The sequence below is a fragment of the Oryzias latipes genome, chromosome 9, assembly GCF_002234675.1.
Source record: "Oryzias latipes chromosome 9, ASM223467v1".
Taxonomy (NCBI): Eukaryota; Metazoa; Chordata; class Actinopteri; order Beloniformes; family Adrianichthyidae; genus Oryzias; species Oryzias latipes.
In genome coordinates, this window is record NC_019867.2 from 29,843,479 (window position 1) to 29,904,246 (window position 60,768).

The 60,768-nt window shown below is 44.6% G+C and overlaps 5 protein-coding genes across 12 annotated transcripts in view; 4 read left to right on the plus strand and 1 right to left on the minus strand.

Moving 5' to 3' along the window:
• Positions 1-6,841: 6,841 nt before the first annotated feature.
• Positions 6,842-14,559, plus strand: LOC110014464 (arachidonate 5-lipoxygenase-like). The gene is made up of 5 exons (XM_023958629.1): positions 6,842-7,074; positions 8,657-8,855; positions 8,945-9,026; positions 14,208-14,330; positions 14,412-14,559. Exons 1-5 carry the CDS (start codon positions 6,844-6,846, stop codon positions 14,557-14,559), a joined length of 783 nt encoding a protein of 260 aa, XP_023814397.1. The 5' UTR covers positions 6,842-6,843.
• An 11,172-nt stretch (positions 14,560-25,731) lies between these two features.
• Positions 25,732-28,636, plus strand: LOC101170897 (glutathione S-transferase theta-1). Its single transcript, XM_004085209.2, has 5 exons — positions 25,732-25,925; positions 27,202-27,289; positions 27,705-27,855; positions 27,928-28,104; positions 28,181-28,636. Exons 1-5 carry the CDS (start codon positions 25,805-25,807, stop codon positions 28,325-28,327), a joined length of 684 nt encoding a protein of 227 aa, XP_004085257.1. The 5' UTR covers positions 25,732-25,804; the 3' UTR covers positions 28,328-28,636.
• Positions 28,637-30,127: 1,491 nt separating this feature from the next.
• On the minus strand, positions 30,128-36,649 carry chek2 (checkpoint kinase 2). Of its 2 annotated transcripts, none has more exons than XM_004085208.4 (14): positions 36,544-36,649; positions 36,038-36,312; positions 35,820-35,944; positions 32,679-32,811; positions 32,509-32,599; positions 32,347-32,443; positions 32,188-32,241; positions 31,849-31,913; positions 31,668-31,767; positions 31,499-31,585; positions 31,091-31,254; positions 30,896-31,011; positions 30,460-30,545; positions 30,128-30,384 (listed from the first exon to the last, which is right to left on the minus strand). In XM_004085208.4, the coding sequence occupies exons 2-14, from the start codon at positions 36,303-36,305 to the stop codon at positions 30,190-30,192; spliced, it is 1,581 nt and encodes a 526-aa protein (XP_004085256.1). In that variant the 5' UTR covers positions 36,306-36,312; positions 36,544-36,649; the 3' UTR covers positions 30,128-30,189. The 2 variants fall into 2 exon arrangements, with proteins under 2 accessions (XP_004085256.1, XP_011491917.1); XM_011493615.3 differs by lacking the exon at positions 36,544-36,649 and adding an exon at positions 36,393-36,526.
• A 32-nt stretch (positions 36,650-36,681) lies between these two features.
• LOC101171133 (serologically defined colon cancer antigen 3 homolog) lies at positions 36,682-44,196 on the plus strand. Of its 3 annotated transcripts, none has more exons than XM_011493613.3 (10): positions 36,682-36,841; positions 38,852-38,964; positions 39,042-39,110; positions 39,175-39,272; positions 39,356-39,464; positions 39,530-39,603; positions 39,683-39,794; positions 42,399-42,461; positions 42,897-43,036; positions 43,167-44,196. In XM_011493613.3, the coding sequence occupies exons 1-10, from the start codon at positions 36,799-36,801 to the stop codon at positions 43,255-43,257; spliced, it is 912 nt and encodes a 303-aa protein (XP_011491915.1). In that variant the 5' UTR covers positions 36,682-36,798; the 3' UTR covers positions 43,258-44,196. The 3 variants fall into 3 exon arrangements, with proteins under 3 accessions (XP_011491915.1, XP_023814590.1, XP_020556263.1); XM_020700604.1 differs by lacking the exon at positions 36,682-36,841 and adding an exon at positions 37,419-37,484; XM_023958822.1 differs by lacking the exons at positions 42,399-42,461; positions 42,897-43,036; positions 43,167-44,196 and adding an exon at positions 39,922-40,669.
• A 6,554-nt stretch (positions 44,197-50,750) lies between these two features.
• LOC101165486 (discoidin domain-containing receptor 2) overlaps positions 50,751-60,768 on the plus strand; it is a 33,040-nt gene continuing 23,022 nt past the window's right edge. For 2 of the 5 annotated variants that reach the window (XM_023958819.1, XM_023958820.1), the window contains exon 1: positions 50,751-51,321. The gene's annotated coding sequence lies outside the window, so the exon portion shown is untranslated. Of the gene's footprint in view, positions 51,322-54,282; positions 54,454-57,130; positions 57,153-60,768 lie in introns of those variants that run through there. The other 3 variants (XM_023958821.1, XM_011479702.3, XM_020706298.2) reach the window with 3 other exon arrangements.

A 60,768-nucleotide genomic window follows, 5' to 3' on the forward strand; every position in this document is an offset into this window, starting at 1 on the left:
GGACATCACTTCCCTTCCACTGACGGGTCTCTGCAGCATCGTCCGCCGTGGTTGCTGTTTACGTTCTCGTTCCCGCCTATTTCAACGCAGAATGATGACGTTTGTTGCGTATCGATGACGTACGATTCGGATTTAGGTGGCCTGGCCGGTTAGACGGCGGTCGCAATTGAAAAGATCGGATACGTTTCGGATTCAGGATGGCAAACCCAAGTGGCCTGGGTCGCATTTGTAAAGATCGGATCTGTGTCATTCAGACTGTCATGAAAAGATCGGAATTGGGTCGCATAGGGGCAAAAAAATCGGAATTGGGTCGTTTCAGCCTGCAGTGTGAACGTAGCCAATGACTCTAAGGCATCATCAAGGCCCTTTGATGATCCCTTAGTGTCATGTTGCTAGGCAACATGACATACAGCCTGTCACCAACTGCTATATGACATCATGATGACTATACCAACCGAATGCTCTTATATAGGTGCTAACCCAAGTCAGGTTGACTCCCCTGAGCCTTCACTGAGAGAGGAAGACCTTCGTAGTCTTTTTAAAGACTGAAATTCTTCTCTTCTCAGTGTTAAAGCTTTTTGAAAACCATGTTTCAAAATCAGGGCAGTTTTCTTAGGAAAGTCGCTTTCCTTGGAAGCAAACATCAAAATCCTCCATTTCACAGTGACCCACTAAAAGTCATTGTTCAATTTCATGATGATGCTAAAGTCAAGCAAAGATGCGCCAAAAGGAAAATCTTTGAGGATGACAAGGAATCTGTAACACCGACAAAGAAAAGAAGGGACCTTGAGTTTCCTTCCCTAAAGGATGAATCTGCATTCTATATTCCTGACCATAACAGAAAGAGAAAAGCAAGCTATCTGGAACAACCGCTGGACAAAAGATTCAGAGGAAACCCAGCTGAAGAAGACAACCCAAAGCTTAGATTTGAGGCTAAATATGTAGAACTGCATCCACTCGGTGAAGGAGGTTGTGGATCTGTGTTTGCTGGCTATCGCAGATCAGATCATTTGGACGTTGCCATCAAACACGTCCCCAATAAATACCAGTACTGCAAACACGTGGATGAAGAGGGAAGAGAGTTATCTGGCTGTGATGCTGAAACTCAGGAGTGGAACATCACACTCCGCTGGCAGCAGAGCACCAATCGCCTTGCTAGACTGGTATGTGCTGCCACATGAGCTGATCCTGGTTTTGGAGAGACCAATGCCAGCCGTGGATCTTCAGACTTACGTTGAAGAGTGTAGAGATACATTTGGAGAAAAAGAAGCCAAGATGATCTTAAAACAACTAGTAAAAGCAGCCATTTCCCTTCAGGACAAAAAGATTTTCCACAGAGACATCAAAGTGGAAAACATCTTGATAGACATGAGTTCAGGCGCCCCACAAGTCCGTTTAATTGACTTTGGAGTCAGCTGCTTCACAGAGACACATTCAGAATACACCACCTTTTATGGCACAGAGATTCACGCCCCTCCAGAATGGTGGTATGAACACACGTACAGCGCTAGACCCACAACAGTGTGGCAGCTGGGAATTGTCCTGTTTGAATGCCTCCACAACAAAAACTTCAGTTCAACTAAACTCATGGAGAAAAAGCTCCAACTCAGGCAAAACCTTTCCAAAGACTGCAAAGACTTTATGAAGCAATGCTTCATCCAAAACCCAAGAAGGCGTCCCAGTCTGGAACAGATTCTGCTTCACCCTTGGCTCAAGTAAATTCTAGAATCAACTCCTCAGCCCAGAGCCACGTGTGTTCAAGTTACTGTAAAAACAGAAACCGTTAGAAAATAAATAGGACTTTGATCCCCAGAAGGAGTTGATGATGTTACAGCATCAGAATAAGATGCCAGACATAGTAGAATGTACTTAAGTATTAGTAATTAAAATGTTTAAAAGTACAATAGTATAGAAAATAGAAAAAAATACTGTAGTATATAAAGAATGGGAATAAAGTCACTGAGAGTACAATGTACTTTAATAGTTAATTATCTCTATATTTTTTTTTTTTTTTTTTTTTAACCTTGTCCTGTCCAACAGCTGGGCAAACAGATGAGAGCTGAGGGCCTCTTGTGTTGGACATATTTTACTTTAACAAGAGGGGTTATTAATCTTCAGACAAACCAAAGGTATGTCTGAATAAACCCCTTTTGTAATTGAGGCCAAACTTTATTCATTTCAAACATGTTTGAAGATCTTTGGTGTTGGACCGGACGGAAAAGGAAAGAGGGGAAGAAGAGAGAGGGACGTTAGAAAGAGGGGGGGAAGGAGGGTGATAGTAGGAGGGGAAGGGGGATAAGACAAGAGAGCAACAAGTTTACTGGTTGTTAATCACCATGGTAAGGCTCAAATGCAGTACAAAAAGGGCGGAGCCTGTCCACACACACACCCAAGTGTCAAACACACCTGCTAGTTGCAAAAATGTCCATCTGTCGACATGTACACAAAACAGATAGTGCTCACACGCATACTTATGCCTTAAAACCAACTAGTGTGAAACATTTCAGTCATTCAGTCACGCAAACCGCCAGTGCAAAGGTGAGCCAACACCCGTGCTCAGGTGAGTGCTCATGTTCTTCTAATATGGATGGTGGAATGTGTAAAGAAGGAAGGAGAGCGCCCAGCCATCCCCACCCCAAGACCCCCACCGCAGCAGCAGCGGCAGCCGGAATCCCCCCCACGCCACACGGAAACCGGCAGGGAACAACCGCCGCCCGGGCGACCAAGCCCGCCACCCAGGCCAGGGCCAGCAGGACCGCCGCAAGGCCCCCCAGAGCCAGAGAGCAGGGAGGCACAGAGGGAAAGAGAGCGCCGCCCCAGCCCAACCAGGAGAACAGCCCCCCCGCCGCGCCGGGAGAGCCCAACGCAGGGCCCCACCGGAGAGGGACGCCCACAGCCCCAGACGAGCACCCCACCACCACCCAGGAGTTCCGGGCATCCCCCCGCCCCAACCCCAGGTACGAGCCAGGACCCCCCAAGGGAGACCCGCCCCGCACTCCAGGCAGCCATCCGCCCGGCCCACGGTTGGTCCAGGGAGGAGCAAGGCAGGGGCCCGCCGCCCCCGCCCAGGAGGGGGGAACCCCGGGGAAAAAAGAGGGCCCACAAGGGGTGTTGTAAATATGGCCCGACCAGGCTCGGCCACAGTTGGAAGTTAGGCGGGGCCCAGCGCTCAGGAGCAAGGACCAGAACCCACCCCCCAGGGACACCAACACCCCCGGCTCAGATGTAATGTGAACCCCCCCACCGCGCGGAGAGAGCACCGCCGGGCCCAGGAAGCCGGCACCCCGGGGACACGGCCGCCGCTGCAAAGGGGCCCGTACCCCCCACCAGGGAAGAGGCAGGGGACAGATGGTCCTAGGTCCCACCTTCCTTGCAAAATGTGTGTGCGTATATGTGTGTTTAAGAGGGTGTGTGTGTGCATGTGTGTGTGTTTATGTTGGGATGTATATATTGAGGGGGGAGGGGTGTGTGTACTAAGGGGGGTGCAGTTAAAATTGGCGGGTAGGGCACTAAGGGGACATCTCCTGATTACTCACAGTGATGTCCCCTCACCCTCCCCACCAAGGGGCCCTAAATGTCTAAGGTGCGGTTAAAATTGGCGGGTAGGGTGCTAGGAGGACATCTGCTGCTTGCTGGCAGTGATGTCCAAGCACCCCCCCTACCAAGGGCCCTACATGTCTAAGGTGCAAATAAAACCGAAAGAGGGGGGGACCACTCCATACGGCAACCATAGGAGGGGGGGCCACTGCCTAGTAAACCCCCCCCCCCAAGGCTCATCGCAGGCTAATCCCCCCACCCCCTCACCCTATTATGAGGTTATATGAGGAAGGGGGTAAATTGGGGACAGCTGGTAGACTGTCCCCCGGTGGTCAAACAGCTGTCCCCCGCCCCCCCCCCCCCAGCAAGGGGGCCAGGCCCACCCAGCCCAGGGGCCCCACCCCCGGAGGCGCCGACACCCCAGGCCCAGCACCACCCACCCCACACAGAGGGAGAGGAGCCAGAAAGCGCCGGCCCCCCCCGGAGCAAGCCCAGGCCCCCACCCCCAAACGCCGGCCCTAGAAGAGCTCTGGTCAGGCCTCGACGGGACCGAGGCAGCCAACCGGCCGGGGAAACTGCCATATAGTCACCTTCTTAATCTTAGATGATTATAGATTATCTCTATATTTAATTAAGCAAATGTGATTTAAGTGACTTTTTTGTTTTGTTTCATTTTTGGTCTTTTTAAATGCATTTCAACATTTCTGTAATGAATTTGATAAATGTGTAATTTCTTTATTGCTTTGACTACAATGCTTGAAATAAATTAATACATCAAAATTAGTGACTGAAAAAAGTAATAACAACAGAAATTATAGACTATATTATAAACAGAATGGAAATGAGCTCGCCAACATAGTACATTGTACTTCTGCATTATAGTGACAGGTCAGCTAAAAATTAAACTAATCCAAACAAGACAAAAATTAAGACAATGATGTAAAAAAACTGCAAACACATCATAGTTTTAAATTAGCGAGCTCTTCCATTCATTAGTGGGTTTTTCTCCGGGTGCTCCGGCTTCCCACACAAAAAAAGTAACTCCGCCAGAGTGTCTTTCTACAAGCACTCTGCCGGTCCCAAACCCGGATAAAGGAGGAGGGTTGAATTAGTAACTGAAAGAAAACGTAAAAATAACATGAAAGCAATCATAAAATCAGATCTGATAGTTATCAGGTAAAACCTCATGGTCTCACTGCTTTCAACAATTACATGTTGGGCTTTTAAATCTGCCGCAAAACACTAATTACTGAAAATGTACTGAGTAAAAGGTTTATAAATTACTTGCAATACAGTAGATTTCACTGTGGTTACATTTGTGTCTGGATGAATGAAGACCAGGATGAGTAAGAGCTATGGACATTTCCTAGAAAAAAGAACTGGCAAAGTGGAACATCCACAAGTTTGACTGTCATGCACTGACCGGGCCATCCTATAGAGATTAGGAGAGAAGCTCGGTCACCTGGAGAGACCTCAGAGTAGAGACACTGGTCCTCCACGTTGTGAGGAGCCAGTTAAGGTGACTCAAGCATCTGGTCCGGACGCCCCTTGGACGTCTCGCTGGGGAGGTGTTCTGGGCATGTCCCACTGGGCAGAGGGCCCGGGAAAGACCCAGGACACGCTGAAGAGACTATGCCCCTCAGCTGACCTGAAGACACCTCAAGGTCCCCCAGAGGAGCTGGAGGAAGTGGCCGGGAGAAGGGAAGTCTGGGCTTCTTCGCTTAGACTGCTGCCCCCGTGTACAGAACCGTACAGTACAGAACCCGGTTCTGGATGAGCGGTAGAAGACATCTGGCTTTATAGTTGGAACAGAATATAACTAATGTGGTCTTTCAGGTCTAAAATTTATCAACCCTTTTGCTATCCTAGACCTGTTTTTAACCTTTTTTGAGCCACGGCACACTTTAACCTTGAAAAAAACCCGTGGCGCACCAGCATCCAAAAATTAAAAACAAAAAGGAGAAACTCACAGTCTGTATTGATCTACAGCCCCTCCACAATCTCACATGCATTTTTGTGAAAATTGTGGCAGAAGAAGCTGGAAGCTGCAGCTGTTTTTTTCTAAAAGATGTAATTAAATATTTAAAAACTGTTTGATGTGTGTTCGTTGTTGTTTCAAGGTGTTTAACAAGGAAGACTCATTGTGCGCTGTGAAGCTGTCACTTGCATCATGGGAGATGTAGTGCAAACAGCCGCCGAACGCCAGACATAAGAGCGTCTCAGAGCTTCATTGTTTTGTTCACTAGTGTGCCGTGGGAACACACTGGTTGAAAAACACTGCTGTAGACCCCACTAGACAGTGCTCTGAACCTTTTTTCTTCAATGATTTGTGATCTTCACTGGTCTCCATGGATTACATGAAACCCTCTCCATCTTTGTCCACCTTTGTCATGGAAGGGAGAACACGTCAATGTAAGGATCGGGTCATCTGGACCCCACAAGATAGCACAAGGGTTACATTGATACATATAAGTGTAATTATTTCACAGAGCAACTATTTGCGTCGTCAAACAGAAACATTTAACTTTTTCAAAGCTCAAAGGTATAAGCGGAAAAAAAGAAACAGTTTCTTCTTTCACCTACGTTTTGGTTTTGACTATATAGTGCAGCAACTATATACTTTTATAGTAGTTGTGGGGTTAGAGTAGGAATTTGGACACAACATAAATATAAATAAGAGCCTTTGCACTCGCCAAATGTAGTAACTGTTTGTAAACTCACAACTCATCCAAACACACAATACACAGCTATTGCACACACAGGTTATTTGTTCTTCGCATAACTTTGTGTTCTACCTTTTTCCCCAGGACAGGACGTTTAACCACAGCTCTATAAACCATAACATGATTCGTCTATTCTCTCTTCAAGGACTGTGAGATAAACTGTGGACTGTGCAGATATGAACCTGTTGTTTCTGCACAGCTCACCACTCTGACTTCTCATTTGGACTGATGAAAGTGTTTTTGTATCAGCCCCGTGCTGAGGATCACATGTGTGTGCTTTTACTTTTTAAATGATTGCTCAGAATTGTAATCTGACCATACAGCTGGTCTAACCACAGCCTGTGATTTATAGAGCCACCTGTGCTGGTATCAACCCCTACACCACATTTCTGACCACGAGGAGTTATCACAAGGCCTTGGTTATGATCATTTGTTTCATACATGACACTTTCGTAGTTCAACAACAGAGTAGCACACTACCAACAGACACAGCAGGGCGGGATTTCTACGCATCATGGGGTCCTTATAAACCACTCAAAGGATGGAGCAAAAAGCATCTCAGTTGCTGCCTGATCCAGCTACCATGAAGGGGGCTTTGTTGACCTGGTTTTGGTGTTTTCTTAATGGCTTTCTTTCAGTCAGGATTGCTGCGCTGAGGGGAAACATGAAGGCAGAGTATCAAGTGACTGTTTACACCCAGGACATGGCCTATGCTGGCACCAAGGATGATGTGTACATCACTCTGGTGGGTAAACGGGGGAGCAGCCAACATGGGAAGCTGGGAAGAAACAAGTTTTTCTTCCATAGAGGGGATGTAAGTATTGATCATATGAGCCACACCTGCTACTGCACTGCTGCAAATAACCAATAGTGTAAAGAATGAGGCTTCTGGAAGATCCAAATAGAGAAGACAGAGGCTTGTGGGTAATTATTGCTGAACAAGTAAAACAAGACAAAGCCGTGAAAAATATGAATTAAAATGATAAAAGAAGGGACGAGAAATCTGTTGTGATCTACTGTGCTGCCAGACTTCCAGCAGCTGTTTCAATCTGGTCTCTTCTTCTTCTGCTTCGTCCCTTCAATCCCAATGGCCTGACTCTTCACTGTGCAAACAGGAGGACCTTGTACAATAACTGTGTGAACCTTTTGACAGAACTAAGTTGCAGAACCAACTTCCCAGTGCATGGACTTAGAAACTGCTGAGGGGTGTGGGGGGTGGACTGCATTGGAGAGTTCATAACCACGCTCCTCTGAGGAAGAGAAATAGTGACCTCCAGTGGAAGATCTTACATCATTTTTTAACAATAATCTATTTTATCTCAGTTTTGAACCCCAGGGTTTCTGGCTCCTGCCCTTTTTGTGACCTTAGAGAGACAGTTTTTCATGTTTTGAGTGTGAGAGGCTTTCTGGCGTCTTTTTAATTGTGATTTTTATTTTTTACCATTCATTGTTTTATTTATGTGTCAGGGTAAAAGATGCTGGAGTTGTCTTTCTTTAAACTGTTGGGTCGTTTGTCCTGTTTTGAAAAATCGTGGGTGTTTAGGAATGTTCTTTGCTATGGTGTCTGATGGTGAATTGTGTTTGGCTACTATTTTGAGTAACGGATTATTGTTCTTGCTATTTGTATTTCCCAGTTATCAACGATGTTTTAAAAAAAATCAAAACTTTTGGTTCTATGGCGCTTGGCACACAACTTTTAGGTATATGCAGTGTGGATCAAGAGTTTTATTTATACCCATTTATTTTTATTGTCATTTCATCCTCTGTTATTTTAACATATTTTTTTCTCTTTTAATCTGATCTGTTGCCACACTCTGCTCCCTCTTCATCAGCTTCATTACCCTCTCTTGTTCTGAGCTGCACATTCTCATCTGATACTTTCTGATTCTCTGCTAGTTTGTTGTAGACCAGATTATGTCATGTTGTGTTACCTTTCTGTTCCTAAATCTATTTTTCTATTTTTGGACCTTGAGTTACCTGAAGATTTACTGACTGTTCTGACCTTCTCCATATAACTCTGTTTGGATGAACCCTTTGGACTGTTGGCTGGGTTTTTCTCTCAATGCACCCAGATCAACATACTGTAGCTCTTCATCCTTAGTTCTCTGAAATACAAACCTTCCTGAATGTCTACAAATTAACTGTGTATACCACTCCTGAGTTTCTGCCTTTCTTGGGTTGTTCATCTTCAGACATTAGTGACCTGTATGCACTTATAAAATAGGCTCTGTGAGAGCTAAACATACACACACACACAAGTACAGCATGGTGATCTGAAGCATGAGTGACAATAAAATAAAATAAAAAAAGAAGTGAATCCATTGGAGATGCAGCTTCATTCAGCTGACTTCAGTTACTTGGGATGATGTTCTGAAAGCGTTTTCTCCTAAATCCAGGCGTCCACCTTCACTGTGACCTGCTCTGCAGACCTCGGAGAGCTGCTGCTGATCCATCTTGAAAAACGTGGGCTTGTAATCAAAGACAGTTGGCTCCCTGCAAAAGTGGAGGTGAGGTCTTCTAATGGAAAGCTCTACGTGTTTCCCATCTACCATTGGTTAAAAGGAAACAAGAAGCACTTCTTCAGGGAGGGGGCAGGTCTGTTCCTCTCACATGTACTTTGCTGTCCACATGCTGTCCTCCAGAATGATCTGACCTGCTTCTGGGCTTTTCTTCTCTCCTCTCAGCTGTGCTGGACTTCCAGGAGACGAACCCTCAGGTGATCAAGACGCGGAGGAATGAGCTGAAGAATCAGAAGAATCTCTACAGGTCAGAGTTCAGATCTTAAAGATGTTCTTTATGGTGATGCTCCATCATGATCTTAACTCTGACTAGTTTTTAGTTAATTTATTCATGGTGTTCTAACTCATCCGTGCTTTGAGTTGTTTCAACCATTCTAGTATTGAAATGTTTTTGATACTTTATGATAATTTTATGCTCATCACAAAAATGAAGGTCTCATTGTGCCGGTCCCAAGTCTGGATAAATACAGAGGGTTGTTTTAGAAAAGGCATCCAACATGGAGTCTTTGTTTAGCTATAAAGGCAAATGAGACCAAACATATCCATACCGGACCAGTCGAGGCCTGGGTAAACAATGATCGCCATCAGTGCTGTTCACCGATAAGGTGCCGTTGGAAATTGGACTACAGTTGGTTGAAAAAAGAGAAGAGGAAGGTACATTCATAGGAAAAGACCAGGTAGAAATGTAGCAAAGCCAGAAGTTTATGAGCAGGGTTTAAATTGTTCTATCATGGTGGAGATGAGAAGAGAAATGGAATAGGAGTTATCTTAAAGGAGTTTGTTAGGAATATTGTGGAGGTAAAAAGAGAGTCAGATGGAGTGATGAGTCTGAAGATAGAAATCGAAGGTGTGATGTTTGTTGTTAGTGGGTATGCCTTACTGGTGAGATGTGACATGGAGGAGAAGGAAAAATTCTGGTTGGACTTTATTGATGATGAGCATCCCTAGAAGTGATTTTAATGGACCTGTTGGTGCAGGAAACAGAGGTGATGGGCAGGTTTTGTATCCAGGGAAGAAACATAGAAGATGGTGGTTGATTTGCAAAAAAATAGATATGACTGTAGTGAACACATTCTTTGAGAAGAGGCAGGAACATAGGGTGACCTATAAGAGTGGAGGTAGAAGCACACAGATAGATTACATCATGTGTAGAGGGTGTAATGTGAAGGAGATCAGTGACGGCAAAGTAGAGGAACATGAGAGTGTTTCCAGACAGTAGAGGATGGTGGTGTGTAGGAGGACTCTGGTAATGAAGAATATGGAGAAAGAAAAGTGAAAAGGAAGAGAAGAGGACAAACTGGTGGAAGCTGAAAAAGAAAGACAGTTGCATGACTTTTAAGAAGCAGTTGAAACAGGCTCTGGGTGGTCAGGAGATACTTCCAGATGACTGGATAACTGCAGCTAATTTGATCAGGGAGGCAAGTGGGAGTGTACTTGGTGTGTCATCAGGGAAGAAAGTTGATATGGAGACTTGAAGGTAGAATGAGGAGGTGCAGGAGCGTATACTAACTAAGAAAAAATGGGGCACTGAAAGGACTGAGGAGAGTAGACAGCAGCGTAAGGTGAAAGTGGAGGTATCAAAGGCTACACAAAGGGCTTATGATGACTTGTATGCTAGGTTGGGTAGTAAAGAGGCAGAGTGTGCCCGATACAGATTAGAGAGACCGACATGGGAAAGACATGAAGGAGGTTAGGGGGATTAAGGATAGGGATGATAATGTATTGACACATATTATTAGTGTAAAGATGGAAAGAATACTTTGAAGAGTTAAGGAATTAAGAAAATCAGAAAGAACAAAGAATAGAAGATGCAACTGTTGTGGAGCAGGAAGTAACAAAAATTATTAAGGATGGAGTGAGGGTTCATTGGAGAGGATGATGAGTGGAAAGACACTTGGTCCTGATGAGATACCTGTGGAAGGATGTAAGTGTCTAGGAGAGATGGCTGTGGAGTTTTTGACTGGGTTGTTCAACAGGATGTTAGGTGGTGAGAATATGCTTGAGGAATGGAAGAGAAACGTGATGGTGTCCATTTTTAAGAACATGGGAGAGTTGTGGAAACAACAGAGGGCTAAAGCTGATGACCCATCCAATGAAGTTATGGAAAGTTGAAGCTAGAATAAGAGCAGAAGTGAACATTTGTGAGCAGCAGTATGGTTTCATGCCAAGAAAGAGCACTATAGATGCAATATTTTTTTTAAGGATGTTGATAAAGAAGGTCAGAGAAAGCTGTACTGTGGTAATGTATGAAAAAGTCTGGAGTGACAGAAAAGTATGTTAGAGTAGTGCAGGATATTTACGAGGGCTACAGGACAGGGGTATGGAGTGCTGTAGGGGTGACAGAGGAGTTAAAGGTAGAGGTGGGATTACATCATGGATCATCTCTGAGCCCCTTCCTGTTTGCAATGGTGATAGACAGGCTGACAGAGGAGGTTAGACAGGAATCACTGTGATGTTTTGATGTTTACAGACGATGTTGTGATTTGCAACAAGAGCTGGAAACAGGTGGAGGAAAAGCTAGAGAAAGGAGAGGAATGAAGGATAGTTGCAGCAAGATGGGGTCCCATTATCTGTCACACACCTATGTGTGCGAAATTTGTTCTCCGCATTTCACCCATCTCCTGGCGGAGCAGTGAGCTGCAGACACAGCCGTGCTCGGGAACCATTTGGTGGCTTAACCACCCAATCCAACCCCTTAATACTGAGTGTCAAGCAGGGATGACTCTGTCTGGATTTGAACTCACGACCTTCCAGTCACAGGGCGGACACTCTTTCACAAGCCCACTGCGCTGGTTCAAGTATATGTGTGTGAATGAGAGGGACACAAGTGGAAAAGATAAAGAAGGTGGAGACTGTGAATGTGGGCAGGCATCCTCAACATTAGTCCTGGTAAAACACAGTCTCAGTCCTGTGATGAGATTGATGCCTAGCAAGGTGGTACCAGAGCCCACAGTGAAAAGTAACATCATAATCATGTGCCACTGTGACAGGAAGATATGCTAGAGTTATAGGAGAGCGAGAGTATGTAACATCTGGAGACTGCATAGCATCACTTAGAAAAATTTCTTTCATACCCAAATCTGGATATATAATAAAAATAGATAAACCAGAGTCCACAGTAAACTGGATGGGTGCTGAGATAGAAGCAGTTGTAATGGTAACTGTGAGATGTCTGTCAGATGAGTCAGAATTACTTTAAAACAGGATTTGGACCTTCACTATTTGCACAGCATTAACAGAGCGAGTCTGTGTTAAGCAGCATACACAGGCAACATAACCCGCCTTCTGACAGCTCTGTCTGACAGCTAGCCGCAGCACTCAGGCATTTCAGGCTGTTTGTAAGATGTTTATCATAAGTTGAAGCAGAAGTAGAATTGCAGACAGCAGGGGCAGGTGTTGTCTTTTGGGGTACCTTTTGAAACTGTCTCCAGTCAACTGTTGGTCTCTTCTGAACAGCCACAACAGGAACCATCAGGGTGAAAGTTGAAAATGACCTGGCTTGCTCCGTAGCTGCTTCTTCTTGAGTCGCCATAGTAACGGCTTTGTGCAGCGTCAGATACATGTTCAAGTAGTTGGTTCCCAATCATTTCATCCTGCTTATCATCAAAGCCACATGTTGCAGCTCAATCTCTTAAAGTGACTACATACTGCAAGTTGGATTCAGTCGGAGCTTGGGCACATTTTCTGAAAACGGTGCTCGGCAAAGTCATTCCGCCTACGTTTGAAGTGAGCTTTCAAAGCCTTCATGCCATCTTTCATAGTAGTACCTTGATCTGGAAGTGTGTAAAACAGCCACTGACCTTGTGTCTTTGGAAAATATAGAAGAAGAGTTTTTTTCCTCTCCTGCAGTCGTTTGTCAGCTGACTAAGTAAGTGATTTAGGAACATTCTCTTCCAAGTATCCAGCGGTATGCTTGGAGGTGTTAAGAATAAGACGGTGTATTTGATTTGATTTGATTTGAAATGGTTTATTTCAAGCAATTAAGTAGAAATAATACACAACGGCAATATAAACATCAGTTATACATTCAAACAGTAACTAATCAAACTTAGGATAATTAGACATATTAATAAATATTGCTTGAAAGGGAGTGGGAGGAAGCGAACTTATATAATCCCACCCCGATTATACTGTAACCATTTTATTACATGATTTATCAATATCCGGTTCCCAGTTTTTATCAGACAGAATTAAAAATCATAAGATATCGATAAAGCACATGACAAAGATGAATTACTTGTCTTCGTATTCCTGGGGTTTTTTCGGGGGCATGGTCAGCTCTCTTTTTTGAAAATCAACCTTTTAAGTAATTTGAAGATAGTTGTATTGAGAGGCACGCCACGCGTCCTGCCGTGTAACCCGGAACCGGATCGTATCTTTACACATAAAACTTAAGTCTTTACAAACACAGTCACATGTAGACAGGACAGGTGATACTTATTTTCCTCTTCTCTTGCACTCAGTCTTATCTGGACACCTTCTGGTTACATCAGAACACAACGGAATAATGTGGCCTGAAGCCGGGGCATAGAGACAACACTGATTTGATTGTTGCCATCTTCCAAATAAAAGCTTTTTCAACATGTACTACTGAGTGGTTGTTGGTGACCATCCTCCTTGTGTTTTTGTATGAGTTTGTGTGTGTATGTTGTGTAATGGAATTTAGTGTGCAGATACTGAAAAATACACTCAGAAGCAATTATAACTTGGTGAGCGGCAGTTTGGATGGACTACTATGTGTAGAAAGTGGTGTCGAGATGGAGTGTAGACATGTACCACAACCCTTGCAGTAGCTTCCATTGCCCAGTAGTCCAATTCCAAGGTGTCCCCTAGGCTGACTCTCTCCCAATACACCCTGAGGAAATGTCTTGCAGGAAAGTAGGGCAGTTTGGAACAAACTTCCAGACTTTTCCTAAAGCTTAAAGCACCAGGCTCCTCACCTAGGTGAATTTAGCAGAGGTGTTGCAGGGTACAGATCCCACAGGCCCAGTCACCCCACTATGTTAATATTATGTCCCAGAAACAGACCAGAGCCCCCTCCTCTAAGCCTCCAGTAAGAGATTGGGTGGCATTAACAAATCCGAAAGACCAGAGTTGTCTGTGTGGATCTTCTTGAGAGATCCAGTCAACTCCAGTCAGTCAAACACCTCAGATCTCCTTTACATCGCATCACCATACAACATCTAACCCAGGAATAAACCGGTGGCCCAAAACTGGCACAACAAAACTCCACAAGAACAACACGTGCATCCATAGCTCTCATGGGCACACAAAAGCCCAATATTGTCTATCAAAATTGCCGTCAAATGTAACCTTTAAAACTGAAGAGATCACACTGAAGCAGTCTGTTGGACGTGTCCAGGTCCCACTGGGATCAGAACTGCTCACAGTTGGCTCCCTCTGCTCTCTACTGTTCTGTTCTGCTCAGGTGGGCCGTTTACAAAGAGGGAACTCCCCTCTGCATGAAGGCAAATACCCTGATGTCTCTGCCCCTGGATGACCGCTACCCCTTCACAAGGGACCTGGAGTTCAGCTTCACAGCAGTGGCAGCGTAGGTGTCTGTTTCCTGATGGTTGGACATGTCAGAGTGACTTTGAGCTCAGGAAATGACTGTGCTGTTCTTGCTCTGCAGGCTGGCAAAGCTGGGTTTGAAGGCGTTGTCTCGTTGTATAGACAAGTGGAACAGCATGAGCGACATCGAAAAGCTGTACAAAAGTCACGTGACCTCTACATCTGGTACTGTCATTCATTCAAAAACAAAAGAAAAAAAGAAGAAATGAACGATCCATGTTTTCCAAAGGTTTCGTTGTGTGCACAATACCTTCCCTTCAGCATGTGGCAAGAACATCTTTGAATGTCCCAGTGTAAAATAAACCTTTTTTTACTCCAACAAAACAACATATTTATAGGAAAAAATGTTTAATTTTCCAGGAAACATATTTTATTCAAGAAAAAGTTACAGCAACAAAATAATCCCAGTTAAAGAAAATTTTACCAAGACTTGAACGAGATCATTTTTTCATCATTATTGCTATTTTGTTGTTATTACTACTGAGTAAAACACATATTGAAAGAGTGAAACACAACTGCAAACTTTTTTATCCAAAAGAATTTTCTTTGTTATACAAAGAAAGAGCTTTTCTGCTGAGACAGCTGTGTGAAACAGATTTGTTTTGTCAGATTACGTCATGAAGCACTGGAGGGAGGACGCCTTCTTTGGCTACCAGTTTCTAAATGGAGTGAACCCGATGATGATCCGACGCTGCAAAACTCTCCCATCAAAGTTTCCTGTCCCCTCGAACATGATCTTTGGCAAGTCTTGGCTTACTCTGAGGACTGAAATGAAGGTAACAAGCTCCTGACACGCAGCAGACAGATTCTTCTCTGGTTTCTACATGAACGTAGTGCTAAAATCAACCTCCTCTTCCCATTCACGACAGAAAGGAAACATCTATCTGTCCGACTACAACATTCTGGATGGGGTGGAAACAAACACCATAAATGGGAGGAAGCAGTTTCTAGCTGCTCCGTTGGTTTTGTTCCACAAGAACAAGTACAATGAGATGATGCCAATTGCCATTCAGGTGAGTAGAAGCTTCAGGAAGTATTTCCTCACAAAGAGTCAAGAACACACCAGCAGGCAAAGTTCTAGTCATCCTTATTACTGGTTCCTTATTTTAAGCCTAAAGCCTAAAAAACCTTGAGAAGTTTGTCAGAATCCAATTCACCTCGTTTCTATTCATTTGATTCAAATGTCACCAGTAAGTCTCAACGTACTACACAAAACTAAAGACATTTTTAAAATAAATAAGTTTCAAACATTTCACCTTACATCTATCTAATTTAGTCTAGATCATTCCAATTAGGCCATATTTTCAGAACTGTGTTAAAATAAGGGCCTGTAATAATGTCTAACAGAAAACACTGAGTTTGGGGTGCATTTTACACTCATAACACTGTTTAAAAGGACAGATAAAAACCTACAGAAGAACCAGATTCAGTAAGCTGACCTTCTAACCACCTGAGGTCAGACAGGACAAGGAATGCATAAAAGCATGGACATCTTCTGTGAGACAAACAAATAAGTTAGTAGCTACAGCACTAAGAGGACAAGAAAAAGAAAACACCCCATACAAAGGTAAAAATGACCAGTTTTTTCCAAAGACAACCCCTATCACTACAAGCATCATGAAGGAATGAATGACCACTCATGGAGAAAGAGAGTGATAACAAAAGAAAAAACAAGTCATTGGAAATAATACAATAGGATTTTCTGGATTCCTTTTTTTTACAGTCTGGCTCTTTCAATTTGTGGCGCTATCTGCAGCGGCCTTAGCATTTGCCTATATTGTGTAATAGTCCACTGAACACATTGGCTAAAGTCTCCTTTATTTCCTAAGTAGATTGATGTATTTTGGAGTACAGGATTTTGTACAAGGGTTATCCTGCTGAGCTTTACCTTTTCACTATGCTGTCATCTGTTGGGTCAAGGCAGCAAAAACCAGGACAGAAAAATACCAAACAAACTGGTCAAATGAGACAGGTCTGTCCTGTGTTTTTCATAGAGTCTGTGGACTCTGCGTTTAGTCAACAAAAAGTTCCAAAAATAAATGGATGAGAATGAAACCAGACTGATGTCCGACATCTTTGTTGTGAAGATAACCTGAGACTTCTCTGACAGGACCAGGAGTCAGATCCTCCATGGATTTAATCATCACATGACACTTGTTGATTTCTCTGCAGCTAAAACAGAAACCAGGAAAGGACAACCCCATCTTCTTCCCCACGGATTCAGAGTATGACTGGCTGTTGGCAAAGACGTATGTGAAGAGCGCAGACTTCAACCTGCATGAGCTCAACTTTCACCTGCTGCGCACTCACCTGCTGGCTGAGGTGTTTGCGGTTTCTCTGCAGCGCAACCTTCCCAGAGTTCACCCTGTCTTCAAGGTACCTGAAGCTGATCCGTCACAATGTTGATGTACTCTTTCTGGGTCTTCACCACTCTGTCTCCCTTTCAGCTCCTTATCCGTCACACACGCTACACCTTGCAGATCAATTTCTTGGCTCGAAACTTGCTCATCTCAAAGATTGGAACTGTTACCCTGGTGAGGGAACTTCAGAAGATTTCTTCAGTATTTGTGGATCATCTGAAGTCTCTAAATTTGCTTTAATTGCCTGTTTAGTACACAGCATCTGGTGGAAAAGGCATACTGACCCTCTTGGACAGGAGTGTCTCCTCCATGACCTACAGATCCCTCTGCATACCTGATGACATCGCTGATCGCGGCCTGGAAGATGTGCCCAACTTCTACTACAGGGACGATGGGCTGAAGCTGTGGAACATCATGCACAGGTTGGTAGTTTCTATGCTTTAATTTTTACTTTAGCTATAGTCATATGTACCACCACTGACCCGTACGTGTCTCCCGGGTTTTTGGGTTGTCCAGACCCAAAGAAGTTTGTAGCGAGGAATGGCAGCCTCTTAAAAGGAGCACAGATTCCCTTATACCCGTACGGGCATCTCAAGAGAAGTCATAAAAATGTAATGTACGATTGTCATGCGTCTGGTAAATGTATTTTGTATATTTGTGAGGCTTTTGGAAGATGGACACACTCATGTTGAATGAGTGATGCTACCATACAGTATTCCTACACCACACGCATCAGGCGGGTTCTTGAATGTTCACTCAAACTCCTTTCTGTCTCATTTCTATTTGTCTGGCTGGCTGCATGCAAGGAGCCTATAAGGATTATGCATTTGTCACGTAAACACAACTCATGAGATGGCTATTCATGTAGATGTGACTTCCCTTTAGTTTTACTCCATGCTTCAATAAAACTAGTTTGTGTTATTGTGTTGTGGATTTATTCCACTCCCTTCTTCTGGGAGAATCCTGAGAAATGCCTTTACGCTTGAGAAAAGCCTTCACCTACTGGTCAGCAGAGCTCCTCTCCTCTTCATCATTGTTGGCATTAGTTGCATGCACATTTGGTTACCAAGCAATTGATTTTGGAGTGTTGATCCAAGTTGTCCACTCATTCATTCATTCATTAATGCAGTCATTTCTCTTCTTCCGTTGTGACCATTTTGGAGTCATGGGGCTGCTGGAGCCTATCCTGGCCACTTGTAGGTGGAGACAGGGGACATCCTGGACAGGTCGCCAGCCTGTCGAAGTTGTCCACTAATTTCTCAAGTATATCAATCTTGTGTCTACTTGATCATTCAGGACTCAAAGTTTCTTTATTTCTTCCCTCCATCAGTTGTTTCTGTTGGATCTTAATGACTGTCCTCAGCCAAGAAATTGTGATTTTGTTCTGCCTTTGCATTCATTAATCACTTAGCTTTTCTTCTGGGCCTTGGTCAAATCGCTTTTTTCAATACATTTGCTATAAATTATGTTTTAAGACACTGCTAAGTCTTAAAGTCTCGCCACTGTTGCATTGACCTGACACTGGACATAACTGAAATACAACTTAAATAACTCAACACAAAATTTAAGTAAAGGTGTTTGGTTTGGTTTGTGTTCTTCTCCAAGGTTTGTTCACGACATCCTCAGCTTCTACTACAAGAACGATGGCATGGTCCAGAATGATGCTGAGCTGCAGAACTGGATTCAGGAGATCTTTGAAAATGGCTTTCTGAGACGCAGTGAGACCGGTGGGTGAATTTTATAAAGTTGGAGATAAATACATTCCAGGAACATCAGATAATGGTTGATCTCATCTTAACCGCTGTAAGTGAAAATGTTTCCCTCCTAATCCTCAGGAATCCCACAGAAGTTTACCACTGTGGCTGAGCTGGTCAAGTTTGTTACCATGGTGATGTTCACCTGCTCTGCACAGCATGCTGCTGTGAACACTGGACAGGTGAGTCTGTTTGTTTAACTTAAATATTTAATAGAATAATGGAGAAGTCTTTTCTTTACCCATTAAAATGTCCTATTTCTTGCAATAAATCATTGTCACTACTGATTCAAACATTTCTTCCCTGAAGTATGACCTTTATGGCTGGATGCCCAATGGCCCCTCCACCATGCAGGAACCCCCTCCAACCCAGAAGGGTAAAGCAGATGAAGCCAGCTTCCTGTCCACTCTACCGGATGTTCAGACTACAGTAAACATTATGGCTACCGTCTGGTTGCTCAGTATGGAGGCCTCTGACGCGGTAAGAGAACAGGGGTTTTGACAGCATCTTTATTCTCTGAACCCTGATGACTTCAATCATTGTTACCGTGGTGACACTCCTGTACCACCATGTTCTGCTGAAGAGACTTTGGGATTTAATTCCAACAATCTAACATGTGTTTATCTCTAAAACATTTGTGCAGATCTAGTTTTCTTAATGCTCCTGATAGAAATGTGTGACTGAAAATGTCTGTTTTCTCCACAGCAATACCTTCATGAGTTTGTAGAGGATCATTTCATTGAGGACTTTCCCAACCACAAGGTCACCGTGTTCCAGCGAGAACTCAAGAAACTAAGCAAAGAAATCCAGAAAAGAAACAGGGATCTGGAGCTGCCATACACCTATCTGGATCCGAAGCTGGTGGAGAACAGTGTAGCCATTTGAACCCTGCTGAGGGTCCACTTTCAGCAAAATCCTCCAACGTCAAACCCAGACTTATGCTATGTTATTTATTTTATTATATCAGTTTATTCTCTTCTTTTGGGGGAGCGGTGAGCTGCAGCCAAACTGCGCACGGAAGGCAGTAGAGTTAAGGGTCTTGCCTAAGGGCCCTCACTGGGGGATGTTAATTGCTCGCAATATGGTAATTGCCCCAGTATCATTGTTCATTCCCCTCCAGGGGGAGGGGACTCGAATCCAGATTTTCTGCGTGGTAGTCTGTCACCTTACCAACCAAACTACCCAGCCGCCATGCATCCATACTCGTTTTGATTCAAAGTCTAACTTTGAGACACTTTAATGATATGACATACAGTCATTCAAAGCAAAACATAAAATAACAAGAATACCTGTTGGACTTTATTAACATCCACCGTAGAACACGTACACCCTTTACATTGAGGCAGAACAACTGACTTCCTCACTTTGTGTCTTTTCAGTGCGGCTTTAAGTCAGTTCCAAGCACTAAATAAACAACAGACAAACGTGAAATGTTACATGGAAAGTGAGGACATGTAATTAAAATGTCTACAATGTATCGAAACATTTGAATAAAGCAATAAATATCTACACAATCATCCAGTTTGCAGAAGTTGAGCAATGTGTCGTGAGGCAGAGCTCAGTGCTGCCTCACCTTGCAGCCTATGCTGTTATTCTACAGGAAATATGCAAAATACAGACAAAAATAGTTCAAATGATTTAAATCGTACAAAAAACTTTATTTATGGAACAGATTAGTGGACGTCTTTTATGGTGGCGGGTGATGCTACCTTTCTTGACAGCACCTCCCTGGTTGACTCAACATTGAAACTAGACGTCGCTGTGTCATTCGGTGTGAATGCAGCTTTGGTCTGATCTCTTTCATTTATTGAGAAATCAGCAGGGAAGTGTCTTTTGCTTTATATTGCTTTTTTTATGTCACTTATTTATACTTTTGTTGTGACCTTATATCTGCTGTTTTGGTATTATTGCCTTATGAGCTTGTATTTGTTTGACTGAGGTCATTTCAATGCACCATTCAAATTAATAAAACCTAAATTTAACAACCATTAATGCTGTGACTTTCTTTCTTACACATATTGTCACATCTTTTATTGCTATAATAATTTTTCTCTGAATCTAATTAATACTGCTTTGGTTTTTATTCTTACTGATAAAAAAATAAAAGGTCCAGTGACGGAATCAACTAAGAAACTGTGCTGAAATCTTTCTTCTTGAACTGCACCCCCCACCCACAGGATCCTTCCAGCTTCCATTAATAAAGGATGTTATATTATGCTCATGGCCCGTGGATGAACAAGCATGAGCATGACTGCATCCGATTCTCATTAAACCTTTTAAGTACCATGTGCCTTCAGGACAAACTCTGACAGAAGCAGGAACGGCCTGCTCTTCATTCTTCTTGGGGTTGCCAAAAAGTTCAAAGTAAATTATTTGGGTTTTGTAGTGCAGTCATTCAAATTGACTCTAAACTTTTCTTGAATGGAAAGAAAAAAAACGTATCCCTCCACTGACGGTCGATTTAACTGTGTTTGCAAAGACAAGGAGAGTGACTTTTTTAAAATAAACTAACCAGAAAAGCTGCAATTAGTTCTGACCAACAATAGAACAGATTGTCTACTGCAGGGCTGGCCAAGCTGGTCCTTTTAGAACCTCAATCTAGCCTGGTTCCAGCTCTCCTGGAATGTTTGATGCAGACTACCCAAAACTGGTGTGTTCAGCCAATCAGGATGTGGAATCACTTGAGTCAGCCAATCAGATGGTCAATAAAAAGGCTGGGGGGGGTATTCGGTCATTCCCGGTCTGGCCGCTGGAACACTTCAGAAATAGACGAGGGACGGCCAAGATGACGTCTGCGTAGGTACGTACCTTCTGAGCTCCTGCAAAAGTTATCAGACATTTCATCCAAAAGACCAAGAAAACAGCTCAAAATTTTTCTGGAAGAGACCAACGGACATGGAAGCTTTTCCCTCCTCTTCTTCCTAAAACTCCAAGTAGGCCCCCAGCTGCAAAAAAAGCTTTGCTGGCAGCTGGACAAAGCTCTTCTGATTCAAATGAAGTCATTGCTGTTTTATCTGAGCTGATAAACAAGCGAGCCGACTCATTGGAAATGCGTGCAGATTCATTGGAAAGGCTAATAAATGACAACTCAAAGAAGATAGATGAAAACACGCTGAAGATTGAAGGCATAAGGAGAAGCTTAGAATTTGCATGCAACGAAATAAAAGACACGCAAAAGTCTTTGAAAGATGTTGACCAACGTTTGAAGAATGAAGAAAAAACCGTGGCAGCTCTTCAGGCCCAGGTTCTGGAACTGGAGTCATATTCAAGGAGGTGGAACTTGAAACTCTTTGGTGTCACTGAAAGCCCTGATGAAGATGTGAAAGCCAAGGTCACTGAGATATGTCAGAGCATCGTTGTAGAAGACTTGCAGCAGGTTTTTTCTGCCATTGATGTTACGCATCGCCTTGGGAAACCCAATCCAAGCAACACGAGGATCTTTCCACAGCTGTCAGAGAAGCCCGGCTGAAAGTGTGGCCCCTAATCCAAAAAGCCAGAGAGGAGGGAAAACGAGCTTACTTTGTGGGCAGCAGAGCCTTCATCAACGGTCAAGAAGTCAAGTGATCAGGTCACTGGTGGTTATGTCTCTGACATTGTTGCCAACTCACTAAAAACTGAAACAGGATGGATCTGACTGAACTTCTAACTTACCGAGGCCCACTTGGAAACACAAAACCTGAATATTCTGATGTGGGCTTAGTTCAGTTTTTCCTCTTTCGGGAATGTTTTGAATACCTTCAGTATTCACAAAATATTGTTGAGCTATTGTGTTTGACACATTTACTAATGTGCAGGTTAAGCTCAGAGAATACGTTTCTTTTCTTAGTGTTTGAGAGTACTTTTTCTTGTTCTAAATATTTCATTGTCTATGGTTTCCCTCAACGCCAGGGGGTTGAGAAGTAATATCAAACGAAAAGATATATTTTTATTTCTTAAGCAGCTGAATGCAGATCTTTTATTTTGTCAGGAATCTCATTCTGTTTGTTCTGATGTAAATTTCTGGAAAACACAGTGGGGGAATGATTCATGGTTTTCTCATCACTCTGAAAAATCAGCAGGAGTTTTAACCCTAAAACATAAATTTAACGGGAATGTTCTGCATACAGAATCTGATGCTAAAGGTCACTTTGTTGGGCAAGTTATTGATTACAATAATAATATCATAATTATTTTCAAAATATACGGCTACAACTCGAACACAGAAAATAAACAACTATTTCTTATAATTGAGAGTACATTGAAAAAATGGCTTCAGAAATTTCCAAACTCTGCAATTATTGTGGGGGGAGATTTTAATATGACTTCAAACCCTCAAATTGATCGGATGCCACCCTCGAATCATAATCGCAAAAATATATTTTTCGAATCTTTTATGGAACAGTTTAAACTGGTCGATATCTGGAGACTCAAACATCCTAATATACCATCTTTTACATGGAGTAATAAATCTAGAACAGCCCTCTCTCCATTAGACTTTTGGTTAATTTCTAGTGATTTACAAGATAAGGATATTTCAGTCAATGTCTTACCGTGTCCACTTAGTGACCATCAAGCTGTCCGTATAGATATTGTTATGTGTCCCTCACAAAATGTCAGTAAATCTCATTATTGGAAATTAAACAACTCGCTGCTCAAAATTACAGGAGTGCAAACAAAAATTAACGATCTTCTTTCAACATTTTTTAATAAAGCCAAATTGGAGAACTCTTTCTCAGTTAATTGGGAGTTGTTTAAATATGAATCAGCCAAGTTTTTAAGAACATTTGGTGGCAATTTAGCTAAACTAAGAAAGCAACAAGAGCATGACTTAATCACAGGCATCTCAGTACTATCACAAAAACCTCCAGACAGCTTGTCAGATGAGCAGAAACTACAAATGATCAAACTACAGGAAGACTTGGATCAAGTTTATAAAAGAAAAGCAGAAGGAGCCTTCATTAGATCCAGAAAACAATGGCTTAAGGAGAACAAAACTCCTCTTATTTTTTTTAAATGGAGAAGCATCAAAGACAAATAAACACTATTAACGAGTTAAAAATTAATGACATAAATTGTAGTGATGCTAAAATAATCTCCAACTATTGTTCATCATTTTATAAGAATCTGTATTCATCACAATATTCTGAAATAGAAGCTGAGATCTTTCTGAATTCTTTAAACAGTACCAGAACAATTAAAGACTCTGAGAAAGAACTTTGTGATGATCCAGTAAGTCTTTGAGAAGTCTGTGACTGCATCAAGATGTTAAAACCAAATAAATCTCCAGGAACTGATGGATTCACTTCTGAATTTTATACTTTATTCTACCAGCAGATGGCGCCCTTTTTACTGGAAGTTTACAACGAATGTATTTCTAATGACACCCTACCCTGGAGTATGACCCAAGGACTTATTACCCTTATCCCAAAACCTCACAAAGATTTACTCTATATTGATAATTGGAGACCCATCTGTCTTCTTAATAATGATTACAAAATTTTAGCTTTAGTTTTTGCTAAAATAATTGAATCTGTTCTTAACTCAGTAATAGATGAATCACAATCAGGTTTTTTACCCAACAGACAAATCACAAACAACATTCGTTTAGTTTTGGACATACTCGATTACTCTTATCTAAGTGCAGATGACAGAAGACATCAGTCACGTATCTTGGTATAATAATATCAAAAACTGAAAATGATAGAGGTAATACTAACTTTTTTCCAATTATTGATAAAATGAAAAAGAGGTTTAACCTCTGGCTCTTACGTGACCTTTCCATTAAAGGTGGAATTCTCCTCTCCAAGGCTGAAGGGCTCTCCAGAGTCATTTATGCCGCTCAGTCTCTTTATGTCAGTAACATCGTTAGCAAAACTGTTGATAAACTGCTATGCGACTTTGTCTGGACAAACCGAACTCATCATATAAGGAAATCTGTTCTAATGAATGATTACACTAGTGGGGGTCTGAACTTTCTGGATTTCAGTACCTTAAATATGACTTTTAAAATCAATTGGATTAGAAAGTTTTTGAAAAATCCGAACTCTCTGTGGAACTTCATTCCCAATTATATTTTCTCCCAGGTTGGTGGTCTCGACTTTTTACTGCTCTGCTCCTACAAGCCCGACAAAGTGCCCATCAAACTGTCTTCATTTCATAAACAGATGTTACTTGCTTGGTCCATGATTTATAAACATCATTTTTCTCCTCACAGGTTTTACATTTGGAACAATAGATATATTCTTTGTAAAAACAAAACTATCTTTATTCAACAGTGGTTTGATAATAATATCAGACTAGTTAGTCAATTATTCAATCAACAAAGTCAACTTTACACTTACATCGAATTTCTTCAGTTCTACCAGATCCCTGTTTCTGTGAAGGATTTTTCGGTTGTTTTTGATGCTGTTTCCCTCAACCTCACCTATCTTTATAAAGGATCTCCATCTGCTCCCCAACCACAGCTTCATGTGACGGACACTGCTGTCGGAAAACTCTGCTTCTCTGCTTTGAGAAATCAAAACAAAGCCATCCAAAGACTGTTTCAGCAGGAGCTAAAAACTGAATCCCCGGCCATAACTTTCTGGACTTCACATCACGGTCAAATGTGTTGGGAAAAGGTTTGGCTTCTGCCAAACAAATATCTTCTAAACAACAAAGTGAAAGAGGTTTCGTTCAAGATCATTCATAGGTTTTATCCAACAAATCAGTATATGCAAAGACTGAAAAGGGATATTGATAAAAACTGTTCTTTCTGTTCTCAGTCTGAGGAAAAGTTAGTGCATATTTTTACACAGTACACAGAAAAAATGTGGGACAAATTTGATAAAAACTCAAATTTATCCACATTTTAATTTAACCTGGAAAAACATCTTATTTGGTTACGTTAATTATGATAAGACATTTTTATCTCAATTTTATTTAATAAATCTACTGATTTTATTAACCAAGTATTATATTGACAAATCTAAATTCAGCAATAAAGCTCTTAATTTTCTTGGTTTACTAGCAAGTTAGATGTTACTTACATTCCATTTCCCCCAGTACAAACAAAAAAGCTATTAAAACGTATCACCTTGCTCAGCTGTATAATTTAATGTAAGTTTATTTTCTTGATTGTATATCCCCTGGCGTTTATTTTGAACATTTGATGTACAGTTTATTGTTTCTTGTTCTGCATCAATAAAAAAATAAATAAAAAAACAAACAAAAAAAAACAACTTCAGAAATAGACCGTTAAGTTTTACAGAGAGCGTCCAGCAGAGGGCGGTAGAGGCCGCTGCAGGCTGAGGCCCTGCAGCAGAAGAAGAGGCGGACTCCACCGCTGCTGTGGTTCGTCAGATCCGCATCGACCCGCTCCGATGGCGCCTGGCCGGCTGGAGGTGTACCTGGACCTGCTGTCGCAGCCCTGCCGGGCCGTGCAGATCCTGCTGACCCGCACCGGGATCCCGCATAAGGTCTGCGCCGTGGCGCTGCGCAAAGGTAACTTACTAACCTTCCCGCAGGGAGGGAGCTGAACGAGCCAGCTGAGCTGACGAGTCGGGATCACCTACTAGCGCTTAGTTCTGACCTCTGAGCCCGTGAACTTTAACCCACAACAGATTCAGATGAAGCGCGAGACCGCGACTGTAAAGAGAATGGAAGGAGAACATTTTTCTGCAGTGAACCTTAATGGATCATGATCTGCACCTCCTGTCTCACTCTCACTGCTACCAAAACGATCAAAAGAGTCGGGTCCACCTCACCTGCTGAACACACGTCTGTCTGACTTCTATATCTAATAGGCTGCAGTCTCTGCCAGAAAATCATTTTTCACGTCACAAGTTCAACTTGACTTAAGATGAGGTTACCTGAAACATTAAATTATTTAAAAAATTCCATTTAAAACCAATTGAATTAGGTTCCTTCCATTAGGCTCCTTTTTGACTTGACTTGTTTACATTTTGTTAAAAAAACTTTTTGAACTCCACATTTTAGACAGAACAGAGTGTGGAGATGAGGGGAGATGTTTTTATAAAGTTGACTTCATGCCGTAGACAGAATCCAATTTTCAAATCTGCTGTTGAGACTAAATTTCAGGGATTTGCTTTGACCTCTGTTTGAGTGAACTTCCTTAATGAGTCCATTTCTGCTGCTCGCTCGCTTGTATCTATTTATTTATTTAGTTAGTTAGTTTGTGTTCAGCTTTTTGACACCAAAACCCAAGTGGGATCTCTGTCTCCTGGTCCAGATGTCTGATCACACGTGTCCTCCAGCCTTCTTCCTCCTCCAATCACAGCTTAGGTCTTCCTCTGTCCCTGCAGGTCAACAGAAACAAAAAGCTTCTTTTCTGCACAAAGCATGAATGTGGTTTGAAGCCTGATGTGGATCAGCTTTGAGAGCTTTGAACGCAGTAAAGGTTGTAGGGAATAAGGTGAAAAATCCCTTTTATTAACTTACAATAGTCACGTAATCGTCTGTATACGTGCAGCCAGTGCTGATCTTCTGTGTTGGCTGCACAGACCAGAGGAAGGGTTAAGGTTAGGGTTACCTTTAGGTTTAGGTTAATACGTACGACCATTATCAACATTTAGCCTTGGACACACTTAAAATGCATGCAGTGCAGCCATACGCATCTTAAATTACCATGTTTTTGTGCTCAGTCGCATAAATAATATCAACCTTTATTTCAACATGGGCTCAACTTTATGAAAGTTAAGAGACGCTGGATGAAGGATATAGATGTAATTGTTTCTAACAGGTCGTTTGTGTTTTTCAGGAGAACACAGGACCCCAGAGTTCACCAAACTGAACCCCATGCAGAAGGTTCCCGTCATGGTGGACAACGGCTTTGTGCTCACAGAGAGGTGTGCATGTGCACACACACACACACACACACACACACAAACTCTAAAAAAGCTCAGACATTTGACTGACATCTGGCTTCTCAGGTGAACCTCGCTGTAGATTTTATGTCAGCTACATTTGGAATCCCTGGTAAATATGTCATTTAAAGTCCCATTCATGATTGACCTCCAACATTGACCTCATTCTATGCCCAGCTCCCTGCAGAGCAGTTTCAGTGTGAGGCCCCGCCCACATTAAGGAAAGGTTCCTTTAGTCTAGGTGACTTGACTTGTATCACTAAAGGTAAACTTCTGGCTTTACTGGTGTTTGGGGATGGGAGACCCCATCTGCTTCGTGCACAGAAACACAGACGGCGGTTGGGAATTCTTTGGTAGTTTATCATAAACCATAGCTGCTTCGGTTTGTGTGTCACAGTGACGCCATCCTGAAGTACCTGACCACAAAACCGGGCGTTCCTGAGCACTGGTATCCGCCTCAGCCGGACCGCAGAGCTCGCGTGGACGAGTACGCCGCGTGGCATCACACCAACACGCGCCCGCACGCTGCCAAAGTCTTCCTCCTGGAGGTGAGCCTGCGCCCACTGCCACCCGTGCCGCCGCCGCCGCCGAACAGGTGACCTTCAGGTGCGTCTCTGCAGGTGCTGTTCCCGATGCAGACCGGCTCTCCGGTGGACGAGGCGCGGCTGCAGCGCGCGCTCTCGGAGCTGGACGGCACCCTGGATAAGCTGGAGTCCATGTTTCTCCGCCGTCAGCCGTTCCTATGCGGCGATGACATCACCATTGCAGATCTGCTCGCAGTCTGCGAGATCATGCAGGTGGGACGTTAGTGCAGGCCGGGGGAGGGCCTCACTGAATGATTGGTCTGAGCGCGCTCATTGTGCTTCTCTGCAGCCTCTCGGGGGAGGGCGGGACATCCTTAAGGACCGCCCACTTCTGCAGCGCTGGAAGAGCCGCGTCCAGTCGGCTGTCGGCGAGGCTTTTGATGAGGCTCACTCAGTGCTGTATGCCCTCAGGGACCGCCGCAAAGCCAAGCTGTGATGTCATTAAGAGGCGGAGTCAGCAGAGGTTTCAAATCTTCGCTGCTGCACGAGGAAGAGGAGCTTAATTTGAGTGTTGTAATAAACTCTTAATCAATAATCTGAGGTCCAGAAAAAGCTTTAACCACCCTTAAAACACCTGTGGTGTGATGTCACTGAACACCTGCAGAGGCCTTTGTCGTCGCATCAGAACTGATCTGATTGGTTCGTTCTGGTGAGGGTTAGCATTTCAATCCCGATTCATTCAGACTTTGATGCACTTTAACGTTTTGTAATGAAAAAATAAATAAAACTAATGTTATTTTCTCAATTCCTGTCTCACTGTCATGAATGCAGCGCCTCCCACAGGATCACATTAGAACTGCACCCTGATACTGGAAATCCAACTATTGCCATTTAAGATTAAAATAAACTAAACAAAAAATTGCTGAAACTCTCCAACATGTTTCTGTTATAAAAGGAAAACCTGTACAATGTTTTCTGAAAGATCTGAAGTTTGACCCAAATCCTGTGTTTCTCACAAATACGTTTCAAGTCTAATAAAAATACAAGACAGTTTTTAGCTCCGTTTATCAATGGAGGAAAACATCCAAGCCTTAATTATTAATGAAAACTGCAGCACCTCTTCCCAGAAGGGAGATAGTCTCACAACTTGCAGAATACCATGAGACTTCTGCCTCACAGGGTTTACTTTCCCGAGAAAGTTTCTGCCTTCAGTTATTTCAGGAAAACAGGTGATCGGAAGCTTCATACATTTCCCTCTGATGGAGAAAAAAATCAAGATCCACCTGGATCTTGATTTCACATTCCATCATCCATTTTAGAAGAACATAAACACTCACTTGAGCACAGGTGTTAGCTCACCTTTGCACTAATAGTTTGCGTAATTGAATGAAATATTTCACACTAGTTGGTTTGAATGCATAAGTATGCATGTGGGAACAATATTTGTATTGTGTACATGTTGACATGTGGACATTTTTGTAGCCAACAGGTGTGTTTATAACATTTCTGTGTGTGTGTGGACAGGCCCCGCCCTTATAGACGTGTATTTCATCTGAACCTCACTGCAATGATTATAACATCCAGAAACTTGTTGCTTTGTGCTGCTTCATGGTTTTATCCCCCCCTTCTATAATCACCCTCCTACCCCCCCTCTCTCTTCTTCCCTTCTTTCCTTTTCCGTCCGGTCCAACACAGATTTTCAAATAGGATTAAAATGAATAAAGTTTGGCTTCAATTCCAAAAGGGGTTTATTCAATCATACCTCATGTTTGTCAGAAAATTCATAACCCCTGTTGTTAAAATAAAATATGTCCAACACAAAAGGCCTTCAGCTCTCATCTGTTTGCCCAGCTGTTGGACAGGACAAGTTAAAAAAAAAAAATCCACCTGGGAGCTCTTTACCAGTTTACCATGTGTAAAAATATGGCTGACATACCCTTTCAATCATTTTGCACCTAAAGAGGTGAAATGAAATAATGCCTGAATGTGGTGGAATGTCCATCCATCCTGTAAACCTGCCTGCATGTGTTTGGGGTTTGGGAGAGGCAAACATGTCATCAGTCCATCACAATGCTGAGACTTTCCTTTTGGGTGGTTGCCATGGCAGCTTGAGACTGTTATGGTGGTGACGTCCTGGTCTGCAGCCATTGTTCTTCATAAACCACAGCTCCTAGTTTCTTTCTCGCCTGACTGTAAACCCAGTTTGATCCCAGCTCTCATAGCCTCCAGAGCAACTACAGCAGAATGTCTCTGGGAACTTCTCAGCACCAGAACATCCAGGTCCAGACCAGATAAATAAAGTGAACGGGCTGAACTTTATTTTATAACTGAAACTGGGACAAAGAATATTTACAGCAGCTAATGGACAGTTTGGCTACGCTTAGCAGGATGCTCCTCGTCGTCTTCTTCCCGTTCTCGTTTTCTGTGGCTGGTGTCCCCTGATGCCGAAAGCGCCTCCTGCTGTGTCGGGGTTACCATGGCAACAGGTGCTGGATCGTGGGTAGCATCGTTTGGGTACATGAGCCTCTTAGCCGTCGCCAGCATTTCCTGATCCTGAAACCATCGGCTGGCGTGAGACGTGTGCTTCATGAACAATCCTATGGCATCTGGGTCAGCGGCTGGAGTCACCTGTAGCCAGGGGTGCTGCAGAGCTTCATCGATGCTCATCCTCTCTTTGGGGTCGACCACCAGCAGCTTCCTCACCATGTCCTTTGCTACACAGAGAACAGAGTCAGTCCTATCCGACTGGAGAGCTCAACAAACGATGCAAATGACGACAAATGGCGCCAACAATCTCCTGCGGCAACACCATCAACAGTTGAAAGTGCACAATGCTAAAGTTGGTTTGTGATTCACAGCTGGAAACTGTAAATCTGAAGCTAACTTCAGCGGTTCAGACTGTTTTCAGATTGAGGCAGCTGGGTTACAGTCAAACTGTTGCAGGTTTTGGTTTATTTCTTTCATGTCCTTTGCAGAACATATGCTGCCAACGCGCTGGAGCACTTGTTCCCACTCAGTATTTTTTACCCCTTCAGCAAACTGCCCCCACAGGTGTGGATCTCACCTTGGTTTGAAATGTGTTTCCACTTGTAGGGAACCATAGTGAACTCTCCTCGAATGATCTGCTCCGACACAGAATGGTTCCCAAATTTCTCGTGGAACGGGGCGTAGCCGCTCAGACTGGAGAGGACAGACAGACACACAGGTGGTGACAGAACGCCTGTCGAGTCAGCACAACAGGTGTAGGGGGAGGAGCTACCAGACAAAGAGCAGGACCCCGAGGCTCCAGGCGTCCACAGCCAGGCCATAGCCGGTGGTGTTGGCGTGGGTGAAGACCTCAGGAGCCAGGTAGGATGGAGTCCCACACAGAGTCCGCATCAGGGCAGCCTCTTCCAGGATCCTGGACTGGTTAAAGTCCGTCACCTGAAATACAGGTCAGGGTGAAGTTGAGGAGTCCACTTCATCTATAATCATTTAATTAATCATTGATCAAAGGAGGGGTGTTCAGGAAAAAAAAACAATTTATTGGAAATGTCCCTTTTTCCCCTTTAAATGTTTTACTTTTCTTCAGTTTAACATGAGTTAATGTATGTTGGAACAGAAGTTAACCAAACAAATGCTTCATTTCTTCTTGGAATCCATTCTTAGCAGTGAGATTCCCGGTCACCTTGATGAGGCATACGTCTTCGTTGGAGGACAGCAGGATGTTCTCCGGCTTCAGGTCTCTGTGGATGATCCCGTTACTGTGGAGGTACTGGGCACACACACACACACAGAGTTACCAGGGCTGCGTGTGTGCACGTGGCGTCACCGCGGCGACGGTAGCGGGCACTTACGTGGACGGCGCAGAGCATCTGGTAGAAGTAGAGTTTGGCCACAGATTCCTTGAGCTGCTGCTGAGACTTGACTTTATTGAAGAGCTCGCCCCCCTCCATCCTGACACACGGATAGCTGAGCTTAGTGTGCGCATGAAAGCACACACACACACACACACACAGTCGGTTCAGAGACACTCACATCTCGAGGACGATGAAGTAACTGTCCTCTGTCTGGTAGAAGTCCTCCGTCTTTATTAGACAAGGCTGCAGGACACAAGAGCGTAGACAAAAGAGGTAACAATAAAGAACAGGAGAATAGATGAGGAGGTGGGAAAGAGATGGAGAAAGGGGTGTAGGAGAAGAAAAAAGTAGACAAGAGGACTGGCAGATCAGGACAACAGGATGGAGGAAAGAGGAGGAAGTGATACCACAGGATGTGGCGGTAGGACAGGAAAGAAGTGCTATGGAGAGAAGAGGTTGAGGTCTGACGGAAAGGTGGAGGGTCTTCAGTCACTGAAGGAGTCTCTGTTTCACTCACGTGGTCGACCCTCTGCAGAATCTTGATTTCTGTCTCTGCGTTCCGTGTGGCAGTCTGTGATTGGACGATAAACCTAAAAGGTTACTGCTACTGTCACAGCAAACATTTAGGTCCCGTGTCCCTGAATGCAAAGGAGGGAAGGAAGGAAGGAAGACTCACCCCCTCTGACTGGAAGTTCTTCTTGTTGATGACCTTGACTGCGACCTTCCTGCAGGTAGATCGCTCGAAGGCCAGCCGCACCTCCCCACACACACCTCTGCAAGACACATTCCCCGTGAGGAGCAAAACAGGAAGTGACAACACAGACGTGAAGGGACTCACGCGCCAATTCGCCGAGTCAGCAGATACTTCTCCTGCAGGTCTTTGGGGAGACTGGACTGATCGTCTGACATGAGATCAATGAAAACAAACACTGCAGAGAGGCAGAACCGGGTCAGGATGGGCAGCACCACGGCAGGCGGCTGATGGTTCAGGTTGGACAGGTGTGTCACCTCTGTTTCGCTGTTCGGCCAGAGACAGGACGGCGTTGTTGACCAGAGGAAGTTTCTTATTTTTACCAACTAGAAGACCGTCCACAAAGGTACCGTTATTACTGAGATCTTCCACAAAGACCTGAGAGTCCTCCTGACATGAGAAGACAGAGAGACAGACAGATAAACAATGAAATGAACAATGAGACACACAGGTGTGCGGTCAGACAGAAACACACAGGTGTGTGGTAAGAAACAGAAACACAAAGGTGTGCGGTCAGACATAGAAACAGACAGTTGTGCGGTCCGACACAGAAACACACAGGTGTGTGGTCAGACACAGAACCGCACAGGTGTGTGGTCAGACACAGAAACACACAGGTGTGTGGTCAGACACAGAAACACACAGGTGTGTGGTCAGACACAGAAACACACAGGTGTGTGGTCAGACACAGAAACACACAGGTGTGTGGTCAGACACAGAAACACACAGGTGTGTGGTCTGACACAGAAACTCACAGGTGTGTGGTCAGAAACAGATACACACAGGGAGGCGTTCAGACAAAGAAACACACAGGTGTGCGTTCAGACACAGAAACACACAGGTGTGTGGTCAGACACAGAAACACACAGGTGTGTGGTCCGACACAGAAACACACAGGTGTGTGGTCCGACACAGAAACACACAGGTGTGTGGTCAGACAAAGAAACACACAGGTGTGCTGTCAGACACAGAAATACACAGGTGTGTGGTCAGACACAGAAACACACAGGTGTGTGGTCAGACACAGAAACACACAGGTGTGTGGTCAGACACAGAAACACACAGGTGTGTGGTCCGACACAGAAACACACAGGTGTGTGGTCCGACACAGAAACACACAGGTGTGCGGTCAGACACAGAAACACACAGGTGTGCGGTCAGACACAGAAACACACAGGTGTGTGGTCAGACACAGAAACACACAGGTGTGTGGTCAGACACAGAAACACACAGGTGTGTGGTCAGACACAGAAACACACAGGTGTGTGGTCAGACACAGAAACACACAGGTGTGTGGTCTGACACAGAAACTCACAGGTGTGTGGTCAGAAACAGATACACACAGGGAGGCGTTCAGACAAAGAAACACACAGGTGTGCGTTCAGACACAGAAACACACAGGTGTTTGGTCAGACACAGAAACACACAGGTGTGTGGTCCGACACAGAAACACACAGGTGTGTGGTCCGACACAGAAACAAACAGGTGTGTGGTCAGACACAGAACCGCACAGGTGTGCGTTCAGACAAAGAAACACACAGGTGTGCTGTCAGACACAGAAATACACAGGTGTGTGGTCAGACACAGAAACACACAGGTGTGCGGTCAGACACAGAAACACACAGGTGTGCGGTCAGACACAGAAACACACAGGTGTGTGGTCAGACACAGAAACCCACAGGTGTGTGGTCAGACACAGAAAAACAAAGCTTCGGTCAGACACAGAAACCCACAGGTGTGTGGTCAGACACAGAAAAACAAAGCTTCGGTCAGACACAGCAACACACAGGTGTGCGGTCAGACACAGAAACACACAGGTGTGCGGTCACACACAGAAACACACAGGTGTGTGGTCAGACACAGAAACAAACAGGTGTGCGGTCAAACACAGAAACACACAGGTGGGCGGTCAGACACAGAAACACACAGGTGGGCGGTCAGACACAGAAACACACAGGTGTGTGGTCAGACACAGAAACACACAGGTGTGTGGTCAGACACAGAAAAACAAAGATTCGGTCAGAAACACACAGGTGTATGGTCAGAAACAGAAACACACAGTTGTGTGTCAGACACAGAAACACACAGGTGTAGTCGGAGAGAGAAATACATGTGTTTGACCAGGAAGAGAAACACACAGGTGTGCAGCCAGACTAAGAAATGCACAGGTGTGCCATCAGACAGAGAAAGACACAAGCGTGCGGTCAGACAGAGATATAGACAGGAGTGTGATCAATCACACAAAAAAGTGGATACCATATAGAGCAGTGTTTCTCGACCAGTGTGCCGCAGCACACCAGTGTGCCGTGGGAGATGGTCAAGTGTGCCATGGGAAATTGCCCTCATTAACTGATCAAAAACATTTCCCATCTCCAGGATTTCAGCTCTGTGTTCAACCAAACAGGCCCTGATAAAACACTGAGGAGTTAGGAATATAAAAGATCGTAAAATACTTTTTCTTTGCGTTTATTTTATTTTATTAAAGACATTTTGATAAGAATGACGCAATTCAGCTGCACCTTCGGCTGTATTTTGGAAAAGTCCCGTCCCTTTACTGTATCCACCAATAATTCCTGGGGGCTTAATCACATGTCATCAGTCTGACCAATCAGAAGTGCTTAAAGTCTTCACTTCCTTGTCCCGATTAAGCTCATAAAGTCGCTCAGTTCTAACAAAAATACCAGCTAAAGCTCGTCTTTAGCGGTGTAGCTTTCCACAGAATCCGGTATCAGACCGTGGAACAAGTGAACAAAACAATGAAGCTCCGAAAAGCGATCTTCGGCCGTTTTATGCACTACATCTCCCATGATGCATCGGTTTGTGAGAGTGACAGCGCACAAGGAGATCTGTTGTTAAACGTCTTGAAACCAACGAACACACATCAAACTGTTTTTAAATCTTCTAACTTAACTTTTATTGCATCTTTAAGAAAAAACAGCTGCAGTTTCCAGCTTTTTCTGCCACAATTATCTCAAAAATGCATGTGAGATTGTGCAGGGGCTGTAGATCAATACAGACTACGAGTTTCTCCTTTTTTTTTTTTTTGGATGCTGGTGTGCCGCGGGATTTTTTTTAAGGTTAAAGTGTGCCGTGGCTCAGAAAAGGTTAAAAAACACTGATATAAAGAGACAGACAGGTGTTTGGTCAGACAGAGATCAGATAAGAAACAGACAGTGCAGTCAAACACGGAAATAGACAGGTGTGAGATAAAACAGAGACAGACTGCTGTGTGGTTAAATGGAGATAGACAGGTGTGCAGCTAACCAAAGAGACAGCCAGATGTTTGGTCAGAGAGAGAGAGAGACGGGTGTTTGGTCAGAGAGACAGACGGGTATCATTGAGAGACAACCTGTCTGTGGTAAGACAGACAGGTTGGTACGCAGCAGCTCGGCTCTCACTCTGAAGATCCTGAAGTGTTTCTTGCTGTAGATTCTGAACTTTCTGGAACCCCTCTCTTCCGGGTCATCCAGGACGTAGTTACATGTGGAATCCCGTCCAAACAGGTACTGGTCCGCAATGCAGTCTGGAACCCTCAAACACAGACCAGGTTCTCAGTTAGGTCTAGAATCAAAGACAGCATCTGAACCGTTCTGTGGGGTGACGGCTGGAGAATCACCGTGGCTCCTGAAGCCTTTGGCCATGGGCAGCAGGCGGCCCCAGGGTTGTGGTTCTGGTTCTTGCTCCTCCGGGACAGAAGCGAGTGTGACAGGAATGGTGTCCACGCTGCTCAGAGTCCCAGACCCGCTGGAAGACTGACTGCCTGAAGTGGGCCCGCTGGACGAACCGGACCCTGGCTGAGACTGGGACTGAGACCTCACCTGAGAGGGGGACATAGTGGACTGGGTCTGGGACGTGCCCTCCACCTCAGCCGTCTCCGCGGACATTGTGGACCTGCAGAACCAGATAAAGAACCTCTGAGTCTTCCCGTATCTTCTATCCTTTCACCAAGACAGAACCCACTTGAGCAGGACCTTTTGGACCAGATCTGCATGTGGAACTCTGCGCGGGAAGACCCATGCTTTCCAGGGAAAAAACAACCGGAACCGGAACCCAAGCAGTTCACAGCTGCAACCGCGTCCACACACGGAGCTGGTCGAGCACTCGGTACTGGGCCACACTCACCGCTGCTTCTTCCGGGTTTTAAAAGAACCGAACCTGTCCAAACACGACACGTGCGGTGCAGCTCCTCTGCAGGACTCTTCGAGCTGACGTCACGTGCCACCCGCAGCCAGTCAGGAGTCACAGATCAGTCACGTGACGGTGGAGTTGGAGGGGGGATTTCCGGGTCTGAACCGGACCAGCTTTTGCGACATGACAGTGTGGCTCTGCTAACCCGACCGAACCAAACCGAACCGAACCGAGCTGCCTGTGGCTGACATGTCCGGCCAGAGGCGCGGAAAGACCTTGATCATCACCGACGGTGAGAGCTTCGGTCCGGTTCTGATCTAAACTCGGATTCTGACGGTTTGGGTTCTCGTGAAACAGTGACGTCACTGATCTTCACGCAGAAGTTAGCTTCTGATGTAACTATGAAGGAGAAAGTTCAGGAACCGACAGTCGGTTATCTGCTGCCCAGAATCTGACACGTGACACACATGATCACATCTCCAGATCCAGTCTTCACCTCCAGAACCTTCTTAGAAGTCCTCCCCCAGGATCTGTCCTCCTTCCATCCCAACATGATGAAACAGCTTGAAGCTGCTTCCTCTCATCTGGTCTCCTGATCACATGCAGATCCACCTGCGTTTGTCCGGACTTGGGACAAGCACGTGAAAGCTCTGGACTGTGTTTCCTTGTAGTTAAATTATTTTTCCCACAGCGTACTTCTGTGATGTCTAATGTGTCTTGAATACCCAGTTTCCCCTTCTGCATTTTTGGTGTTCACCTTTCTGCACATCCCTTCAGGGGTCGCCACAGCGAATCAGCTTTCACTGATCCGCACAGGTGGAGACTTGGATAAGAGGCGAAACGTCTTCTAACTTTAAAAACCAAGTCCAGATGACATCCCCTAAACCTACTACAATGGAACCAACCTGGATGAATGAGAGTCTTCATAGACACAGGTGGAGATTGTTACACCGGATGGCCTTAAAGACACAACCTTGTATTTTACCCGGGCTGGGGACCGGCACAGGGAGACCCAGCCTTGGGCCCTGTCGTGTCTGCATACTTGGGCAGTAGCAGGAAAGGCCTTACCCAAGGACCCACTCTGGGAATCAAACCCTCGTTTTCCTTTAACACACTGAGCCATCCAGCCGCTCCAAAGTTGCCCGTTACCGTGAATAATGATGCATTAGCTTACAGTCATGTAACGTCTATTCAGCAGCCATATCTGCTAAGGCTTGTTGTATATTCCCACTTTTTTCTAATTTTCTGACATTTTTTGCTGACATGTTGGAAGTTTTCCTTGAGCTTTATGGACACACCCCTACATGTGTCATTATTATTATAAACCTGCTCCACCTCCTGTTTGTGACATCACTGCTGCAACATGAAGGTTGGTGAGGATTTGTCGGACTATTGTCTCTATGTGAGCGCTGGACTGGGTAACCCCTCCCACTTCCTGTTCCAAACAGGAACTACCTGCTGGTTCCAAGAAACCAAAATCGCACAGATTTCTATAGAGAAATAAACAGCTGTTATTCAGAAGAAACATTCCTGATCCGATACATTTTTTTAAAAGATGATCTTGACAATACTGATTTTTTTTCACGATATTTTATCCGAGATGCGATTTATTCAGATTATAAACGGACGAATCAGATGCCTCAGTGAAAACGTGGAACTTTCAAAACATTTGATTGACAGGTTTCGTCTAGCCCGCTTTTAGTGCAAGGGATGTGGACTTCCAACAAGCTCACTCCTGATTGGTGAGAGTTGTTGCCATAGAAACAGTAATTCAGGCCCGGACCAATCTGCTGACATCTGGTCGTAACACGGCGGCGTCCGTATTGTCAAAAAGTGGCGACTGAACTGACTTGATATGGTTGGAGCCGGCAGAAAAGCCTTTTCAACCGGTGACGTCATGCTCACTCAGTCCAGTTCTCTGATCCATTTAGGGGTTGTGACCAAACATGTAAATGAACAAATGCCAAAGCTGCGGTTAAAACATGTGAGCTGGTCTTCAGTAGAAGAAGACACAGCGTCTTCAACCTCTGACACATTCCTGTGGTCGAGCCCTAGATGCGTTCTTTGTTGAATCGACGTTTCATGACTTGATATACACGCCTGAGACCACGTGACCTGCATTTGGCGGTTATTAACCAGGTTATCCCAAAAAAAGAAAAGGCGTATTAACAACAGACACGTTTCATTTTGACCGTTATCTAACAGAGAACAATTTCAATGGGAAACACTGATTTCCCCTTAACTGTTTAATGGAAAGCTGTGATTCAGACCTGAAGGTCATCGCTGTCCTTCACACCTGCAGATGAGGAAGAGGAGGAGGGGCAGGCGGAGGACCTGAACCCGTTCTCCTTCAGGGAGTTCATGCGCTGGAAGACTCACGACGGAGACCCGGAGCAGGACCAGAACCAAGTGGAGGTAAGGAGACCGTGACCTACAGAGCCATGAATAGGAGGAGTGGAGGGAGGAGCCTGACGTGTTTGTGATTGGCTCAGAGGAACCTGCCTCACCTGGATGCGGACATCAGCAGCTGCTTCCTGTCTGAGACTCACCTGGCAACGCAGGTACGATGGCGTCACATTCGCTCCCATTTCCGTGTTCAGAAGATGTGATGAAAATGTCAATCAGGAGGAGGAGGAGTGGGGGCGGAGCTTCCAGTCAGGCGTGGAGAGCACCTCCTCCCTGTGCACTGAAGATGATGAAGAGGAGGAGGAAGAGGAGACGCGGTGAGTCATTACTGAGGTCCACTCTCCTAAATGAGGGGTGGGGATTATGATCTTCATCTTCGGACCTCCTCCTCTTCCTACAGGTTCTCCTCTAAGCCCGAAGGACACACAGAGAACTATGAGGGAGACGATGAAACCTCCCTGGCTGAGGCTGCCCCCACCTGCAGGAGGAGGACTGCTCAGATGCAGCAGGTAAGGCCCCCCGTTATCAGCACGGCCCCCCCTTCATGCAGCGTTAATAAAGCTGTTTGTCTCAGCTGAAGGAGGAGAACCAGTCTCTGAGGAGGACGCTCAGGGAGCTGCAGAGGAGAGCCGAGGATGACCAGCGCAGGTCAGGAGCAGCCAATCACAGCGCCTCACTGCCCGGCACCTGCCTACTTACCCAGCATGCCTCTGTGCTCCTCCTGCAGGGTGACACAGCTGACAGAAGAGCTGCTGCAGAGGAGGCGTCAGGAGGAGAAGGAGGCGCAGGATCTTGAGAACATGGTTCACTCCGTGGAGCAGAACCTGCAGCTGATGACGGTGAGACGACGGACAGTCCTGATGGTTGATCTGACAGAGAGAGACAGGTGTTTGGTTTGAGGCAGAGTGCTCCTGAAGGACGGCGTGCTCAAAGCCACGCCCCTTTGTTCGCATTGGCTGTCCTCAGAGCAGACGAGGGGGTTGGCTGTGGATGACGTCAGGCATGAAAGCTCACCTGAACGGCGGTGCCGACCAGAATAGAGAATCATTTCTGGAGTCAGAACGCAGACCGGCTCCAAAAGAACCAAAAGGCACACAAGCTGTGAACCATGTGGTGGTTTGATTCCTGTCTCGCTCGCCCAAGTGTCCATGGGCAAGAGAATGAACCCTCCTCCACTGCTGCTGCTGGATATGTGTTGGGAGCAGTACAGCGAAGAGAGCCATTGTCAGTGTGTGAATGTATGTGTCTGTGTGTGTGAGTGTATGTGTGTGAATGTGTGTGTGTGTGTGTGTGTGTGTGTGTGTGTGTGAATGTGTGTGTGCACGGGTGAACATTAATCAGTTTAAAAATGAACCCAAACAAATGATTTCACCCAGACTCAACAGATAATGTTTAAGTGTGGTTGTTGATGATTGCAATGGATGCTGGGTAATTCTAATGTTATTGCTGGCAATCGATTAATTCATTCCCGAGTCAAAGCTGAATGATTATTACAGCTACAATAACCTGCAGCTTCTGTTATTGTGCTTTAATTCTGTCAAATGGAGGCTTTTTTCCTGCTTCAACTAAAAGGACTGAATGGTTGATTATTATCACAGAGGGCATCGATTTATCGGTTGTTCTATTTATAACACAAATGAAATAAATAAACTAACCTGTAAGGCACTGCGGGTCTTAAAGACCCACGCCAGTGAAAATGGTGTTTTTAAAATGATTCTGGAGCATTTTTATGATGATGGAGGACATGGATAAAAGACGTTAAAGATCCTACTTTGGTCCCCCCCCCCCCACACTCTAACACCGTTCAGAGCAGAGCATGAAGACCCATGGTCGCCGCTTTCTGTTTTCATAATAAAACGCCTTATCTGTTCTACACAAAAATAATATTTATTCACACGCCAAAGATATCTCCTCACAAAGATTTCTGTACTCTTACTGAGTATTTTTTAGTTATTAGTACATAAACATTGTATTTGTGATTGAAGATATAAGGGAAGGAGAGGGCGAGAGGGGGGTGATGGTGGTGTGTGGGGGGGGGGGGGGGGGATCAGAATCAGCTTTATTGGCCAAGTACAGTGCATGTACCAGGAATGTGGCTTCAGTGTCTTGTGCTCTCCTGCAAACTAGAAAGAAATAAAAAAGTGTAATGGGGTAAATACAAAAAAAAGGATGAATAACAAACAAAAAAAGTAATAAAAGGTAGATATAGAAATGAATAAACATAACTAAATAAAAATGCAGTGGTAGTTCTGGTGTTTCTGTGGTTCTGTTCCGTGTTCTTGAGTGGTCTGGAGTCAGGAGTTCATTTGAGTGACAGCTCGGGGGAAGTAGCTGTCTTTGTGGCGAGTGGTTTTGGTTCGCATTGTCCTTAAGCGCCGCCCTGATGAGAGGAGGCTGAAGAGGCAGTGTCCGGGAGGAGAGGGGTCTTTTACGATTCTGCCAGCCCGCTTCCTGACTCTGGATCGGTACAGGTCCTGAATGGAGGGAAGGCTGGAAGGCTGGAACCAATAATCCTCTCAGCAGATCTGATAATTCTCTGCAGTCTGCTCCTGTAGTGTTTGGTTGCTGATCCAAACCAGACCGTGATGGATGCGGTCAGGACAGACTGGATGGTCAGCAGCTCCTGAGGCAGGTTGAACTTCTTGAGTTGTCACAGGAAGTAAAACCTCTGCTGAGCCTTTTTCCAGAGTGAGTCAATGTGAGAGGTCCACTTAAGGTCCTGTGGACCCCAGGAACCTGTGTGAGTCTGAAAGTTTATGTGTGGGGGGGTGTGGGGGGGTGGAGTATGTCCACTGTCATCTCCACCGTTTTAAGTGGGTTCAGCTCCAGGTGGTTCTGGCTGCACCAGAGAACGAGCCGCTCCACTTCTCCTCTGTATCATCACCGTCCGAGCTGGTCAGCATGGATGGATGGATAGATTCTGGAGGCAAGAGTTATATTACACTTCTAAAAACCCAGTTGAGAGAGAGAGAGAGAGAGAGAGAATCAAAACATGATTCTAGTGAGAATTTAAAGGATGATGGAAAACCACTAAATAAGTAGACGCCATTTAACATAAAGTCCAGAGTGAATCTAAGGAAGCACCATCATAGAAGTTTGTCTGGTGAGACGATATGTGCAGACGTGTGTGATGTTTGCTTGACACATGCAGGCAGTTAGCCCATTTAATTCTGCTATCTGGGTTAACAACAATCGGCATATAGATGCGCGTTTGTGCTTCCAACACCTCCCTTCACCCCTGCACACAGGTCTGCAGATGTGAGAACTGGACTGAGTGACCCCGCCCCCCCTGGCGTTCCAAACAGGAAGTACCCGCTGACTCCAAGAAGCTAAAATCTCATAGACTTCTACAGAGAAATAAACAGCTGTCGTTCTATTGGTCAGAACAACCATTCTGTGTGTAATTCTATTTTCTGCATGCGTGTTTGTCTCTTGTTTGACAGAAACGAGCCCTTAAGGCAGAAAACACAGTTTCCAGACTGAAGGCGGAGCTTCAGCAGCTGCAGGTGAGATCTATTAACCTCAGGTGTTCTTCTAACTGGGATCCATTCAGTTAAACTAGAATCTGCATTTAATTTATAATTACTTTGAATTTGAATCTGACGCCTTGTGATTTGGCTAAATGCTCGTTGTCCACAAGAAGGGAATTAGTAGCAGGAAATGTTTATTTTCTCCAATGAGAGAAGAATTCATGGCAGAATTTCCAGGATAAGTCTGTAAAGTATCAATAAAGGTTTTCATTGGAGGACAATCTTACCTTCAACAGACTTTCCATCAGACCTCCACTTTGTTTTTCTCATTTTCAGATGCATCACAGTCATGTTAGTGTTTTCTTGGGGGTCTGGTTTTTAACTTCTAAAACATCCTTAGAGATGAAACAGAACCTTTCCTGATCACAAACGCAGGTTTGGGTCAGAAGTTCTCGTTCTGTTGTGTTTCAGGGCGAGGTGCAGCGTCTGTCATCGGAGAACTGCAGCCTGAAAGCAGCAGAGTCTCAGGTCGTCATGACGATGAGGCAGAACGCCCAGGTGGCCTCCGAGTACTTGAACAAGACGACGAGCCGCGCCTACTCTTCCATCCGGTCAGTGTTTGCGTGTCCGGGTTTGGGACGGAACCAAACTCTCCCGTTTGACAGAGTTTGTTGATTCTATTGAGTTCTTCACCTTCACGCTTTAGCTCAAGGTGATGTAAGAACACATTTCTGTGTGCAGTCAGCTGATGGGGGAAGCGGAGACTCTCCGCTTGGTGTCTCAGCTGCTTCAGTCCATCGAGAAGATCTCCAGCGTGGATGCAGAGTCCTGAGCCGCTCCTCATCCTCACGCCGCCGCCCTCAGTCATGGAACCGATCCCAGGTCAGAGGGCGGGGCCATCAACCAGGGGACGCGGATGAAGCTTCACACTGAAGATCATCATCATCCTCTTCATGAACTTGAGCTAAAAATGGAGGTTTCTGCCTCTCCTGGTGAGAGGTGAAGCCGCCTTTCAGCAATAGATTTCAAATCGTCCGTATTTGCTGTAATCTGTCTGTTATTTGAACAGTTTTCTCAGATGTTTATCTCTCTGAGGTCATTTTGAAATGTCAGATGCGCCACTGAAAAGATGTTTTTTGAGATCACCTTCATCCCAAACTTCAGTGGAAACCTGAAGAAGTTCCAGCTTTGGGGAAATCTGGTCCAGAGTTCAGCTTGATGCGGTTTGTGGATGTTGGACTGCCATCTAGTGGTGTGGAGTGGACTGGTCTTCCAAACTGGACCAAGCGATGAACGTATGAAGGCCTTTGACCCCGAACTCTGACCTTCAGCAGATCCCCTCCGTGCTCAGCCCCCCCTGGCAGCTGTAGATGTAAACCCGCTCATCCTGCTCTCCAGGAAAACCATTTATTTACACATCATGTTTGAGGACCACTGATCTTTGAATTCAAAGAGAGTTTTGATCTTTGAACACGCCTCCACGCCGTGTTTGCTGCTCTGCATGTGCTGATAGTGAAAACCTCAGAAAGGCCAGGCGGAGGGGCGCGCACAGGCCGCGGCTATAAACGTTCTGACATCTGTGGTTGCTATGGTTACAGGGTGTGAAGTGCTGAGTTCATGAAAACCTTTTCGTCAGGTGTTACAGGGGGTGTGACCCCCCACTTGACTCTGAGGAATCGTGCCAAAATGCATCATTTCACCATGAAACATGCAAACAGACTGTGTCATTGCTTTATTTTTTAGAGGGAAATAAATGATGTTGAACTTTTAATGTTTTTATCAAACGTCTCACGATGCAGAATAAGAATCCTTCAGGTTTTTGGCTATAAAATGTTATGACCCTCCTTCAGAGGACTGAGCTTTGGTGGGGAGGCCTTTAGAGAGGTGGAGGGTGTTCGGGGGGGGGGGGTCATCACTCAGCCTCCACTCACAGCTGAACCGGGGAGCCGGCTCTCCTTCACCTCCCCCTAACAGAGATGGCTGAGCTTGGCCTCCATGGTTGGAGAGCAGCCGGCCATCAGAAGCTGCTGGCACCTTCCAGTGAGACAGGATTTCTGCTCTGAAGTTTGAGGCTCATTGTGAACCTCCTGTGTTCTGAGGAATGAATTTTTAACGGGTCCACATGTTCCAGCGAGTGTGGAACAACTCCAGACGACCATACTGGGCGTCTACAAAGCCGGCGTGCTCAGTACTCTCCCCTACGGCAGCGAGACGTGGAGCACCTAAGCGAGGCATGAGGAGAAGCTCAACAGCTTTCACATGAGGTGCTTGGGGCGTCTGCTGCAGATCAAGAGGCAGGACAAGGTCCCAAACAGCGAGGTGCCACAACGAGCCAACAGGAGCAGCAGGCATGCAGCACTCAGTGAGAGATGACTGAGGTGGCTGGGCCATCATGTCATGAGAATGGACGCAGGCCGCATTCCCAAAGACGACCAAGTCTGAGAGGCCGTCCAAAACGGCGCTTCAGAGACGTCTGCAAGAAGGACATGAGGCGGTGCTCTATCCACCCCAACTCATGGGAAAGTCAAGCAGACGATCGCCCCATCTGGAGACTCGCAGTCGGGCAGCGGCCGAGCAGAACGAGAATGCAGCCCAGAAAAGAACCGGGAGGAAGCAGCAGCAGCTGCAAGAACCATCACCCTTCACCTGCACCGAGTGTGGCAGGGACTGCCATTCCAGAAACGGACTGCACAGCCGTTCCCGGTGGTGCAGGTAGATCCCCAGGGGGCTACACCATCGTCTGCTGAGGCGAACAGCTGCCGACGACGACATGTTCTACAACAGGGGTACACAACCCTGGTCTGGGAGATCTACCGCCCTGTCTTGCTACGGCTTACCTGCATCAGGTGTGTTCGGTCAGTCAGGATGAAGATACACTTAACCCTTGTGCTGTCTTGTGGGGGTCCAGATGACCCCCCCCCCCCGGGGTCATCTGGACCCCCACAAGACAGCACAAGGGTTAATCTGCTAATCAGCAGAAAGCAGAGCACCGGAAAACTGGCAGGGTGGTGGGCGTGGAGGACCAAGCCAGGCGACTCTATAGGAACCTAATGGGACTTTTGGTTTCCTGATGTGCAAATGTATAACGTGCACAATGCAGCCACCATGTGTTTGACGTGCGTGTGAGTGATGTGTTAAGGTAAAGTCCCATTATCCGTCACACACCTAGCTTTGTGACATTTGATCTCCGCATTTGACCCCTCCCCCTAAGGGGGGCGGTGAGCTGCAGACACCATTTGGTGGTTTAACCCCCCAATCTAAAACCCTTTAATGCGGATTGTCAAGCAGGGAGGCATTGGGTCCCATTTTTAGAGTCTTTGACACGACTCGGCTTGGATTTGAACTCCCGGCCGTCCGGTCACATGACCACTGAGAAAGTGAATGGAAGGATGGATGGGTTCTGTTATTACCCATGAGCCTCCAGTCTGTAGTTTTAGTGACCACAACCAGGCTTTTCTCTCCTTCTGTGAGCGCCGATGCTGCAGAGACTCTTCTGTTTCCGTCCTCCTCAGAGGATCAGATGTCTGCAAATCTCTGGAGAAGAACTTTCACTGCACTTCCTCTTCTCTCTGCTCGTTTCTCATTGTCATAGTATTATTATGTTAAGAGTAAAAATGCAAGGAGACAACATAGATGTTGTTATTCAGAGCACTTTTGTTATATTCCACTAGATGGCAGTGTGAGAGACCAGATGCTTTATTTTACGCTCTGTATATTCTGTTCAGCACTCTCTTTGACTGTTCTGTATGCCAGTGTGCATCGATCGTTGGCTGAGGAAATTAAAATTACAAGTTGGCTGATATCAGGTATCCTCATTTCTTCCCACACCTCCGACATGGTGTCAGAAGTGGGATATTAATCTTCACAAGGACGTGCCTACTTAAACTGCCGCCTGAAACGTCTTTGAACCAGCGCAAGATACGACGCTAGCTAATTAGCATACCGGACAAGACTAATTCCTGGATGTATTACACCTTAACACAGTGAATGCATTTTTTCGGATTCTGAGATGGCTGAAAGATTCCAACCTCCATGTATGGACTGGACTAGTCCTGGTGACGTACACAAGAGATTCAAGCTCTTCAAACAAAAATGTGAACTCATTTTTGAGGGTCCACTTTCCGACACAGAAGAAGACAAGAAGGTGAGACTGCTTTTGTTATGGATTGGAGATAAAGGCTTGGAAATATACAACACAGCTATTTTTGCAAATGAGGATGACAAACTTAAACTGGACCCAGTGTTTGAGAAACTTGAAGGCTACAGCAGGCCACAGAGCAACTACATACTTGCTAGATTTCAACTGAGATGCTTGAAACAAGGAGAATTACCACTGGAAGAGTTTGTAACTAAAGCCAGACTATTGATTGATGAAGGAGGATACGCACAAGAAACAAAAGAGGAAACATTGAGAGACACACTCGTGTTTGGCCTCAAATCTGACCAAGTCAGAAGTGATGCAATCAAGCTTGGAAATGCTTTAACTTTTAAACAAGTGTATGACCTAGCCAAAGTGGAAGAGAGCACCAGAGCTCAGATGGACATCATAAGTAGAGGCAGCAGGCAACCAACAGATGTTCATGCAGTGAGAAGCAAGCAAAAGATGTTTGCAAGCCAACACAAGCAGCAGAAACCTCACATGAAGGAAAGTGACTTCAGAAAGGGTGAGAAACCTAACAGACAACTCAACACAAGAAAATTGCATTTTACACCAAATGGTTGCTACAGATGTGGAGGGAGTCATCAGAGGTCAGATCCATGCCCAGCAAAATCAGCACAATGCAGATACTGCGGAAAAACTGGACATTTTCTGAAAGTATGTATAAAAAGAAACAAACAGTTGCATGAAATAAACAGTCCAGATGATATACACCACTGTGACTATGACACAGACAACACACGATCTTCAGCTACAATCGGCTCTGTCACCTCAGTTTGTGCAGTTGACACTGCATGCAAGTTTCCAGATAAACTGTTCGTCAAAGTTAAGCTAAATGACAGCTACACCATGAACATGAAGATTGACACAGGAGCAGACACTTGTATTCTGACAACAGATGATCTGCAGACTCTACCATTTGAGCCACGCATTACATCAAGTGATACCATACTAAGTGGCTATGGTGGCAGCATAATCAAAAATGTTGGTGTTGCCGAGATCAAAGTGTCCTACAAGCAAAAGTCTATAGTGACAAAGTTCAACATTGTCAATGCCCCATCAGGGAGTCCATCAATGCTAGGATGCAGCCAAGCACAAGAACTTGGGCTGATAACAGTCAACATTGACCACTTGAAATCAATGTCAACTCTCACCAGAGAAAAAGTATTGCAAAAATATAAGGAATGTTTTGACAAGATAGGGAAGTTCCCAGGGGAAAAATACCACATTGAGCTTGTGGATGATCCTAAACCAGTCATTCACCCACCAAGAGCTGTGCCTGTACACATCATGCCATTGTACAAAGCTGAACTGGAGAAGATGAAGGCAGATGACATCATTACTGAAGTCACAGAACCTACGGAATGGGTCAACTCAATCACATGCAGAATTACCAAAGGGGAAAATGACCAGCAGAAAATCAGGCTGTGCCTCGATCCGAAGGACCTTAATAAAAACATTAAGAGAGCGCACTACCCTACACGGACAATCGATGAACTTCTACCACTCCAGCACGGGAAAAAATATTTCAGTGTCATAGACACCAAAAAAGGTTACTGGCATGAGGAGCTAGACTATGAGTCGAGCCTGTTGTGCACTTTCAACACGCCGTTTGGCAGATACAGATTCAAGCGCCTGCCCTTCGGATTGGTGGTTTCACAGGATATTTTTCAGAGGAAGCTTGACTCCATCTTCAACAACATTGCCAACGTATCAGGCATAGCAGATGACCTGATCATATCTGGAGCCACTGAAGAGGAGCACGACGAAGCTTTCATAAAAGTCATGGAGGCAGCAAAGAAGAACAATATTGGTTTTAACTCAGAGAAACTACAGTTTAAGCAGAACAAAGTCAGCTTCTATGGACATACACTCACTGAGGAAGGGCTGCTGCCCTCAGAAGACAAACTGCAGGCTATTAAGGACATTCAAGCTCCAACCAGCACTAAGGAACTCCAAACACTTCTGGGAATGGTGACGTACCTTAACAGATTCTCAACCAAACTGGCAGAGTTAGTTGCTCCACTAAGAGAACTCAATAAAAAAAATGTCCACTTCAGATGGGAACCCCATCATCAGCAAGCTCTGGACAACATAAAAAAAGAACTGTGCACAAAGCAACTGCTCAGCTATTATGACTCTGACCCTAATACCGTAACCATCCTGCAGTGTGATGCCAGCACCCTGGGTCTCGGAGCCTGGATCAGACAAATTGATCAGCATGGGCAAGAAAAAATTGTTGGTATGGCTTCCAGATGTTTGAGCCCCACAGAATCCAGATACTCCAACATCGAGAGGGAGTGCCTCGCAGTTATGTTTGGACTAGAAAAGTTTGAATACTACCTGCTTGGAAGACAAGTAATGGTGGAAACTGACCACTCACCCCTGGAGCAGATTTTCAAGAAAAACCTTGCAGAAACTCCCACAAGACTCCAGAGATTTATTCTCAGATGCCTTAAATTTGACATTGAGGTTAAATACAAACCAGGGCGTTCAATCCCGTTAGCAGATGCTTTGTCACGAATCTGCCAAAAGACGACAAAAGAAATAACTACAAGCAACCAGTCTGGTGTGCATTTCATATCTACTGCTACACGACTGGTGGATGATAAAGCTGTCAGAGAAGCAATGGCGGATGACCCAATAATGAACATGCTCAAAGCCACCATCTACAAAGGCTGGCCTCAATACAGGAAGCAGTGTCCACCCGAACTGTGGGAATATTGGACATTCAGATGTGATCTTGTTTTGGAAGATGGCCTCATCCTGAAAGGTGAGAGAATTGTCATTCCAAAAGCACTGAGAAACGACATTCTGGATATTCTTCACACTGGTCACCAAGGCGAGACTAAATGCATACTGCTTGCCAGAGAATCTGTGTTTTGGCCAGGTATTAGCAGCACCATTAGAGAAATGGTGAAAGGATGTCATGTGTGCAGCATGTTTCAGCCAGCACAGCAGAAACTACCCATAATGCAACCTGACCTTCCAACACGACCATGGGAAATACTTGGTTCTGACATATTCGAGTTCGACAGCCATAAATACTTGATCATTGTAGACTACTATTCTCGTTTTCCAGTCGTGAGACTACTACCTGATATATCTGCTAGGACAGTGTGCACATATTTCAAGAGTGTTCTGGGTGAGCATGGACTACCTTCAACAATAATTGCAGACTGTGGCACACAGTATGTAAGTGAAGAGTTCAAAAAGAGGTGTGAAGATTCAAACATCACCTTAAAGTTCAGCTCTCCCTATCACCATCAAGCTAACAGTGTAGCTGAAAGAGCTGTAGGGACTGTGAAAGCACTGTGGAAAAAAGCAAAGGAGGACAACACCTGCCCTTACACAGCACTGTGGATGTACAGAATAACACCACTGGATGACAACATGCCATCACCATATGAGCTGCTATATGGCAGAAAACCAAAATCCTTACTGCCAATCAGCAAAGGAGCTCTTCTGTCACACCATCCACATGCTGACGACCACCTGGAGATGAACAGGGCAAAGCAAGTGAAGCAGCAGGAGTTTTATGACATGCGTGCTGGGAAAGAGAGAAGTGACCTTCAGGACGAGGAGCAAGTGTATGTGAGGAACACACTAAAAAAGATATGGGAGCCAGGCACTATCTTGAACAGGCCTAATCCCATAAGAGAGCCCAGGACATACCTTGTTGACATCGAAGGAAAAACCTACCAGAGGACAAGGGAACATCTCAAACCCAGACAAACAGAGACACCCAGTGGAAATCGACAGTTAAGATCACCTCCAACAGATGAATCAATACCAGTTTCTCCACCATATCACTCACCAGAAGATACCACATCTACCATATCTGGCTCACTGGAGAAGACCACTCTTGGTTCCCCACAGAAGTCAGGAGATGTGGAAATCTCCGGAGAGAAACCCCCAGTGATGTACAACAACAGGGGAGGATATCAGATGAGAAGCCAGAGTACTAGATCTGGGAGGATTACACGCATACCACTTAAATTTAATGAGTAGAAAAACTTATACTGTTTTATAAAGTTAAACGAGTATGTTATTAAAAGAGGGGGATGTCATAGTATTATTATGTTAAGAGTAAAAATGCAAGGAGACAACATAGATGTTGTTATTCAGAGCACTTTTGTTATATTCCACTAGATGGCAGTGTGAGAGACCAGATGCTTTATTTTACGCTCTGTATATTCTGTTCAGCACTCTCTTTGACTGTTCTGTATGCCAGTGTGCATCGATCGTTGGCTGAGGAAATTAAAATTACAAGTTGGCTGATATCAGGTATCCTCATTTCTTCCCACACCTCCGACACTCATCTTTTCAGGATCTTGAAAAGCAAAAGTCAGAAACTAAGTTTGCAGGACAGCCCCCCCCCTCACTTCTGCTGAGATGATGCTTCTCAGATATCAGGGGCTCAAGTTGCCTCCTCCTCCTCTTCCTCCTCCTCCTCCGGGTCGGAAACGGGATGTGATGTAAAATCTCAGAAACTTTTTTTTTTTGTTCCTCGGTGAGCTGAACTTTCTCCGCCGACGCTTCGAACTTTTCCAGCCGCAGAAGACGCGCTGAGACCCGGGCCCGGAGCGCAACAGGAGCCGCTCTCCTCCGCCATGATCCTGTGAGCCGCTCCGCGCACGGACACGCACGCGCGGCCCGAACCGAAGCCGAGCGGAGCGGAGCGGGACAAACCGGGCCGAGGCTCGCTGCTGGATACGGAGGGGAAAGTGCGGCTCGGTGAGCAGTCCGAACCGAACCCGAAACGCAGAAGAACGAATCCGATGTGGAGTCACGATGACGTCAGAGACGCGTTAGACGAACAGAACCAGATTTAATCAAGTGAAGCTCTGCAGCGGTCTGGTTCTGGTCGGGGTTGCAGGTTCTGGAACTTTGTGCTGAATTGTTCCTCAGCAGAAACGCGAAGCAGAGTTTGACAGATTACAAGTCAGATAAATGCATCAAGAGATCTGAACTCCAGAATAAACGCAGATTGGAGTGGATTAAACAGATTAAATCGCACCAGTGTGAGAATAAACTCCAGATTTAGGATTTTAAAAGATGGACTCTAGAATGACATCTCTGGATTATAATCAAATTTAAAACGAATCATTATTAAAGCGGGTCAACAATGAAATGATTAACCATTTAAAGAACAAGCAGTGTTAGAGATAAAACCTCTAATTAAAGAGGATTCATATTAGATTAAGTCACAAGTGAGACAAGTCACGAAGTTTAACTCTAGATTAACATTCATCAATGAGAAACGATAGATTAAAGAGTATTAATGATATTTAACTCCAGTTTAAAGTTGTATTATGAGAATTTACATTTGAGATTAAAGTACAACAATAGGAAATCAAATCTCGGATTAAAGAACACCGATGAGAGGAAAAATAAAGAAAATAAGAAATAAACCTCCAGATTTAACCAAAATCAGGTGAATTGATGTGAGATTGAAAAAAAAAAACTAGGATATTTGACACCAGGTTACTATGAAATTAGATTTAACCCCAGATTAAAGTTAATTGATGAGATATCAAATCCAGATTAAAGATGTATGCATCCCTGTTTACGTGCATTACAGGGACGTAATCCGTCAGAAACAATTAAAACCCAGCATTAAAAGCAATTAATAGAAAGTGAAACAGATTGATGGTAAAATGATGAAAATCCGTGTTGGATGATGAGAAGTTTCTGCAGAAAGATGCATGAACGTCTCTGACGTGTTCGTGAAGGTGTGAGCCTGCAGAGCCAGTGTGTTCGCGTTTATGCCCACTTTTAAATGCAGAACTGTCTGCAGTGATGTGGTCTGAGGGGGCGGGGCTTCCTCTCGGGTCAAAGGTCAGATCAGACGTCCTAAACCTAAGGTTGCGTCTGAATTCCTTCACTACTCCCTACATAGTGCTCTATATAGTGTGTTCGCCATGTTGTAGTGCTGTCTGAATCTATAATTCCAAAATCCAGTGCGAAAATCAGTGTGCATCGACGCTCACTAGATTGGAAAATATAGACCACAATGCATTGCAGCGGAGCAATTTTTGCCAAAAGAATTTATATAAATGTATTTCTTATATATACCTGGCATGTTCTTATCTTCAGAACTCAGTGGAAGGATTCATAAATGATGGGTGCAAAACGATGATATCAATTAGATTTTAAACTTAGTGAAATTCAATGACGTCATAGTCGCTGTTTAAAACAAATAGTCGGATTTTCTTTTAAATTCCAGGGCTCTGCATAGTCCAGCACTAAATAGTTTTTTAGTAGTTAAGGATTAGGGTGTGTTTGGAGGTCAAATATGCTCCTCTTTCCTGACTCCGCTGTCGCCATGGCAACATTAAAACTTAGTTGAATTCAGTTTTATAAAGCTTCCAAAAAAAGGCTAAAGACATAAAGAAAATTCTGATTCACTGCAAAAAGTTTAACAATTGTTCAGCTTTAATTGGGTTCAGATTATGCAAATAAATCAATCAGCACTTTTCCTATGAAAGCTTAATTAAAGACAAATGATCCCAACTGTGTTTTAATGATTGGTTATATAGAAATGTCTTATAGACGTGGGTTTCAGTATCTCCACATCATTAGACCGGCAAGAGGGAGACTGTGGGAAAGAAAACATTATGAAACCCCCAGCAGAACCAGAACCAGAACCAGACCTATGGGTGTCGGGATGATCCTTTATTCTTCAATTTGTTTACTAGGGATGTCATTTTAGCAACTATTGAATATGATATTTGTGGCTTTTGCCAATCTGATTCACTTTTGATTTAGGTTCATTCTGAACGATCCGATTCTCTGACCCAAACTGGATCCAAATCATCTTTATCCCAAACTTCCAGCAGACAGAACTTCCTGCTACTGGACAGCGAAGTTTTCCAGATTCTTGGATTTCTTCCAGATCGTCAATCGCAAATGAAATATGTGTCCAAACAAACAAGTACACAAGTGCTGTCTGCTATGATGCACTTGGTTCTTTATATATTATAGTAAATAAAAACCTGCTTTCTCATGCAGGCATGGATTAAAAACAGCGGTTCTTCATGTCTTTTATGACCTTAAGCCCCCCCAGCAGCTGTTATTAAGCAGAGGATCCATCCAGAGTGACTTAAAGAGAACCCAACAGTGGCTTTAAAGTTGCCGATTAGCAGAAAAAAAGAACAAAACATTAAAAATGCTAAAACACAAAACATTCAGGAGACAAAATCCCAACGGTGAGGCAGCTGTGTCCGCACAGCTTTCAATGTTTCCTGTTTATCATTTTAAAAAAAATGTCAATAATTAACAAAATTGTAAAGTTTTTACAGAAAATATGTGCTCAAAGCTCAGGTTCAAACATAAAGAAGGCGTGTTGGCGCCATCTTGAATAGAGCAGTGACATCACGGCGTTCCATCAATGCCAACTAACTTGTTCCCCTCCTGCTGCGTCTGGATCTTCCCAGATTGTGGGTTGTTTGTTGCATCATCGATTGAAAGAACTGATCCGTCCTGCAGGCTGTGTCTGAAGAAGCTGGGGTCCTCCTGCAAACGTTTCAGGAGGACTCCATGCGTGAGCATGCGTGTGCACGTGCAGCACATCGTGTCAGGATCATGCTCAGGTTATTTTCAGACATGAAACATGAACTGCTGCTGCTGCTGTGGGCGAGGAGCTCCCGCCTAAAGGCAAAGAGAAACACCTGAGAGAGGTCAGTCAGTGTAGCTCTGCCTCCCAGAACCGCTCTGGACTCGGTTCTGTGTGGTCCCGCATGGTTCCGCCTTTGCCGTCACATCTGAGCAGCGTTTGGTCTTGTCACATTTCAGCGTCTGTCATCTGAGAAGAGTTTGAGATTCCCCAGCACGAACATCTGGAGATGATTGTCCTGCTTCTTCTTTGTGAGTTTGTCCGTCCTCAAAGCTCCGCCTTTTTTATTCTTTTAAAAAAATAATTACAAAAAACCCCCACAAATCATTGTCTTCAGACGGACTCCATAACCTAAAGAAGCCGGATACATCCACCTCATCTTCTGTGTGTTGCTATGGTAACCCTTTTGGGGGTGGAGTCGTAGTTATTGTGGTTGAGGGTCAGAAGTTTGAGCGGTGCTAGGTTAGCACTCTCACCTCACAGCGAGAAGGCGCTGGTTCAAGCCCGGGTTCTCCTCATGCATGTGTGGGTTTTCTCCGGCACGGTCCAAGAACATGCTTCATGGGTTCATGGATGTCTCTAAATCTGTTACCATAATCTGCCTTCACTCAACAATAGTGAAGAGGCTTCTGAAGATGGAAGTTTCTGGTAATTTACAGTTAAAAAACTGCAAAGAGCATTTATGATCTGTGGTGATGGAACTACAAAGAACAGACTGTGGTTGCAGCTGCTGCTTTGCATCCCATGGTGAAGATGCTCAGCTCTTAGAGATGTGGGCAGCGAGGATGAGGAGCAGAGCTGCGTGCCACATGTCGGGTTGAGCTTGGTCCAGACCACAGTTGGTTTTTCTCACACTTCAATCTAGAACATGGGCTGCAGAACTCAGACGGATTCCAGGATCATGTTTCTGTTAGTTTTTCACTTGGAATACTTCAAACAAGCAACTATTTCAGGTTTCAGACCCTCAAACAAACGTTTTTTCATTTGTGTTTGAGGGTGAAGCATCTGCCCTTTGTTGAGCTCCTCCACAGAGGTTCTTATGAGCAGATCTCCACTTTTAAGAAAACCTCTAAAGCCTTTAAAACATTGCAAACCAATTGTTTTTTACTTAATAAACTCAAAATGTCTGGTCCTTTTGGGGTTGAGGGTCCGGAATCACTTGCAGATGAACTCTGGTGCAGTTCACTACAGGAATTCTGTTTAATGGAGGTTAAAAAAGAAAAGAATATAAAATCTGAAGGATTGTGGGTGAAGGAGCTGCAGTGTGGATGTAAAGATCTGTTTTCAAAATGATTGTTAATATTCTTTAAATTCCAGGATTGTGATTTTTTTTTTTTACTGTCTGACTATATTGAATTAAACTACAATTAAACCAGACCCTTCATCGGCACATTTAAACAATTAATTTAAGATTCTTACCTCTCACTAAATGTTGCAGTGGCTGCTATTCAAAGTTATGGCTTGAAAATGGTCATTAAGGAAATCGATCCACCTTAAATCTAAAAGCAAAATCCCTCATTTCTGTTTTAGAGCATGAAATCGGATTCTGATTGGTTCTGTTTTGGGGAAACGTTGGTCTTTGTAGCGACTTCGCCCAGATAGAAAGTTCACATTTGTGAAATGATCAATCGCTTGATGGATCTGACCCATTGACTGTATCTGAGAACTGGAATGAGTGAAGTCGTTCATTGCTTCCAGCTTCAAAGAAATGAAGTCAAGTCAGTCGCCATTTCTTCACGATACGGGCGCCGCCGTGTTGTTAGACGACGTCGGTAAGCAGTAATTTGTCCAAGTTGGTCTGAGCCATCGTTTCTATGGCCACCACTCTCACCAATCAGGAATGAGCTTGTTGGAAGGCCACCCGAGAGATCTGTCTGATGTTTTTAATGAGGAACCTATTTTTATTGAAGCATCTGATTGGTCAGTTTATTACTGGCATTAGTTGCACTAAAGAAAAAATAGGAAAAGTATAGAGTTTATTAGGAAGATTTTTTTTTAAAAAGGTATCAGATCCAGAATGATTATTCTGACCAGTAGAATGACTGAAAAACTGCTGTTTATTTCTCTGTAGAAGTCTATGGGATTTTGGATTTTTGCTTCTTCCTGTTTGAAATTCCAGGGAGGAGGAGTCATCAGTTCAGTTCCAATTTACAGTCAATGATCAGACCGTGTGTTTTAAGATAGTTTCCACGGTAACAGGGTTTTAGAGTCTCTACATCCGTGAACACAGCGTGTGGCAGTTTTTAAACTGTGATATGGTGAAGTAATCTGAGGAGAGCCGAGCAGCTAAAGTTTCCTTTTGACCCTAAAGTACGACTGTTTGTGATTTCTCTTTTGCTACGTTACGTTTGGTCTATTAGCAGAGAACAACAGCGGCGAGTGTGTCAGATGGATCGTGCTCACTTAAACCAGCGGTGATTGTTGTGTGGTGCAAACCGATTGTCATCGCCACCTCCATCACTGAGTCTTCTCATGTTTATGAACATCAGAAGACATTTCTTACCTTAGGTGTGCTGTAAATCTGCCTCTAATGATCATGAAGAACTTGCAGAAACATAAGTTCATCGTCTGCAAACGTGAAGACCTTTCCTTCTTTTATTTGTCTTTCGGGGTGTCATCAAACCAAAGATCAGGGTTGTTTCTTGGGGGACTTCATCAGTGAAACTCCATTGGAACCCGTGTTTCTCTTCTTCATCCCTTCATGACAGTGAACTGTTTTTTTTTAGGAATAAAATCTCATTCAGAGGGTTTATCTCACAAACATTAATTGACGATTCTTTTAGTTTCTTTCTCCTCCTTTTCATTTCCTGTTTCAGTCAGGCAGGTTTCTGTCCAGACTCCCGGCTTCCCTGTGGGGGTCTCCTTGGTTTTTGCTGACTTGGAACTTGTGCCTCGAGATGGTCAGGACTTTCCCAACCCCCACAATCCCACCCCCTGCTGCCCCTGTCAGGTGTGTTTGATGGTTCACCTCGGTGTCTCGTGTCAGCTCTGAGCTGAACATGTTAAGTCAGGCGCCTCGCATTCCTCGAATTCCAGCAGCTGAAGCTGCAGCTCAGCACAAGTGCAGTCAGACTGCTCGTCATCGCTAAAGTTTGGTCCCAAATCCATGCAGAGGAGGTTTTTTCGTTACCTGAAACGGCAGACTTCCAATGCTCCATAACACTGATGGTTTGTTCTGGTGCTGCAACGATGGAGAAACGCTGCTTCCTGCTCTTTTACAGACATTTGAACATTTAGTAGTTTGACAGTCCAGACATTAGACTAGTTTGACTACCTTTTTTTGGTTAGTTCAATTCTGTCAAAGCTTTTCCTGCTTTTCTTCAATCAGTCCTGGTTTTATCTGCAGCTTCTGACGCAACAGTTCTTCACCCTGCTGAGGAGACAAACTGATATGTTCAGAACACAGCATGCATGTTCAACCTCTGTCTTTGATGTTTTTAACATTTTCTGATGATGCAAGACACATGTAAAGAAAATTAAACTTAAATTGTCCTTTCTGAGCATTTCTTTATTTAAATTGTTGTGATTCAGGAGCAGACAAAGTAATGCTGTTTTAAAATAATCCCATATGTGACGTAGAAATACGCTGGGTGGGGCAACAAGCTCCATTCTGATTCATCCACCTGCAGACAAATAGATCCACAAACGTCTCTCTTTTCCTGGAATCTGGATCTAAATTGCACGGCTGAACAGCTATGATGTTGCTCACTATTTTGCTGCACTGGTAATGTTAGTTTGGCGTTGTGAGGGGATTTAAGCTAGCGGGAGAGCAAGGAGTTGGTGCGGCACCAATGGGCCCGCCCACAACTCGGAGGTACATTTCTGATCAGCTCCTGCCGCTCTGCAGAAGCTATGTCCTAGAAAACAACACAGGTGTGTTGATTTAGGTAAAGACAGCATCATCCTAACTAAAAGACCACTAGGAACGCTTTGAAAACCGATCAGAAGAAGAAATTTCCCGCGATTATTTTAGGTCAAACTCCACTTTACGGCTTCGCCAAACAGTGTTACCAGCTTTTCATAATGTGTGTTTTTGCGGTTTTATGCTGCTGCATGTTTGATAATCTGAACCACAGACATATTTTAAGTGGACCAGTCATTTCTGTTCCCCTTTGGGATTCTGAATGGCAAAACTTGTCACGACCATATGAACTGGAGTTTATTTCATCCACCTCCTCCATTCAAATGTGGGTTGTTAGGTGGGTCAGAGTACAGCCAGATTTTTGCTGCACATAATTTAGTGTAAAGTTGGAAATTTTTACGTAAACGTCAAATCGATCGCTTTTCAAACCGCCAGCAGACATTTGAGGAACCGCCAACATTTGGTTGTTCTGGAGTTTAGGAGCGGAGGCTAGCTCTTAGCACAGAACATGGGTCATTTAGTACTTTTGGTCACTCTGTGGAAAGTTGACCTGTTTTCCAGCGAAAGTGAAGCATGCAGGTGTTCAGGTGAGCTTACACACCTGACAAAGGAAGAGGACAATAAACAACAATAAAACCCTGGTGCACATCAAACCAGGATCCACTGTGACTGAAACACAAAACTGAGCACAGAACCACTCTGGTCCAAAACCTGGGATGTGACGCTCTGCTGAAACAGTTTCACACCTAAAGCGTTGGTTCAACATAAACCGATCAATGTTTAAGCCCCTTTTTGTTGGAATAATGTTTGGGAGAAAACGTTGTTTTTTTGAGCTACTTGAACCTGAAAGCAGTGATTTTTGGTGAAAACCGGCCGTACTTTCTGCTCTGAGGTCAGCAGGCCGTGTTCAGACGGCCTCATTGGTCTCCTCCACAGCTTTTCCTGGCTGGAGTTTTTCTTTCTGTGAACTCATTCTCTTCTCTTTCACCCCAGCGAGCGACAAACATGCAGATTCCTGTGTGCAGCAGTCAGGCAAATGCGGAGGGGGGTGGGGGGGGGCAGATTCCTGTGTGTTTGTGCGGCTGAGAGAGTGAGGCACACACAGACAGAGAGAGAGAGAGAGAGAGAGAGAGGGGAGAGGGGGAGAGCTCCAAGTTGCGTTAAAAGTTAGGAATGCTGAGGCTTTTAGTTGTTCTGACGAAGGAGGAGGAGGAGGAGGAGGAAGAGGAACGGAGGAGAGCAGAAGGAAAACAAAGATGAGTGGGGAGGGAGGGCAGAAATAATGGAGGACAGTCTTCCTCTCAGAAGCAACAGTGGAGGTGAAGAGGCCACATTTGTGACGTTTGACTCTCATCATCGTCTTCCTCACGAGAGTCCGCTGATGAAGGCCTTGAAACAGAACATGTTGATCTGCGTTAGAGCTCTACATATTTGGCTTTGTCTGATTGCTTGTCTCTTCCACACACTTTTGTATGAAAGGATGGACATTTGTATCTGGAAATGCGTTTGCAGCAAATCAATACGTTTTATCATTTATGGCACTAAAAAATGATTTAAAACTCTCTTCTGATCAACCGTGAGAAAAAATTACTGGTTTTTATTTCAACAAGAACAATTTTTAGTGATCTTTACTTGTGATTTTTCTAGCACACAGTTTGTTTTAAGCTTTATTTAACCAGTAACGGTCCATGGCCACACACCGATGCAGAGTCACAGCTCCACCTGTGAAGCATGTTCATGGACTGTCCCACATGAAGAAGGAGAACATGCCAACTCCACTCCTGCTGCAGTAGAAGCTGTTTCTGTCTGATCGAATTCTTTTTGCTGCAAACTCTCCTTGAAGCTGTGAGGACAAACCCTGAGAAACAAAAGCAAGCAGGGAAATGGAAGTTGGCGGGAGACCAGAAGCTTATGGATTTCAGGAAGATCATGCTTTGCCTTTGTAGCTCATGTTGTCTCAGCTCTGGGGTCACGTGCCTCTGCTGTCTGATGAGCGCCAGGCCAGGAATCCGAACCGCAGCCAGATCCTTACATAAAGAGCTGCTGCAGCCGGAGCTGGACGCCCTCGCTTCCTGCAGGATTTCATCAGAAAGGGAGACAGATTGTTTCCAGAAGGGACTGTGTCGGGGTTTCATCATGTTTGGAGCTTTGGTTCTCGTCACTGATTGGTGTTGGCGAAAAAGCCTCGTTTCATAAGCAGCAGACCTGTCTTTGTGTTGACTGGTCCTGGTGGGACCTGTGCGTCATATCACGTCAGTCAGCGTCATTTAACTGTTTGACTTGTTTCACAAGCCACAGAAATTCTTGATAGGTTGTTTCTGGAAGAGCAGACATGAAGGCAAACGGCACAACAGACATCAGAACAAACATGGACCAAAAAGTTCTTCAAACACGTGAGACCAAAGAGGAACAAGAAGGACACCAGCTGTGAAGCACGGTGGTGAAGGGATGACAGTGTGGGCTAGATTTTGAACCTGAAACCTGGAGACACACAGAGGAGCATGAACCTCGTCTCCGTGGATGTCAAACATCAATGAGCTGAGCTAAACCGGGAACTTTGACCAAAAGGGGACGTCTTCAGGTTCCAAGTTATCCTTGGTGTCATCTGGAGGTCAGCTGTCTGCTGGTCGGTCACAGAGCTGCTGTCCTGCTCAACCCTGGAGTTACATGAAGCTCCAGCTGTGGTAGAGCGTTCTGCCATTCT

Coding starts and splice junctions, on each gene's coding strand:
- LOC110014464 (XM_023958629.1), top strand. CDS start 6,844: ATGAAGGGGGCTTTGTTGACCTGGTTTTGGTGTTTTCTTAATGGCTTT. Junction 8,856..8,944: donor CTTCTTCAGGGAGGGGGCAG/GTCTGTTCCTCT, acceptor CTCTCCTCTCAG/CTGTGCTGGACTTCCAGGAG. Junction 9,027..14,207: donor AATCAGAAGAATCTCTACAG/GTCAGAGTTCAG, acceptor TGTTCTGCTCAG/GTGGGCCGTTTACAAAGAGG.
- LOC101170897 (XM_004085209.2), top strand. CDS start 25,805: ATGGCGCCTGGCCGGCTGGAGGTGTACCTGGACCTGCTGTCGCAGCCC. Junction 27,290..27,704: donor GGCTTTGTGCTCACAGAGAG/GTGTGCATGTGC, acceptor TGTGTGTCACAG/TGACGCCATCCTGAAGTACC. Junction 27,856..27,927: donor CCAAAGTCTTCCTCCTGGAG/GTGAGCCTGCGC, acceptor GCGTCTCTGCAG/GTGCTGTTCCCGATGCAGAC.
- chek2 (XM_011493615.3), bottom strand. CDS start 36,412: ATGCAGATCTGGTCCAAAAG. Junction 36,313..36,392: donor ATGCAGATCTGGTCCAAAAG/GTCCTGCTCAAG, acceptor CTGGTTCTGCAG/GTCCACAATGTCCGCGGAGA. Junction 30,546..30,895: donor GAAACACATTTCAAACCAAG/GTGAGATCCACA, acceptor TTCTCTGTGTAG/CAAAGGACATGGTGAGGAAG.
- LOC101171133 (XM_011493613.3), top strand. CDS start 36,799: ATGTCCGGCCAGAGGCGCGGAAAGACCTTGATCATCACCGACG. Junction 36,842..38,851: donor GACCTTGATCATCACCGACG/GTGAGAGCTTCG, acceptor TCACACCTGCAG/ATGAGGAAGAGGAGGAGGGG. Junction 39,111..39,174: donor AGACTCACCTGGCAACGCAG/GTACGATGGCGT, acceptor AATGTCAATCAG/GAGGAGGAGGAGTGGGGGCG.